At 52.4% G+C, this 60,948-nt stretch overlaps 14 non-coding genes across 14 annotated transcripts; 2 read left to right on the top strand and 12 right to left on the bottom strand.

Annotated features, from left to right (window-relative positions):
* Window positions 1-2,843: 2,843 nt before the first annotated feature.
* Window positions 2,844-2,916, bottom strand: trnat-ugu (transfer RNA threonine (anticodon UGU)). The gene has a single exon. It is a non-coding gene; the product is annotated as a tRNA-Thr (tRNA).
* Window positions 2,917-3,850: 934 nt separating this feature from the next.
* trnat-ugu (transfer RNA threonine (anticodon UGU)) lies at window positions 3,851-3,922 on the bottom strand. Its single transcript has one exon. It is a non-coding gene; the product is annotated as a tRNA-Thr (tRNA).
* Window positions 3,923-14,443: 10,521 nt separating this feature from the next.
* Window positions 14,444-14,516, bottom strand: trnat-agu (transfer RNA threonine (anticodon AGU)). Its single transcript has one exon. It is a non-coding gene; the product is annotated as a tRNA-Thr (tRNA).
* A 381-nt stretch (window positions 14,517-14,897) lies between these two features.
* On the bottom strand, window positions 14,898-14,973 carry trnat-ugu (transfer RNA threonine (anticodon UGU)). The gene has a single exon. It is a non-coding gene; the product is annotated as a tRNA-Thr (tRNA).
* Window positions 14,974-18,086: 3,113 nt separating this feature from the next.
* Window positions 18,087-18,160, bottom strand: trnat-agu (transfer RNA threonine (anticodon AGU)). The gene has a single exon. It is a non-coding gene; the product is annotated as a tRNA-Thr (tRNA).
* A 3,303-nt stretch (window positions 18,161-21,463) lies between these two features.
* Window positions 21,464-21,536, bottom strand: trnat-agu (transfer RNA threonine (anticodon AGU)). Its single transcript has one exon. It is a non-coding gene; the product is annotated as a tRNA-Thr (tRNA).
* Window positions 21,537-26,027: 4,491 nt separating this feature from the next.
* On the bottom strand, window positions 26,028-26,100 carry trnat-agu (transfer RNA threonine (anticodon AGU)). The gene has a single exon. It is a non-coding gene; the product is annotated as a tRNA-Thr (tRNA).
* An 8,921-nt stretch (window positions 26,101-35,021) lies between these two features.
* On the bottom strand, window positions 35,022-35,094 carry trnat-ugu (transfer RNA threonine (anticodon UGU)). The gene has a single exon. It is a non-coding gene; the product is annotated as a tRNA-Thr (tRNA).
* A 2,491-nt stretch (window positions 35,095-37,585) lies between these two features.
* On the bottom strand, window positions 37,586-37,658 carry trnat-ugu (transfer RNA threonine (anticodon UGU)). The gene has a single exon. It is a non-coding gene; the product is annotated as a tRNA-Thr (tRNA).
* A 5,772-nt stretch (window positions 37,659-43,430) lies between these two features.
* Window positions 43,431-43,503, bottom strand: trnat-agu (transfer RNA threonine (anticodon AGU)). The gene has a single exon. It is a non-coding gene; the product is annotated as a tRNA-Thr (tRNA).
* A 1,334-nt stretch (window positions 43,504-44,837) lies between these two features.
* On the bottom strand, window positions 44,838-44,910 carry trnat-ugu (transfer RNA threonine (anticodon UGU)). The gene has a single exon. It is a non-coding gene; the product is annotated as a tRNA-Thr (tRNA).
* A 3,172-nt stretch (window positions 44,911-48,082) lies between these two features.
* On the top strand, window positions 48,083-48,155 carry trnai-aau (transfer RNA isoleucine (anticodon AAU)). Its single transcript has one exon. It is a non-coding gene; the product is annotated as a tRNA-Ile (tRNA).
* Window positions 48,156-54,186: 6,031 nt separating this feature from the next.
* trnat-agu (transfer RNA threonine (anticodon AGU)) lies at window positions 54,187-54,260 on the top strand. Its single transcript has one exon. It is a non-coding gene; the product is annotated as a tRNA-Thr (tRNA).
* A 4,063-nt stretch (window positions 54,261-58,323) lies between these two features.
* Window positions 58,324-58,396, bottom strand: trnat-agu (transfer RNA threonine (anticodon AGU)). The gene has a single exon. It is a non-coding gene; the product is annotated as a tRNA-Thr (tRNA).
* Window positions 58,397-60,948: the final 2,552 nt, after the last annotated feature.

Here is a 60,948-nt window from a genome sequence, read left to right as displayed (position 1 = left end):
ATATATTCAAGAGGGAGTTAGATATGGCCCTTACGGCGAAAGGGATCAAGGGGTATGGAGAGAAAGCAGGAAAGGGGTACTGAGGTGAATGATCAGCCATGATCTTATTGAATGGTGGTGCAGGCTCGAAGGGCCGAATGGCCTACTCCTGCACCTATTTTCTCTGTTTCTATGTTTCTATCTGAGCAAGGCCATCACGACAGCCCAGGCCTTCATATCCACGAGCGATAACACGAAACAGATTCGAAGCTCACCGGCAAGTACTGTGCATAAAATAATGTATTCAGCAGGCAGAGCGGCACAGGACAGGGCCCACATGACCGCAGAGGCCAGACCTAGGCCTCGAGTGACTCAGAGTCCGCCGTGGGCCGTGAATGCGTATCCATTAGCACCATGTTGGCGCTGCTGGGGTCAGCCATCGAGCCCATCAATGTCGATTCAAGCCCTGTGTGTGCAAGGGCCGTGGAACAATGGGGCACCTCCAGCGAATGTGCAAACGGTCTGTGACTCACCACGTGGCAGAGTCAGGAGAGGACCATCGATCCAGCGAGGGTCACGCTGAACGAGCAGGAGAGGCAACTCAACCTGAGGCTGAAGGGGCAGTACATGGGGTACACACCTTCACCACCAAAAGCCCTCCGATAATGTGAAAAGTTGGACCTAACGGCACTCCAGTCTCCATGGAACTAGACACGGGGGCGGGTCAATCAATAATGAGCCAGAAGGCATTCGAGAGGCTGTGGGGGGGGGCGACAGAGCACAATGACCCAAGCTGATCCCGATTCAGGCAAAGCTGGGCACCTACACCAAGGAACTGAGACCAGTTATTGGTAGTGCGGGCATAAGGGTATCCCATGAGGGAGCGGTGCGCGATTTACCTCTGTGGATTGTTTCAGGTGATGGGCCAATGCTGCTTGGTAGAAGGTGGATGGGGAAGATTCGATGGAACTGGGAAGACCTCTGTGTACCTTCTCTGGCGAACAACCTCTCCCCTTGCTCAAAGGCTGAGCAAGCCCCGCACCTTCAGCTGAACCAGGCGTCGAAGTGCAGATCCATTTGCAGACCCCCGAGGCACAGGCCGCTCATCGCGACCACCAGGAGGCGAAGATCAACCGAGCAGCGGTTACAGACGGGAGGTACCCAGCACCCGAAGCCGACGACCTCTTGGCGGCGACGGAAGAGGCTCCAGGTCGACCAAGCGGAGCGGGGCTCCGGCCGAAACCATCCGAATGTGTCTTCCCGACGCCAGAGGCGGGAATCCCTGGGGAGGAAGATGGCGGCAGTCGAGAGAAGCGTCCAGACCACGGGTCGAGAGAAACGTCCAGACCACGGGATGTGGCCGCAACGGAACAGAGGCATGTGTTGGCCAGCGAGGAAGGCCACTGGGTTTGGGGCAAAGGTAAAGGGGGGGGGCCGCTGAGAAGGCCAGGAACCCACTATGTTCCAATAAGTTGTTTGCACTGTGGAACCCATGTGAGCGATCTTTCGCGGCCAATGGTGTACTATCATATGGGGTCGGGGGTACGTTAAAACAAGCCAAAGTAGCGGGTGAACACCAACCGGTCGTATATGTATCTGACAAAGTACTTGTAGCAAGTGATGTGTTATCACATTACCGCCTGCTCACGGCGAACCGCCAGACGGGAGTGTTGCAGCTTATCCGTCGCAAAGACGTAATGCTCATCCCATCAGATTGCCCCCCCGCCGTGTGGGACAAACCCTGCAACGTGTTACAAAGAAAGGCAGGGAGGCTACACACAGTCGGTGGTGCGGGAACCTCCGTACTACGTCCCAGGATCCACGGGGGACCACACGGCCTCCCGCTACCACTGAAAGTCTCAGGGCCGTATCGGCCCATCCTGGGCTCTCCAGACCTTAGGGTCAGCGACAATAGTCCGCAGCGGGCAGCCCAGATCACCAAGCCGAGCACCACACGTGTCGCGGTAGACTCCCTACAGACCCCGGCTGTCCCGGGTTGCTACGCAGTCACCGGACAGAGTCGCTCAGGACCGAGCCTTCCGTCTGCTATCAGCAGAGAATGCACCACGATCGTACGGCCCCCCTCCACACCACATCAGAATAAGTGACGTGGACAATATTCAGGGCCCCCAGATGGGGCCGAGAGCACTGTGTGAGACAAAGAGGGGAATGGAGTGTGTGTGTGTGTGTGTGATGAAAATGGAGTGTTTGGTTGTGAAACCATGTACTGAGCAAACGCAGAAAGCGTTTGGACCAGACCAGACTGCAAACTATCGATAAGCAGACCACCATTGTGAAAGGACCTGGCCACGTCTGTCCCATCACACCAGGCACTCGGCCGGGCAGCAACGTTCCGACCAACTCACCCAGGCCAGGAATTCAAATCAGGTGATCGACCCGGGGACACAGGGCGTCATATCGCCTCAACTTGCAAATAACTGGTACATAAGCCTTTGGAGGGGGCCGGGGGGGGCAGTGATGTTATGTATGCACCTAAACCTCACCAATATGTCAGACTTGCCACTAGGGGGCACACCTGTGGGAGGCCTAAGGGTCACTTGTGCACCCTGGGACAAGCAGGTACATAAGGTGATCCACCATGCTGCTTCCCCACTCTGGGGTCTCAATAAAGAGACCAAGGTCACAATAGTTTCAGCTTCCGATACGGTCCCGTGGATTTATTCTGAACATAACAGTGATGGGGAGGGCAGAGAGAGATTTGGAAGGGGAAGAGAGAGTGCAAGGGAGACAAGGGGAGGAGAGGGGAGCCTGTTGTTCCAGGGTCGGTCTCAGAGCTGGTTAATATTTATAATTAAAGCCATTGTTAATTGACGGTGAATTTAATAAATAAACTGATCTTGAGTCGGCCCCAGAGAGATTTGAACTCACGACCCCTGGTTTACAAGATCAGTGCTCTAACCCCTGAGCTATGGAGCCACCTGCTCTGGGAAAGACAGGGGAAGGAGCAGGAAAGAGAGGGGAAGGGAAAAGAGAGAGTGGAAGGAGTGAGAGAGAGGGGGAAGGGGAGACAGAGAAGGAAGGAGTGAGAGAGAGAGGGGGAAGGAGGGGGAAGAGGAAGAGAGGGAGGGAAAGGAGTGAGAGGGGGAAAGGGGAGAGAGAGTGTGGAAGGGAGGGAGAGAGTGTGGAAGGGAGGGAGAGAGTTGAAGGAGTGAGAGGGGGAGGGGAGGGGAGGAGGAGTGAGAGAGAGAGGGGAAGTGGAGAGAGAGTGGAAGGAGTGAGAGAGGGGGAAGGGGAGAGAGATGGGGAGAGGAGAGATGGGAACGAGAAAGAGAGGGAGAAGGGGAGAATCTGAAAAGAAAGGGAAAAGGGAGAGACAGAGGAGGTAGGGGAGGAGAGAGAGGAGAGGGGAGAGGGAAAGGGAGAGTGAAAAGGCAGAACGGGAGGGGGAGAGAGGGTGGAGAGAGTGGGTAGGGGTATGAGGGGGAGGGGAGAGAGAGGGAAGATAGAGGAGGAAGGAGAGAGAGGGAAGGAGTGCGCGGTGAATGAAAGTGAGAGAGAAGGGGAGAGAGGGGAAGTGGAGGGCGAGAAAAGGGAAGGGTTAGAGAGAGGCGGGAAGGAGAAGGTGATCGTGGAGGAGTTGGAAAGAGAAGTGAAGGGGAAAGGGAGAGAGAAAGATGGGCGAGGAGAAAGAGAAGGGACGGAGAGAGAGAGAGTGAAAGGATGGGGGAGAGAGGGGGAGGGGAGTCTGTGAGGGACGGGGAAAGCTCGATAGCGGGAAAAAGATGCAGAACGGGAAGGGAGAGCGATATTACTGGAGACAAAAGGAGATTGTTGATCCAGGGTCAGTCACAAAGCTGTTTAATAGCCTTGTTAATTGAGGGTGAATTTAAATATTGAGTTAACTTTGAGGAGGCCCCATTGAGATTTGAACCCACTACGCTGGTTTACAAGACCAGTGCTCTAACCCCTGAGCTATGGAGCCTCCTGTCTGAGGAGTTACAGGGGAAGGAACAGGAAAGAGAGGGGAAGGGAAAAGAGAGCGTGGAAGGAGTGAGAGAGAGGGGGAAGGGGAAAGAGAGGAAGGGGAGAGAGAGGGAGACGGAGTGAGAGAGAGAGGAATGGGAGAGAAGGAGAGGGGGAGGGGAGAGACGGGAAGGGGAGAGAGATGGGAAGACGAGAGAGGGAGGAGGCAAGGGAGAGAGAAAGGAAGGGGAGACAGAGAGGGCGAAGGGGAGAATCGGAAAAGAATGGTAAAGCGAGAGAGTGGAGGGAGGGGAGGGATGAGATTGGAAGGGGAGAGGGAGAGTGAAAGGGAGAGTGAAAAAGCAGAGGGGGAAGGGGAGAGAGGGGGGAGAGAAGGGGAGGGGAGAGAGAGGCAAGATAGAGGAAGGAGGAGAGAGAGGGGAAGGAGTGGGGGGAGAATGACAGTCGAGAGGAAAGGGGAGAGAGAGAGAGAGAGGGGAAGGGGAGTGAGCGAGGGGAATGGTAATGTGGGAGGGGAAGGGGAGAGAGAGAGGGGGAGAGGGAAAGAGCAGGGACGAAGAGATAGAGTTAAGGGGGGAGAGAGAGCGGAAGGACTGAGAGAAGGAAGGGGAGAGAGAAGAATAGATGGTTCTGTTGTGTATCTGTAAAGCATGCACTCCCATCTTCCACCACCAGGGAGCACATCCCCTGAAGTCCCAAGGGATCCCAGCATCCCTTGGGAGCACTGTATATAAGCCGGCCCGTAAGGCCTGTTCCTCACTCTGGAGTGTCTTAATAAAGACTGAGGTCACTGTTACTTTAACCTCCCTGTGTGCAGTCTCATCTGTGTTAGGAACACAACAGGTTCATTCGCTGGTTACCAACCAGTAACTTGTATTCGGAACCCAGGAGAGGGCTCTGAGCTAGTTAGAGTGGGTGAGAGCTCAGATGAACCGGAACCCAAGAAAGAATGCAAAAGGCAGGAGGCAACAGAGCAGAGTAGCACTGGGGTAAGGGTAAACCACAAGGTGATAGGAAGGGACAATATGTATGAAGATAAAGGGGCTGCAGGAGGGGTCAAAACTAAAAATCATGGTTTAAAAACTAATATTAAAACACTCTACCTAAACGCACGCAGCATTCGAAATAAAGTAAATGAGTTGACGGCACAAATTATTACAAATGGGTATGATTTGGTGGCCATTACAGAAACGTGGTTGCAGGGTGGCCAAGACTGGGAATTTAACATACAGGGGTATCTGACGATTCGGAAAGACAGACAAGAAGGGAAAGGAGGTGGGGTAGCTCTGTTAATAAAGGATGATATCAGGGCAGTTGTGAGAGATGATATTGGCTCTAATGAACAAAATGTTGAATCATTGTGGGTGGAGATTAGAGATAGTAAGGGGAAAAAGTCACTGGTGGGCGTAGTTTATAGGCCCCCAAATAATAACTTCACGGTGGGGCGGGCAATAATCAAGGGAATAATGGAGGCATGTGAAAAAGGAGGGTTTTTAACCTACATATCGATTGGTCAAATCAAATCGCACGGGGTAGCCTGGAGGAGGAATTCATAGAATGCATACGGGATTGTTTCTTAGAACAGTATGTTACAGAACCTACAAGGGAGCAAGCTATCTTCGATCTGGTCCTGTGTAATGAGACAGGAATAATAAACGATCTCCTAGTAAAAGATCCTCTCAGAATGAGTGATCACAGTATGGTTGAATTTGTAATACAGATTGAGGGTGAGGAAGTAGTGTCAGAAACGAGCGTACTATGCTTAAACAAAGGGGACTACAGTGGGATGAGGGCAGAGTTGGCTAAAATAGACTAGAAACACAGACTAAACGGTGGCACAATTGAGGAACAGTGGAGGACTTTTAAGGAGCTCTTTCATAGTGCGCAACAAAAATATATTCCAGTGAAAAAGAAGGGCGGAAAGAGAAGGGATAACCAGCCATGGATAACCAAGGAAATAAAGGAGAGCATCAAATTAAAAACCAATGCATATAAGGTGGCCAAGGTTAGTGGGAAACTAGAAGATTGGGAAAATTTTAAACAACATCAAAGAATGACTAAGAAAGCAATAAAGAAAGGAAAGATAGATTACAAAAGTAAACTTGAGCAAAACATAAAAGCAGATAGTAAAAGCGTTTACCGATATATAAAACGGAAAAGAGTGACTAAAGTAAATGTTGGTCCCTTAGAAGATGAGAAGGGGGATTTAATAATGGGAAATGTGGAAATGGCTAAGACCTTAAACAATTATTTTGCTTCGGTCTTCACAGTGGAAGACATAAAAACCATGCCAAAAATTGCTGGTCACAGGAATGTGGGAAGGGAGGACCTTGAGACAATCACTATCACTAGGGGGGTAGTGCTGGACAGGCTAATGGGACTCAAGGTAGACAAGTCCCCTGGTCCTGATGAAATGCATCCCAGGGAATTAAAAGAGATGGCGGAAGTTATAGTAGATACATTCGTTATAATCTACCAAAATTCTCTGGACTCTGGGGAGGTACCAGCGGATTGGAAAGCAGCTAATGTAACGCCTCTGTTTAAAAAAGGGGCAGACAAAAGGCAGGTAACTATAGGCCGGTTAGTTTAACATCTGTAGTGGGAAAATGCTTGAAGCTATCATTAAGGAAGAAATAGCGGGACATCTAGATAGGAATAGTGCAATCAAGCAGACGCAACACGGATTCATGAAGGGGAAATCATGTTTAACTAATTTACTGGAATTCTTTGAGGATATAACGAGCATGGTGGCTAGAGGTGTACCGATGGATGTGGTGTATTTAGATTTTCAAAAGGCATTCGATAAAGTGCCACACAAAAGGTTACTGCAGAAGATAAAGGTACGCAGAGTCAGAGGAAATGTATTAGCATGGATCGAGAATTGGCTGGCTAACAGAAAGTAGAGAGTCGGGTTAAATGGGTGCTTTTCGGGTTGGAAATCGTTGGTTAGTGGTGTGCCACAGGGATCGGTGCTGGGACCACAACTGTTTACAATATACATAGATGACCTGGAAGAGGGGACAGAGTGTAGCGTAACAAAGAGAGAGTGGAAGGAGTGAGAGAGAGGGGGAAGGGGAAATAGAGAGGGAGGTGAAGAATGGCGATGGAGTGAGTGAGAGAGGCTAATGGATGAGATCGGAAGGGGAGAGTAAGAGATGGAAGTGGAGAGAGGGGAAGGGGAGAGGGGGGAAGGGGAGAGAGGGAGGAGGCAAGGGAGAGAGAAAGGAAGGGGAGAGAGAGGAGAACGGGAGACTCTGAAAAGAAAGGGAAAAGAGAGCGAGAGAGAAAGGAGGGAGGGAGGGAAGTGGAGAGTGAAAAGGTGAGGGGAAGGGGAGAGAGGGTGGAGAGCCTGGGTTGGCGAAAGAGACAGAGTGAGCGGAGAGAGGGGGTGAGAGAGTGGATAGCGGAGAGAGAGTGTGAGGCGAGGGAGGGGGAAGGGGGGAGAGGGGAATGAATGACAGATGGGGAAAGCGAGATAGTGGTAAAGGGAGAGAGGGGCAAAAAGATGTAGAACATGTTCTGATATGGAAGGGAGAGAGACAGGAGCTTGTTGTTCCAGGGTCGGTCTCAGAGCTGTTTAATATTTATAATTACATCCCTTGTTAATTGACAGTGAATTTAAATACTGAACTAATTTTGAGTAGGCCCCAGTGAGATTTGAACCAACGACCGCTGGTTTATTAGCCCAGTGCTCGAACCCCTGAGACATGGAGCCACCTGCCCTGGGCTGTGGATCATTCCTCAGTTAGTGCTGTGTGTTTGAAGAATGAGGAGGGGTCAGTGAGACGCTCAGATTGTGTCTCATCCCCCAGACTCCTGCCTCCGTCTCTTCAATATTCACCTCTCAACATCGATATATCGGGTATTTCACGGAGTAAAACATCCCAAGGCAACTCAGTCACACTCTGTCCCAATCTCTCTGTCTCTCTGTCTCTGTCTCTTTCTTTCTGTCTCTCACCTTCTCACTCGGTCCCTCGAGGGGGGAGGGTGTAGCGGGGGAAGGGGAGAGAGAGGGAGAAGGGAAGAGAGGGGGAGGATTGGAGAGATGGGGAGGGGGAGAGTCTGATGAGAAAGGGGAGAGCGAGAGCGAAGGAATGAAAGGGAGGATGGAGGGGATGCAGACTGGGGAGGGGAGGGAGAAGGAGAGGGTGGGGAGAGAGAGAGGAGGGGAGAAAATGAAAAGGGAGAGGGGAAGGAGTGAGCGAGAGGGGAATGGGAGAGAGAGGGGTAAGGCGAGAGCGAGAGAGGGGAGGGGAAAGAGAGGGAAGGGGAGAGAGAGCAGGGGGAAGGTGAAAGTGATGTTAAGAGGAGTGATGGGGAAGGAGTGAGAGAGAGAGGGGAAGGAGTGAGAGAGTGAGGAAGGGGAGAGAGAAAGGGGAAGGGGAGAGAGGGAGAAGGGGAGAATCTGAAAGGAAAGGGAAAAGAGAGAGAGAGAGGAGGGAGGGGAGGAAAGGGAGCGGAGAAGGAGGAGGGAGAGGGAGAGTGGAAAGGCGAGTCGGAGGGGGAGAGAGTGGGACGGGAAGAGGGTGAGGCGAGGGAGGGGAAAGGGGGAGAGGGGAATGAGTGAGAGACGGGGAAAGCGAGATAGCGGGAAAGTGAGAGAGGAATAAAAAGATGTGGAACGGGTCGTGATTGTTGTGTACACATGTAAACGTCACCAATATGTAAGACTTGCCACTAGGGGGCACACCTGTGGGAGACCCAATGGTCACCTGTACACCCTGGGACAAGCAGGTATATAAGGTGACTCACCATACTGCTTCCCCACCCTGGAGTCTGAATAAAGAGCACAAGGTCACCACAGTTTGAGCTTGCAATACAGTCCTGTGGATTTATTCTGAACATCACTCACTGGCGACGAGTAACGGATCACCAACCTTCACACGGTAATGGCTGCCGTTGGTCTTGTTGAGGGATTTGTTGAGGGTGATGATTTGGGAAGCCTTCGTTGAGCGTCCCGACCGGTACTACGTCGCCAATGAACAGGACGAGGCTGAGAGAGGGCGATCAAGACCAGGGCGATTCTCCTCACCGTATGTGGGTCTCCGATATACGGCCTGCTCAAAAACCTGCTGGCACCGGTCAAACCAGAGGAGAAGACTTACACAGAGCTGTGTGTGCTGGTGTGGGAACGCCTCAAGCCGAAGGAGAGCACCTTAAAGGCCAGGTATCACTTTTACACCCACCGGCGCTCCCAGGGCCAGAAGATTCCTTGCGGGGCAGTACGGTTTTTGCGGGATCTTTGCGGGAAATGTTGCCGAACGGTTTCGTGCTCGGAATCGGTCACGAGGTCATCCTTCGCAAGCTGCTGTCTGCCGGATCCCGGGATAAACGGGCCCTTTTCGGAATGGGAGGCAGTGACTAGTGGGGTACCGCAGGGCTCAGTGCTGGGACCCCAGCTATTTACAATATACATCAATGATTTAGATGCAGGAATTGAGTGTAATATCTCCAAGTTTGCAGATGACACTAAACTGGGTGGCGGTGTGAGCTGTGAGGAGGATGCTAAGAGGCTGCAGGGTGACTTGGACAGGTTAGGTGAGTGGGCAAATACATGGCAGATGCAGAATAATGTGGATAAATGTGAGGTTATCCACTTTGGGGGCAAAAACAGGAAGGCAGAATATTATCTGAATGGTGACAGATTAGGAAAAGGGGAGGTGCAACGAGACCTGGGTGTCATGGTACATCAGTCATTGAAAGTTGGCATGCAGGTACAGCAGGCGGTGAAGAAGGCAAATGGTATGTTGGCCGACAGAGCGAGGGGATTTGAGTATAGGAGCAGGGAGGTCTTACTGCAGTTGTACAGGGCCTTGGTGAGGCCACACCTGGAATATTGTGTTCAGTTTTGGTCTCCTAATCTGAGGAAGGACATTCTTGCTATTGAGGGAGTGCAGCGAAGGTTCACCAGACTGATTCCTGGGATGGCTGGACTGATATATGAGGAGAGACTGGATCAACTGGGCCTTTATACACTGGAGTTTAGAAGGATGAGAGGGGATCTCATAGAAACGTATAAGATTCTGATGGGACGGGACAGGTTAGATGCGGGAAGAATGTTCCCGATGTTGGGGAAGTCCAGAACCAGGTGACACAGTCTTAGGATAAGGGGTAGGCCATTTAGGACTGAGATGAGGAGAAATTTCTTCACTCAGAGAGTTGTTAACCTGTGGAATTCCCTGCCGAAGAGAGTTGTTGAGGCCAATTCATTGGATATATTCAAGAGGGAGTTAGTTATGGCCCTTAAGGCTAAAGGGATCAAGGGGTATGGAGAGAAAGCAGGAAAGGGGTACTGAGGTGAATGATCAGCCATGATCTTATTGAATGGTGGTGCAGGCTCGAAGGGCTGAATGGCCTACTCCTGCACCTATTTTCTCTGTTTCTATGTTTCTATCTGAGCAAGGCCATCACGACAGCCCAGGCCTTCATATCCACGAGCGATAACACGAAACAGATTCGAAGCTCACCGGCAAGTACTGTGCATAAAATAATGTATTCAGCAGGCAGCACGGCACAGGACAGGGCCCACATGACCGCAGAGGCCAGACCTAGGCCTCGAGTGACTCAGAGTCCGCCGTGGGCCGTGAATGCGTATCCATTAGCACCATGTTGGCCCTGCTGGGGTCAGCCATCGAGCCCATCAATGTCGATTCAAGCCCTGTGTGTGCAAGGGCCGTGGAACAATTGGGCACCTCCAGCGAATGTGCAAACGGTCTGTGACTCACCACGTGGCAGAGTCAGGAGAGGACCATCGATCCAGCGAGGGTCACGCTGAACGAGCAGGAGAGGCAACTCAACCTGAGGCTGAAGGGGAAGTACATGGGGCACACACCTTCACCACCAAAAGCCCTCCGATAATGTGAAAAGTTGGACCTAACGGCACTCCAGTCTCCATGGAACTAGACACGGGGGCGGGTCAATCAATAATGAGCCAGAAGGCATTCGAGAGGCTGTGGGGGGGGCGACAGAGCACAATGACCCAAGCTGATCCCGATTCAGGCAAAGCTGGGCACGTACACCAAGGAACTGAGACCAGTTATTGGTAGTGCGGGCATAAGGGTATCCCATGAGGGAGCGGTGCGCGATTTACCTCTGTGGATTGTTTCAGGTGATGGGCCAATGCTGCTTGGTAGAAGGTGGATGGGGAAGATTCGATGGAACTGGGAAGACCTCTGTGTACCTTCTCTGGCGAACAACCTCTCCCCTTGCTCAAAGGCTGAGCAAGCCCCCCACCTTCAGCTGAACCAGGCGTCGAAGTGCAGATCCATTTGCAGACCCCCGAGGCACAGGCCGCTCGTCGCGACCACCAGGAGGCGAAGGTCAACTGAGCAGCGGTTACAGACGGGGGTACCCAGCACCCGAAGCCGACGACCTCTTGGCGGCGACGGAAGAGGCTCCAGGTCGACCAAGCGGAGCGGGGCTCCGGCCGAAACCATCCGAATGTGTCTTCCCGACGCCAGAGGCGGAAATCCCTGGGGAGGAAGATGGCGGCAGTCGAGAGAAGCGTCCAGACCACGGGTCGAGAGAAACGTCCAGACCACGGGATGTGGCCGCAACGGAACAGAGGCATGTGTTGGCCAGCGAGGAAGGCCACTGGGTTTGGGGCAAAGGTAAAGGGGGGGGCCGCTGAGAAGGCCAGGAACCCACTATGTTCCAATAAGTTGTTTGCACTGTGGAACCCATGTGAGCGTTCTTTCGCGGCCAATGATGTACTATCATATGGGGTCGGGGGTACGTTAAAACAAGCCAAAGTAGCGGGCAAACAACAACCGGTCGTATATGTATCTGACAAAGTACTTGTAGCAAGTGATGTGTTATCACATTACCGCCTGCTCACGGCGAACCGCCAGACGGGAGTGTTGCAGCTTATCCGTCGCAAAGACGTAATGCTCATCCCATCAGATTGCCCCCCCCCCTGTGGGGCAAACCCTGCAACGTGTTACAAAGAAAGGCAGGGAGGCTACACACAGTCGGTGGTGCGGGAACCTCCGTACTACGTCCCAGGATCCACGGGGGACCACACGGCCTCCCGCTACCACTGAAAGTCTCAGGGCCGTATCGGCCCATCCTGGGCTCTCCAGGCCTTAGGGTCAGCGACAATAGTCCGCAGCGGGCAGCCCAGATCACCAAGCCGAGCACCACACGTGTCGCGGTAGACTCCCTACAGACCCCGGCTGTCCCGGGTTGCTACGCAGTCACCGGACAGAGTCGCTCAGGACCGAGCCTTCCGTCTGCTATCAGCAGAGAATGCACCACGATCGTACGGCCCCCCTCCACACCACATCAGAATAAGTGACGTGGACAATATTCAGGGCCCCCAGATGGGGCCGAGAGCACTGTGTGAGACAAAGAGGGGAATGGAGTGTGTGTGTGTGTGTGTGTGATGAAAATGGAGTGTTTGGTTGTGAAACCATGTACTGAGCAAACGCAGAAAGCGTTTGGACCAGACCAGACTGCAAACTATCGATAAGCAGGCCACCATTGTGAAAGGACCTGGCCACGTCTGTCCCATCACACCAGGCACTCGGCCGGGCAGCAACGTTCCGACCAACTCACCCAGGCCAGGAATTCAAATCAGGTGATCGACCCGGGGACACAGGGCGTCATATCGCCTCAACTTGCACATAACTGGTACATAAGCCTTTGGAGGGGTGGGCGGGGGGGGAGTGATGTTATGTATGCACCAAAACCTCACCAATATGTAAGACTTGCCACTAGGGGGCACACCTGTGGGAGGCCTAAGGGTCACTTGTGCACCCTGGGACAAGCAGGTACATAAGGTGATCCACCATGCTGCTTCCCCACTCTGGGGTCTCAATAAAGAGACCAAGGTCACAATAGTTTCAGCTTACGATACGGTCCCGTGGATTTATTCTGAACATAACAGTGATGGAGAGGGCAGAGAAAAGTGCTGTACCTGCATGCCAACTTTCAATGACTGATGTACCATGACACCCAGGTCTCGTTGCACCTCCCCTTTTCCTAATCTGCCGCCATTCAGATAATATTCTGCCTTCATGTTTTTGCCCCCAAAGTGGATAACCTCACATTTATCCACATTATACTGCATCTGCCATGCATTTGCCCACTCACCTAACCTGTCCAAGTCACCCAACACACTTTTAGTGTCCTCCCCACAGCTCACACTGCCACCCAGTTGGAGATATTACACTCAATTCCCTCATCCAAATCATTAATGTATATTGTAAATAGCTGGGGTCCCAGCACTGAGCCCTGCGGCACCCCACTAGTCACTGCCTGCCATTCTGAAAACGACCCGTTTATCCCGATTCTTTGCTTCCTGTCTGCCAACCAGTTCTCTATCCACGTCAATACATTACCCCCAATACCATGTGCTTTAATTTTGCACACTAATCTCTTGTGTGGAACCTTGTCAAAAGCCTTTTGAAAGTCCAAATACACCACATCCACTGGTTCTCCCTTGTCCACTCTACGAGTTACATCCTCAAAAAATTCGAGAAGATTTGTCTGGCATGATTTCCCTTTCATAAACCCATGCTGACTTGGATCGATCCTGTCACTGCTTTCAAAATGTGCTGCTTTTTCATGTTTAATAATTGATTCCATCATTTTCCCCACTACCGATGTCAGGCTAACCGCTCTATAATTACCCGCTTTCTCTCTCCCTCCTTTTTTAAACAGCGGCATAACATTAGTTACCCTCCAGTCCATAGGAACTGATCCAGAGTCGATAGACTGTTGGAAAATGATCACCAATGCATCCACTATTTTGAGGGCCACTTCCTTAAGTACTCTGGGATGCAGACTATCAGGCCCCGGGGATTTATCAGCCTCCAATCCCATCAATTTCCCGAACACAAGTTCCCACCTAATACGGATATCCTTCAGTTCCCCCTTCTCACTGGACCCCCCCCCAATCCCCTAGTACTTCCGGAAACTTATTTGTGTCTTCCTTCGTGAAGACAGAACCAAAGTATTTGTTTAACTGGTCCGCCATTTCTTTGTTCCCCATTATAAATTCACCTGAATCTGACTGCAAGGGATCTATGTTTGTCGTCACTAATCTTTTTAGAAGCTTTTGCAGTCAGTTTTTATGTTGCCTGCAAGCTTCCTCTCATACTCTATTTCTCCCCCCTCCTGGTTAAACCCTTTGTCCTCCTCTGCATTACAAAATTCTCCCAGTCCTCAGGTTTGCTGCTTTTTCTGGCCAATTTATATGCCTCTTTCTTGGATTTAACACTATCCTTCATTTCCCTTGTGAGCCACATTCCCCATTTTATTTTTACTCCAGACAGGGATGTGTAATTGTTGGAGTTCATCCATGTGATCTTTAAATGTTTGCCATTGTCAATCCAACATCAACCCTTTAAGGATCATTGGCCAGTCTATTCACATCTCACACCATCAAAGTTATCTTTCCTGAACTTCAAGGCCCTCATCTCTGAATTAACTCTGTCACTTTCCATCTTAATAAAGTATTTGACCCATATTTACTATTAAAGCCCTGATTAATTTAAATACTGAGCTAATTTTGAGTAGGCTCCAGTGAGATTTGAACCCACAACCTCTGGTTCACTAGACCAGTGCTCGAACCCCTGAGCTATGGAGCTACCTGCTTTGAACAAGACAGGGGAAGGAGCAGGAAAGAGATGGGAAGGGAAAAGAGAGAGTGGAAGGAGGGAGAGAGAGGGGAAGGGGAGAGAGGGGGAAGGAGTGAGAGGGAGGGGAAGGGGAGAGAGAGGGGAAGGAGTGAGAGAGAGGGGAAGGAAAGAGGACAAGGCGAGGGAGGGGGAAGGGGGGAGAGGGGAATGTGTGAGCGATGGGGAAAAAAGATGAAGAATGGGTCTTGATGGGGAATAGAGAGAGATTTGGAAAGGGACAGAGAGTCAAGAAGATCCTGTTGTTCCAGGGTCAGTCTCAGAGCTGTTTAATATTTATAATTTAAACCTCTTGTTAATTGATGGTGAATTTAAATTGCTGAACTAATTTTGAGTAGGCCAGTGAGATTTGAACCCACGACCCCTGGTTTACAAGACCAGTGCTCTAACCCCTGAGCTATGGAGCCACCTGTAACACCAGCTCCTGTTTGCATCTTACTATTGTTAACAAGGAGGTGGAGCCCGAATAATCATTCTCGGTGATTCATCCCTGAACATTGACAGAATCTTACAGCACACAAGGAGGGCCATTCGGCCCATCGTGTCTGTGCCGGCTCTGTGAGAGAGATTAGTGCTTGGAAGTTGTAAAAGGAGGGAGAGAGGGGAATGAGTGGGAGAGGGAATGGGAGAGAGAGGGGGAAGGAGTCAGCCAGAGGGGAATGGGAGAGAGCAGAATGGGAGAGAGTGAGAGTGGGAGGGGAGAGAGATGGGAAGTCGAGAGAGGGAGGAGGCAGGGGAGAGAGAAAGGAAGGGGAGAGAGAGGGAGCAGGGGAGAATCTGAAGAGAAAGGCAAAAGAGGGAGAGAGGAGTGAATGGAGAGAGAGGAGTTAGGGGAGGGAGCGGAAGGAGAGAGAGGGGAAGGAGAGAGAGAGAGGGGAGGGGGAGAGAGAGATGGAGAAAGTGAGATCGCGGGAAAGTGAGAGAGGAGTAAAAAAAAATGCAGAATGGGTCGTGATCTGGAAAGCAGAGAGACAGGGAAAGGTGTGAGGGGAGCCTGATGTTCCAGGGTCAATCTCAGAGCTGTTTAATATTTATATTGGGTAGAATGTGGGAAGAATTGAGAGACAGGGGGAAGGGGAGTGAGAGGTGGGGAGCGGAAGGGGGAGAGAGAGAGACAGGAAAGGATAGAGAGTGGGTGTGGCAAGGGAGGGGGGAGACGGGCAAAGCGAGATAGCGGGAAAGGGGGTAAAAGATGCAGAATGGGGGTCGGCAGAGAGAGATTTGGATGGAGAGAAAGTGTAATGGAGACGACAGCCTGTTGTTCCAGGGTCGGTATCAGAGCAGTTTAATATTTATAATTAAAGCCCTTGTTAATTGACGGTGAATTTAAATATTGAGCTAATTTTGAGTAGGCCCCAGTGAGCCCACGACCCCTGGTTTACTAGACCAGTGCTCTAACCCCTGAGCTATGGAGCCACCTGCTCTGGGAAATACAGGGTAAGGAGCAGGAAAGAGAGGGAAATGGAAAAGAGAGAGTGGAAGGAGTGAGAGAGACGGGGAAGGGGAGAGAGAGGGAGGGGGAAGGGTGGCGATGGAGTGAGTGAGAGAGGATAATGGATGAGAGCGGAAGGGGAGAGTAAGAGATGGAAGGGGAGAGAGGGGAAGGGGAGAGTGGGGGAAGGGGAGAGAGATGGGAAGGCAAGAGAGGGAGGAGGCAAGGGAGAGAGAAAGGAAGTGGAGAGAGAGGGAGAACAGGAGACTCTTAAAAGAAAGGGAAAAGAGAGTGAGAGAGGAAGGGGAGAGAGTGGGGAAGGGGAGATAGTGGGGAAGGGGAGAGAGTGGGGAAGGGGAGAGAGAGGGGAAGGGGAGAGAGAGGCAATGGGAAAGTCAGAAAGGAAAGGAGAGAGCGAGAGAGGGAGGAGAGAGACTGAGGAGTGAGTGGGGAGAGAAGAGCGGAGATTGGGGAGTGGAGAAAGCGGGGGACAGGGAGAGGGAAGGAGAGAGTGAGAGGGGGAAGGGGAGAGAGAGAGAGAGAGAGAAGGAGAGAGAGAGGAGTTTGTCAGTAGTTGTTATTACAGCGATAGTCCACTAGGTGGGGCTCTATTAGAGGAAGAGAGAGGGAAGGGGAGAGTGAGGGGAAGGAGTGAGAGAGAAGGAAGGGGAGAGTGAGGTGAAGGAGTGTGAGAGAGGGAAGGGGAGAGTGAGAGGAACGAGTGGGAGAGGGAAGAGGCGAGTGAAGGGAAGGAGTGAGAGCAAGGGAAGGGGAGAGTGAGGGGAAGGAGTGAGAGAGAGGGAAGGGGAGAGTGAGGGGAAGGAGTGAGAGAGAGGGAAGGGGAGAGTGAGGGGATGGAGTGAGAGAGAGGGAAGGGGAGAATGTGGGGAATGAGGGAGAGAGTGGGGAAGGGGAGAGAGTGGGGAAGGGGAGAGAGTGGGGAAGAGGAGAGAGTGGGGAAGGGGAGAGAGAGGGGAAGGGGAGAGAGAGGGGAATGAGGGAGAGAGAGGGGAACGGGAGAGAGTGGGGAAGGGGAGAGAGAGAGGAACGGGAGAGAGTGGGGAATGAGGGAGAGAGTAGGGAAGGGGAGAGAGTGGGGAAGGGGAGAGAGTGGGGAAGGGGTGAGAGAGGGGAACGGGAGAGAGTGGGGAAGGGGAGAGAGAGAGGAACGGGAGAGAGTGAGGAAGGGGTGAGAGAGGGGAACGGGAGAGAGAGGGGAAGGGGAGAGAGTGGGGAAGGAGAGAGCGGGGAGGGGGAGAAAGTGGGGAATGAGTGATAAAGAGAAACGGGGAAAGCGAGAGAGCGGGAAAGAGTAAAAAGAGGCAGAATGTGGAAAGCAGGGAGTGAGGGAGAAGGGGAGTCTTCTGTGCAAGGTTCGGTCTCGGAGCTGTTTAATATTTATAATTAAACCCCTTGTCAATTAACAGTGTATTTAAATACTGAGCTAATTTTGACAAAGCCCCAGGAAGATTTGATCTCACGACCCCTGAGCTATGGAGCTACCTGATCTGGGAAAGATTGGGGAAGGAGCAGGAACGAGACGGGAAGGGAAAAGAGAGAGTTGAATGAGTGAGAGAGAGGGGAAGGGGAGACAGGGAGGAAGAGAGAGGGGAAGGGGAGAGACAGAGGGGGAGAGGAAAGAGGGGGGAAGCGGAGAGAGTGTGTGGAAGGGAGGGAGAGAGTGGATGGAGTGAGAGAGGCAAGGAGAGAGGGGGGAGGAGTGGTTAGCGGACAGAGGGGTTGGGGAGAGAAGTAAGATAGACGAGGAAGGAGAGAGAGGGGAAGGAGTGGGGAGTGAATGAAAGTAGAGAGGGAAGGGGAGAGCAAGAGAGGGGAAGGGGTGAGAGAGGGTGAGGGACGGGGGGAGAGGGGAATGAGTGAGAGACGGGGAAAGCGAGATAGTTGGAAAGGGAGAGAGGAGGAAAAAGATGTGGAACGCGTCGTGATGGGGAAGGGAGAGAGAGCAAGACAGACAAGAAGAGGAGAGGGGAAGCTTGTTGTTCCAGGGTCGGTCTCAGAGCTGTTTAATATTTATAATTAAAGCCCCTGTTAATTGACGGTGATTTTAAATATGGAGACTAATTTTGAGTCGGCCCCAAGTGAGATTTGAACCCACGACTCCTGGTTCACTAGACCAGTGCTCTAACCCCTGAGCTATGGGGCCAGGGGCAGACAGGGGAAGGAGCAGGAAAGAGAGCAGGAAAGAGAGGGGAAGGGAAAAGAGAGAGTGGAAGGAGTGAGAGAGAGGGGGAAGGCGAGAGAGAGGGAGGGGAAAGGGAGAGAGTGGGGAAGAGAGGGAGGTGGGGCAAGAGAGGGAGGGAATGGAGAGAGGGAGAGTGTGGAAGGGGGGAGAGAGGGGAAGGGAAGAGAGTGGGGAAGGAGTGGAAGAGAGAAAGGGAGAGGAGAGAATGAGAGGGGAAGGGGATGGGGAGACAGGGAGGAAGAGAGAGGGGCAGGGGAGAGAGAGGGAGGAAGGGGAGAGAGATGTTAAGGGGAGAGAGGGGGAAGGAGTGAGCGAGAGAGGGGGAGAACCTGAAAGGAAAGGGAAAAGAGAGAGACGGGAGTGTAAGAGTGTGGTGGTGGTCCCGGGGGTCAGGTTCACCTCTGACCTACTTGAGCGGTTCGAATCGCTCCCACTCCCTTGGGTTCGGGACTCTGGATTTATTTGGGGGGTGTGACAAAGTGCAAAGGTCACTGGTTTGGTGCAAAAGAACTTTGATTTTATTAAAGACAAGAAAATACAATGTCAAAACTTATAATCACTCGAATAAAGAACAATACATTACACAGTAAAATGACACCTCCCACCTCCCCATCCCTAATCCTAGCTAGGTTAGACTCCAGGGCAGGCAGGGACTATGCTTACCAATCCTTTCTGGTCAGTTAGCGGTAGTTCGCGGTTTCGGGGTTCCTTGAATTGTGTAGGTTCTGCTTGCCGTACCCCGAACGTTGGAGAATACTTCTAGCTGCACAATCTTCAGTTGGGTTGAGTCCACTGATGCGGTAAAGCACGTTTTGGATCTATGGGGTAAGTACCCAGTTTTCTTCGTTAGAAATAGGTTCAAAGTCTCTTTAGGTAATGTTTTCACCTGTTGGTAGTCAGGCCTTAGATTGCAGACTGGAAACTTTCGATTCTTCGGTTTCTTCCAGTTGGAGTTTATTTGGAGTTTGGTCGATCGCGGTGGTTTTTCATTGATACCACGTTGGCTGTGGTCAGTTGTTGCCGCGATGGTGATGTTCTTCCTTCAGGACTTCAGGACTTCGAGGCTGGAGAAGTTAGTTTACAACGGTCACATTGGTTTCTCTCCTTTCTTGATGACACAAGCGTGGTCTCGGTTGTATGGCAAAGTATGTCACACCCTCGAGAGGCGGAGAGGTTTAGGGAGGGAGTTCTAGAGCTTGGGGCCCAGGCAACAAAAGGCACGGCCACCGATGGTGGAGCGATTATCATCAGGGATGGTCAAGAGGGCAGAATTAGAGGAGTGCAGACATCTCAGGGGTTGTGGGGCCGGAAGAGGTTCCAGAGATAGGGAGGGGTGTAGGGGCTGGAGGAGGTTACAGAGATAGGGAGGGGTGTAGGGGCTGGAGGAGATTACAGAGATAGTGAGTAGTGAGGGGCCATGGAGGGATTTGTAAACAAGGATGAGAATTTTGAAATCGAGGCGTTGCTTAACCGGGAGCCAATGTCGGTCAGTGAGCACAGGGGGTGATGGGTGAGCGGGACTGGGTGCGAGTTAGGACACGGGGCAGCGAGCACAGCGGGTGATGGGTGAGCGGGACTGGGTGCGAGTTAGGACATGGGGCAGCGAGCACAGCGGGTGATGGGTGAGCGGGACTCGGTGCAAGTTAGGACACGGGGCAGTGAGCACAGGGGGTGATGGGTGAGCGGGACTGGGTGTGAGTTAGGACACGGGGCAGTGAGCACAGGGGGTGATGGGTGAGCGGGACTCGGTGCGAGTTAGGACACGGGGCAGTGAGCACAGGGGGTGATGGGTGAGTGGGACTCGGTGCGAGTTAGGACATGGGGCAGCGAGCACAGTGGGTGATGGGTGAGTGAGACTCGGTGCAAGTTAGGACACGGGGCAGCGAACACAGCGGGTGATGGGTGAGCGAGACTCGGTGCAAGTTAGGACACGGGGGCAGTGAGCACAGGGGGTGATGGGTGAGCAGGACTGGGTGCGAGTTTGGACACGGGGCAGTGAGCGGGACTCGGTGCGAGTTCGGGCACGGGGGCAGCCGAGTTTTGGATCACCTCTAGTTTACATTGGGTAGAATGTTGGAAGAAGTGAGAGAGAGGGGGAAGGTATGTATTGAGAAGGATAGAGAGTGAGGGGCATGAGTGAGAGACGGGGAAAGTGAGATAGCGGGAAAAGCTGTAGAATGAGTAAGGCAGAGAGAGATTTGGATTGAGAGAAAGTGAAAGAAGAGGGGCGCTTGTTGTTTCATGATTGGACTCAGAGCTGTGTAATATATATAAATGAAGTCCTTGTTCATTGAGAGTGAATTTAAATACTGAGCTAATCTTGAGTAGGCCCCAGTGAGATTTGAACCCACGAACCTTTCTCTACAATACCAATGCTCTAACCCCTAAGCTATGGAACCACGTGTTTCGGGATAGACAGGGGAAGGAGCAGGAAAGAGAGGGGAAGGGAAAAGAGAAAGTGGAAGGAGTGAGAGAAAGGGGGTAAGGGGAGACTCGGAAGGGCAGGGGAGAGGGAAGGAGGAAGGGGAAAGAGATGTTAAGTGCAGAGAGGGGAAGGGGAGAGAGTTAATAATTAAACAGAACCAGGCAGATTTCCAGAGGCTTCCGAGAGAGCTGCCTGCCTTGTTAGGAGCTGTGTGTGCTGTGCTCTGTGAATATATCACAGTGAGAGACGGGGAAAGCGAGATAGTGGGAAAGGGAGAGAGGTAGGAAGGAGTGAGAGAGAGTTGGAAGGGGAGACAGGGAGGAAGAGAGCACGGAAGGGGAGAGAGAGAGGGGAAGGGGAAAGAGAGGGAGGGGACAGAGAGAGGGGAAGGAGAGAGATAGAGAGAGAAGAAAGGAGTGAGAGAGGGGAATAGGAGAGAGCGGAAGGGGAGAGAAAGAGATGGAAGGCGAGAGAGGGAGGGGAAGGGGAGAGAGAGAAGGGAAGAGGAGAGAGGGAGGAGAGAGAGGAGAGAGAGAAAGGAAGGGGAGAGAGAGGGAGAATGGGAGAATCTGAAAAAAAAGGGAAAAGAGAGAGAGAGGAGGGAGGGGAGGGAAGAGAGGGCAGGGGAGAGTGGGGGATGGAAGAGGGTGAGAGATGGGAATGTGAGAGATGGGAAAAGTGAGATAGTGGAAAAAAGATGTAAAACATGGCAGGCAGAGAGAGAGAGAAGGTTGCGAAGAGAGCCTGTTGTTCCAGGGTCAGTCTCAGAGATGTTTAATATTTATAATTAAAGCCCTTGTTAATTGACACTGTATTTAAATATTGAACTAATTTTGAGTAGGTCCCAGTGAGATTTAAACCCACGACCCCTGGTTTACTAGACCAGTGCTCTAACCCCTGAGCTATGGAACCACCTGCCCTGGGCTGTGGGTCATTCCCCAGTTAGTGCTGTGTGTTTGAAGAATGAGGAGGGGTCAGTGAAACGCTCAGATTGTGTCTCATCCCCCAGACTCCTGCCTCTGTCTCTTCAATATTCGCCTCTCAACATCGATATATCGCGTCTTTCACGTAGTAAAACATCCCAAGGCAACTCAGTCACACTCTGTCCCAATCTCTCAGTCTCTCTGTCTCTCTGTCTCTGTCTCTTTCTTTCTGTCTCTCACCTTCTCACTCTGTCTCTCGAGGCGGGAGGGCAGAGCGGGGGAAGGGGAGAGAGAGGGAGAAGGGGAGAGAGAGGGGGGATGGGAGAGATGGGGAGGGGGAGAGTCTGATGGGAAAGGGGAGAGCGAGAGCGAGGGAATGAAAGGGAGGATGGAGGGGAGTGGAGACTGGGGAGGGGAGGGAGAAGGAGAGGGTGGGGAGAGAGAGGAGGGGAGAAAATGAAAAGGGAGAGGGGAAGGAGTGAGCGAGAGGGGAATGGGAGAGAGCGGATGGAAGGGGAGAGCGAGAGAGGGGGGAGGTGAAAGAGAAGGAAGGGGAGAGAGGGGGTGGGAAAGTGAAAGAGATGTTAAGAGGAGTGATGGGGAAGGAGTGAGAGAGAGAGGGGAAGGAGTGAGAGAGTGAGGAAGGGGAGAAAGAAAGGGGAAGGGGAGAGAGGGAGAAGGGGAGAATCTGAAAGGAAAGGGAAAGGAGAGAGAGAGAGGAGGGAGGGGAGGAAAGGGAGCGGAGAAGGAGGAGGGAGAGGGAGAGTGGAAAGGCAGAGTCGGAAGGGGAGAGAGTGGGACGGGAAGAGGGTGAGGCGAGGGAGGGGAAAGGGGGAGAGGGGAACGAGTGAGAGACGGGGAAAGCGAGATAGCGGGAAAGTGAGAGAGGAATAAAAAGATGTGGAACGGGTCGTGATTGTTGTGTACACATGTAAACGTCACCAATATGTAAGACTTGCCACTAGGGGGCACACCTGTGGGAGACCCAATGGTCACCTGTACACCCTGGGACAAGCAGGTATATAAGGTGACTCACCATACTGCTTCCCCACCCTGGAGTCTGAATAAAGAGCACAAGGTCACCACAGTTTGAGCTTGCAATACAGTCCTGTGGATTTATTCTGAACATCACTCACTGGCGACGAGTAACGGATCACCAACCTTCACACGGTAATGGCTGCCGTTGGTCTTGTTGAGGGATTTGTTGAGGGTGATGATTTGGGAAGCCTTCGTTGAGCGTCCCGACCGGTACTACGTCGCCAATGAACAGGACGAGGCTGAGAGAGGGCGATCAAGACCAGGGCGATTCTCCTCACCGTATGTGGGTCTCCGATATACGGCCTGCTCAAAAACCTGCTGGCACCGGTCAAACCAGAGGAGAAGACTTACACAGAGCTGTGTGTGCTGGTGTGGGAACGCCTCAAGCCGAAGGAGAGCACCTTAAAGGCCAGGTATCACTTTTACACCCACCGGCGCTCCCAGGGCCAGAAGATTCCTTGCGGGGCAGTACGGTTTTTGCGGGATCTTTGCGGGAAATGTTGCCGAACGGTTTCGTGCTCGGAATCGGTCACGAGGTCATCCTTCGCAAGCTGCTGTCTGCCGGAGCCCGGGATAAACGGGTCCTTTTCGGAATGGGAGGCAGTGTCTAGTGGGGTACCGCAGGGCTCAGTGCTGGGACCCCAGCTATTTACAATATACATCAATGGTTTAGATGCAGGAATTGAGTGTAATATCTCCAAGTTTGCAGATGACACTAAGCTGGGTGGCGGTGTGAGCTGTGAGGAGGATGCTAAGAGGCTGCAGGGTGACTTGGACAGGTTAGGTGAGTGGGCAAATGCATGGCAGATGCAGTATAATGTGGATAAATGTGAGGTTATCCACTTTGGGGGCAAAAACAGGAAAGCAGAATATTATCTGAATGGTGACAGATTAGGAAAAGGGGAGGTGCAACGAGACCTGGGTGTCATGGTTCATCAGTCATTGAAAGTTGTCATGCAGGTACAGCAGGCGGTGAAGAAGGCAAATGGTATGTTGGCCTTCATAGCGAGGGGATTTGAGTATAGGAGCAGGGAGGTCTTACTGCAATTGTACAGGGCCTTGGTGAGGCCTCACCTGGAATATTGTGTTCAGTTTTGGTCTCCTAATCTGAGGAAGGACATTCTTGCTATTGAGGGAGTGCAGCGAAGGTTCACCAGACTGATTCCCGGGATGGCAGGACTGACATATGAGGAGAGACTGGATTGACTGGGCCTGTATTCACTGGAGTTTAGAAGGATGAGAGGGGATCTCATAGAAACGTATAAGATTCTGACGGGACAGGACAGGTTAGATGCTGGCCAAATGTTCCCGATGTTGGGGAAGTCCAGAACCAGGGGACACAGTCTAAGGATAAGGGGTAGGCCATTTAGGACCGAGATGAGGAGAAACTTCTTCACCCAGAGAGTTGTTAACCTGTGGAATTCCCTGCCGCAGAGAGTTGTTGAGGTCAGTTCATTGGATATATTGAAGAGGGAGTTAGATATGGCCCTTATGGCTAAAGGGATCAAGGGGTATGGAGAGAAAGCAGGAAAGGGGTACTGAGGTGAATGATCAGCCATGATCTTATTGAATGGTGGTGCAGGCTCGAAGGGCCGAATGGCCGACTCCTGCACCTATTTTCTATGTTTCTATGTTTCCCAGATTTTTTTCTCCCTAAAATGTCAGGATATTACAGGAAGGATGTGATTGCACTGGAGAGGGTGCAGAGGAGATTTACCAGGATGTTGGCGGGACTGGAGAATTTTAGCCACGAGGAAAGATTGGATCGGCTGGGGTTGTTTTCTTTGGAACAGAGGAGGCTGAGGGGAGACCTCCATTCCTTCACCCAGAGGGTGGTGGGGGTCTGGAACTCACGGCCTGAAAGGGTGGTAGAGGCAGAAACCCTCACCACATTTAAAAGGTACTTGGATGTGCACTTGAAGTGTCGTAAGCTACAGGGCTACGCACCGAGAGCTGGAAAGTGGGATCAGGCTGGGATCATATCATCATCATAGGCAGTCCCTCGGAATCGAGGAAGACTTGCTTCCACTCTTAACATGAGTCCTTAGGTGACTGAACAGTCCAATACGGGAACCACAGTCCCTGTCACAGGTGGGACAGATAGACGTTGAGGGAAGGGGAGGGTGGGACTGGTTTGCCGCACGCTCCTTCCGCTGCCTGCGCTTGGTTTCTGCACGCTCTCGGCGACGAGACTCGAGGTGCTCAGCGCCCTCCCGGATGCACTTCCTCCACTCTGGGCGGACTGGTCTTTGGCCAGGGACTCCCAGGTGTCGGTGGGGATGTTGCACTTTATCAGGGAGGCTTTGAGGGGTGTCCCTTGTAACGTTCTCTCTGTCCACCTTTGGCTCGCTTGCCATGAAGGAGTTCCGAGTAGAGCGCTTGCTTTGGGAGTCTCCTGTCTGGGACATGCGGACTATGTGGCCCTGCCCAGCAGATAGCTCTTGGTCGGCTGGTGCAGACACGATGGGCCGAAATGGTATCCTTCTCTGCTGTCAGTTTCTATGAGTCGATGATATATCGGTGTCTCTGAGACTGGATGTGGAAAAGGTGGGATACAGACTGGGGGTGGGAAGTGAAAGTGCTGTGGGCAGATTGTAAAGTGCGGAGTGAGTGGTTCCTGTTGATGGTGTTGGCCTGTCGCCAATTGACGGTCAATTCAGAAACAGAAGCCAAAATTGAGTAGGCCCCAGGGAAATTTGAACCCACGACACCTGGTTTACAAGACCAGTGCTCTAACCCCTGAGCTATGTAGCCACCTGTAACACCAGCTTCTGTTTACATCTTACTATTGTTAACAAGGAGGTGGGGCCCGAATAATCATTCTCGGTGATTCATCCCTGAACATTGACAGAATCTTACAGCACACAAGGAGGGCCATTCGGCCCATCGTGACTGTGTCGGCTCTGTGAGAGAGATTAGTGCTTGGAAGTTGTAAAAGGAGGGAGAGAGGGGAATGAGTGGGAGAGGGAATGGGAGAGAGAGGGGGAAGGAGTCAGCCAGAGGGGAATGGGAGAGAGTGGAATGGGAGAGAGCGAGAGGGGGAGGAGAGAGAGATGGGAAGTCGAGAGAGGGAGGAGGCAGGGGAGAGAGAAAGGAAGGGGAGAGAGAGGGAGCAGGGGAGAATCTGAAAAGAAAGGCAAAAGAGCGAGAGAGAGGAGTGAGGGGAGGGAGCGGAAGGAGAGAGAGGGGAAGGGGAGAGAGAGAGGGGAAGGGGAGAGAGAGAGGGGAAGGGGAGAGAGAGATGGAGAAAATGAGATCGCGGTAAAGTGAGAGAGGAGTTAAAAAAAAAAATGTAGAACGGGTCGTGATCTGGAAAGCAGAGAGACAGGGAAAGGTGTGAGGGGAGTCTGTAGTTCCAGGGTCAATCTCAGAGCTGTTTAATATTTATAATTAAAGCTCTGGTTGAGTGACAGTGAATTTCAATACTGAGCTAATCTTGAGAAGGCCCCAGTGAGATTTGAGCCCACGACCCCTGGTTTACTAGACCAGTGCTCTAACCCCTGAGCTATGGAGCCACCTGCTCTGGGTTGTGGGTCATTCCCCAGTTAGTGCTGTGTGTTTGAAGAATGAGGAGGGGTCAGTGAAACCCTCAGATTGTGTCTCATTCCCCAGACTCCTGCCTCCGTCTCTTCAATATTCACTTCTCAACATCGATATATCGGGTCTTTCACGTAGTAAAACATCCCAAGGCAACTCAGTCACACTCTGTCCCAATCGCTCTGTCTCTCTGTCTCTCTGTCTCTCTCTTTCTGTCATGTATGTGTGCTTGGGGTTATTAGCCACCAGGTGGGGCCACTGTCGGAGGTCATTGGGCTGTACACACACGTATGCGGCCTCGGTATAAAAGGCCAGCCATCTTGTAATCTAATCACTTTGGGCCCTAATAAAGTAGAGCCAGGTGTGTACCTGTTCGGAGTTGACAGTAATCTGTCTATTGAGTTATTGCACACACAACACTTTCTCACTCTCTCTGTCTCTCTCACATACTCTCACTTTCTCTCTGTGTGTCTCTCGAGGGAGAAAGGGAGAGAGGGGAAGGGGAGAGAGGAGGGGAAGGAGTGGGGAGAGAATGAAAGTCGAGAGGGAAGGGGAGAGAGGAGAGAGAGGGGAAAGAGGGAGAGTGAGAGGGGAAGGGGAGAGTGAGGAAAGGGAAAGAGAGAGAGGGGAAGGGGAAAGAGAGGGAGGGGAAGGAGAGAGAGGGGTGGTGAGAACAGGGAGGGGAAGGAGGGAGAGACGGGAAGGAGAGAGGATAAGAAAGAAGAATGAGTGAAAAAAAGATGCAGAATGGGTCATGATGGGGAAGGGAAAGAGAGATTTTTAATGTGGGAGAGAGAGTAAACCAGGATGAGAAGAGGAGAGGGGAGCTGTAATTCCAGGGTCGGTCTCAGAGCTGTTTAATATTTATAATTACCGGAACCAATGTCCCAGGGGGAGTGTTTGCTAGTGCTGTTGGGGAGGAGTTAAACTAATATGGCAGGGGGATGGGAACCAATGCAGGGAGACAGAGGGAATCAAAAAGGAGGCAAAAGCAAAAGACAGAAAGGAGATGAGGAAAAGTGGAGGGCAGAGAAACCCAAGACAAAGAACAAAAAGGGCCACTGTACAGCAAAATTCTAAAAGGACCAAGGGTGTTAAAAAAACAAGCCTGAAGGCTTTGTGTCTTAATGCAAGGAGTATCCGCAATAAGGTGGATGAATTAACTGTGCAAATAGATGTTAACAAATATGATGTGATTGGGATTACGGAGATGTGGCTCCAGGATGATCAGGGCTGGGAACTCAACATCCAGGGGTATTCAACATTCAGGAAGGATAGAATAAAAGGAAAAGGAGGTGGGGTAGCATTGCTGGTTAAGGAGCAAATTAAGGCAATAGTTCAGAAGGACATTAGCTTGGATGATGTGGAATCTATATGGGTAGAGCTGCAGAACATCAAAGGGCAAAAAACATTAGTGGGAGTTGTGTACAGACTTCAAACAGTAGTAGTGATGTTGGGGAGGGCATCAAACATGAAATTAGGGGTGCGTGCAATAAAGGTGCAGCAGTTATAATGGGTGACTTTAATATGCCCATAGATTGGGTTAACCAAACTGGAAGCAATACGGTGGAGGAGGATTTCCTGGAGTGCATAAGGGATGGTTTTTTAGACCAATATGTCGAGGAACCAACTAGGGGGGAGGCCATCTTAGACTGGGTGTTGTGTAATGAGAGAGGATTAATTAGAAATCTCGTTGTGCGAGGCCCGTTGGGGAAGAGTGACCATAATATGGTGGAATTCTGCATTAGGATGGAGAATGAAACAGTTAATTCAGAGACCATGGTCCAGAACTTAAAGAAGGGTAACTTTGAAGGTATGAGGCGTGAATTGGCTAGGATAGATTGGCGAATGATACTGAAGGGGTTGACTGTGGATGGGCACTGGCAGACATTTAGAGACCGCATGGATGAACTACAACAATTGTACATTCCTGTCTGGCGTAAAAATAAAAAAGGGAAGGTGGCTCAACCGTGGCTATCAAGGGAAATCAGGGATAGTATTAAAGCCAAGGAAGTGGCATACAAATTGGCCAGAAATAGCAGCGAACCCGGGGACTGGGAGAAATTTAGAACTCAGCAGAGGAGGACAAAGGGTTTGATTAGGGCAGGGAACATTAAGACGGATTGCAAAAGTTTCTATAGATATGTAAAGAGAAAAAGGTTAGTAAAGACAAACGTGGTCCCCTGCAGTCAGAATCAGGGGAAGTCATAACGGGGAACAAAGAAATGGCGGACCAATTGAACAAGTACTTTGGTTCGGTATTCACTGAGGAGGACACAAACAACCTTCCGGATATAAAAGGGGTCGGAGGGTCTAGTAAGGAGGAGGAACTGAGGGAAATCCTTATTAGTCGGGAAATTGTGTTGGGGAAACTGATGGGATTGAAGGCCGATAAATCCCCAGGGCCTGATGGACTGCATCCCAGAGTGCATTTGGAAAGAGGTGATACGATAGGTCCAAGTCAGCATGGATTTGTGAAAGGGAAATCATGCTTGACAAATCTTCTGGAATTTTGAGAGGATGTTTCCAGTAGAGTGGACAAGGGAGAACCAGTTGATGTGGTATATTTGGACTTTCAGAAGGCGTTCGACAAGGTCCCACACAAGAGATTAATGTGCAAAGTTAAAGCACATGGGATTGGGGGTAGTGTGCTGACGTGGATTGAGAACTGGTTGTCAGACAGGAAGCAAAGAGTAGGAGTAAATGGGTACTTTTCAGAATGGCAGGCAGTGACTAGTGGGGTACCGCAAGGTTCTGTGCTGGGGTCCCACTGTTTACATTGTACATTAATGATTTAGATGAGGGGATTAAATGTAGTATCTCCAAATTTGCGGATGACACTAAGTTGGGTGGCAGTGTGAGCTGCGAGGAGGATGCTGTGAGGCTGCAGAGTGACTTGGATAGGTTAGGTGAGTGGGCAAATGCATGGCAGATGAAGTATAATGTGGATAAATGTGAGGTTATCCACTTTGGTGGCAAAAACAGAGAAACAAACTATTATTTGAATGGTGACAGATTAGGAAAAGGGGAGGTGCAAAGAGACCTGGGTGTCACGGTACATTAGTCATTGAAGGTTGGCATGCAGGTACAGCAGGCGGTTAAGAAAGCAAATGGCATGTTGGCCTTCATAGCGAGGGGATTTGAGTACAGGGGCAGGGAGGTGTTGCTACAGTTGTACAGGGCCTTGGTGAGGCCACACCTGGAGTATTGTGTACAGTTTTGGTCTCCTAACCTGAGGAAGGACATTCTTGCTATTGAGGGAGTGCAGCGAAGGTTCACCAGACTGATTCCCGGGATGGCGGGACCGACCTATCAAGAAAGACTGGATCAACTGGGCTTGTATTCACTGGAGTTCAGAAGAATGAGAGGCGACCTCATCGAAACGTTTAAAATTCTGACGGGTTAGACAGGTTAGATGCAGAAAGAATGTTCCTGATGTTGGGGAAGTCCAGAACCAGGGGACACAGTCTAAGGATAAGGGGTAAGCCATTTAGGACCGAGATGAGGAGAAACTTCTTCACCCAGAGAGTGGTGAACCTGTGGAATTCTCTACCACAGAAAGTTGTTGAGGCAAGTTCACTGAATATATTCAAAAAGGAAATAGATGAAGTCCTTATGACTCGAGGCATCAAGGGGTATGGTGAGAAAGCAGGAATGGGGTACTGAAGTTGCATGTTCAGCCATGAACTCATTGAATGGTGGTGCAGGTTAGAAGGGCCAAATGGCCTACTATTTTCTATATTTCTCTAATTACAGCCCTTGTTAATTGACAGTGAATTTAAATACTGAGTTAATTTTGATTACGTTCTAGTGAGATTTGAACTCACGACCCCTGGTTTACAAGACCAGCTTTCTAACCCCCTGAGCTATGGAGCCACCTGCTCTTGGAAAAACACGGGAAGGAGCAGGAAAGAGAGGGGAAGGGAAAAGAGAGAGTGGAAGGAGTGAGAGAGAGGGAGAAGGGGAGAGAGAGGGAGGGGAAGGGGAGAGAGAGAGTGGGGAAGGAGTGAGAGAGAGGGGTAAGGGGAGAGAGAGGGAGGGGAGAGAGTGGGGAAGGGGAGAGAGGGGAAGGGGGGAAAGTGGGGAAGGGGAGAGAGGGGAAGGGGAGAAAGTAGGGAAGGGGAGAGAGAGGGGAAGGGGAGAGAGAGGGGAAGGGGAGAGAGTGGGGAAGAGGAGAGAGAGGGGAAGGGGAGAGAGAGGGGAAGGGGAGAGAGAGGGGAAGGGGAGAGAGAGGCAAAGGGGAGAGAGAGGGGAACGGGGGAGAGTGAGGAAGGGGCGAGAGAGGGGGGAAAGGGGAGTGACAGGGGGGAAGGGGAGTGACAGGGGGGAAGGGGAGTGAGAGGGGGAAGGGGAGAGAGGAAGTGGAAGTGGAGAGAGGGGGAAGAAATGAGAGAGAGGGGGAAGGAGTGAGAGAGAGGGGAAGGGGAGAGAGGGGAAAGAGAGGTAGAGAGGCGGAGAGGTTTAGGGAGGGAGTTCCAGAGCTTGGGGCCCAGGCAACAGAAGGCACAGCCACCGATGGTGGAGCGATTATAATCAGGGATGGTCAGAGGTCAGAATTAGAGGAGTGCAGACATCTCGGGGGGTTGTGGGGCTGGAGGAGGTTACAGAGATAGGGAGGGGCGAGGGGCTGGAGGGGGTTACAGAGATAGGGAGGGGTGTAGGGGCTGGAGGAGGTTACAGAGATAGGGAGGGGCGAGGGGCTGGAGGAGGTTTCAGAGATAGGGAGGGGTGTAGGGGCTTGAGGAGGTTACAGAGATAGGGAGGGGTGTAGGGGCTGGAGGAGGTTACAGAGATAGGGAGGGGTGTAGGGGCTGGAGGAGGTTACAGAGATAGGGAGGGGTGTAGGGGCTGGAGGAGGTTACAGAGATAGGGAGGGGTGTAGGGGCTGGAGGAGGTTACAGAGATAGGGAGGGGTGTAGAGGCAGGAGGAGGTTACAGAGATAGGGAGGGGTGTAGGGGCTGGAAGTGGTTACAGAGATAAGGAGGGGTGTAGGGGCTGGAGGAAGTTACAGAGATACGGAGGGGTGTAGGGGCTGGAGGAAGTTACAGAGATAGGGAGGGGCGAGGGCCCAGGAGGGATTTGTAAACAAGGATGAGAATCGAGGCGTTGCTTAACCGGGAGCCAATGTAGGTCGGCGAGCACAGGGGGTGATGGGTGAGTGGGACTCGGTGCGAGTTAGGACACGGGGGCAGTGAGCACAGGGGGTGATGGGTGAGTGGGACTTGGTGTGAGTTAGGACACGGGGCAGTGAGCACAGGGGGTGATGGGTGAGTGGGACTGGGTGCGAGTTAGGACACGGGGGCAGTGAGCACAGGGGGTGATGGGTGAGCGGGACTGGGTGTGAGTTAGGACACGGGGCAGTGAGCACAGAGGGTGATGGGTGAGCGGGACTCGGTGTGAGTTAGGACACGGGGCAGTGAGCACAGGGGGTGATGGGTGAGCGGGACTCGGTGTGAGTTAGGACACGGGGCAGTGAGCACAGGGGGTGATGGGTGAGTGGGACTGGGTGTGAGTTAGGACACGGGGCAGTGAGCACAGTGGGTGATGGGTGAGCTGGACTGGGTGTGAGTTAGGACACGGGGCAGTGAGCACAGTGGGTGATGGGTGAGCTGGACTGGGTGTGAGTTAGGACACGGGGCAGTGAGCACAGTGGGTGATGGGTGAGCTGGACTCGGTGTGAGTTAGGACACGGGGCAGTGAGCACAGTGGGTGATGGGTGAGTGGGACTGGGTGTGAGTTAGGACACGGGGGCAGTGAGCACAGGGGGTGATGGGTGAGCGGGACTGGGTGTGAGTTAGGACACGGGGCAGTGAGCACAGAGGGTGATGGGTGAGCGGGACTCGGTGTGAGTTAGGACACGGGGGCAGTGAGCACAGGGGGTGATGGGTGAGTGGGACTGGGTGTGAGTTAGGACACGGGGGCAGTGAGCACAGGGGGTGATGGGTGAGCGGGACTGGGTGCGAGTTAGGACACGGGTCAGTGAGCACAGGGGGTGATGGGTGAGTGGGACTGGGTGCGAGTTAGGACACGGGGCAGTGAGCACAGGGGGTGATGAGTGAGCGGGACTGGGTGCGAGTTAGGACACGGGGGCAGTGAGCACAGGGGGTGATGGGTGAGCGGGACTGGGTGTGAGTTAGGACACGGGGGCAGTGAGCACAGGGGGTGATGGGTGAGTGGGACTGGGTGTGAGTTAGGACACGGGGCAGTGAGCACAGGGGGTGATGGGTGAGTGGGACTGGGTGTGAGTTAGGACACGGGGCAGCGAGCACAGGGGGTGATGGGTGAGTGGGAGTGGGTGCGAGTTAGGACACGGGGGCAACGAGCACAGGGGGTGATGGGTGAGTGGGACTGGGTGTGAGTTAGGAAACGGGGCAGTGAGCACAGGGGGTGATGGGTGAGCGGGACTGGGTGTGAGTTAGGACACGGGGGCAGCGAGCACAGGGGGTGATGGGTGAGTGGGACTGGGTGTGAGTTAGGACACGGGGGCAGCGAGCACAGTGGGTGATGGGTGAGTGGGACTGGGTGTGAGTTAGGACACGGGGCAGTGAGCACAGGGGGTGATGGGTGAGCGGGACTGGGTGTGAGTTAGGACACGGGGGCAGTGAGCACAGGGGGTGATGGGTGAGCGGGACTGGGTGTGAGTTAGGACATGGGGGCAGTGAGCACAGGGGGTGATGGGTGAGTGGGACTGGGTGTGAGTTAGGACACGGGGCAGTGAGCACAGGGGGTGATGGGTGAGTGGGACTCGGTGTGAGTTAGGACACGGGATCAGCGGGCACAGGGGGTGATGGGTGAGTGGGACTGGTTGCGAGTTAGGACACTGGGCAGCGAGCACAGTGGGTGATGGGTGAGCGGGACTGGGTGTGAGTTAGGACAAGGGGGCAGTGAGCACAGGGGGTGATGGGTGAGTGGGACTGGGTGCGAGTTAGGACACGAGGATGTGAGCACAGGGGGTGATGGGTGAGCGGGACTCGGTGCGAGTTAGGACACGGGGCAGCGAGCACAGTGGGTGATGGGTGAGTGGGACTGGGTGTGAGTTAGGACACAGGGCAGTGAGCACAGGGGGTGATGGGTGAGTGGGACTCGGTGTGAGTTAGGACACAGGGGCAGTGAGCACAGAGGGTGATGGGTGAGCGGGACTGGGTGCGAGTTAGGACACGGGGGCAGTGAGCACAGCGGGTGATGGGTGAGCGGGATTGGGTGCGAGTTAGGACACGGGGGCAGTGAGCACAGTGGGTGATGGGTGAGTGGGACTCGGTGTGAGTTAGGACACAGGGGCAGTGAGCACAGAGGGTGATGGGTGAGCGGGACTGGATGCGAGTTAGGACACGGGGGCAGTGAGCACAGTGGGTGATGGGTGAGTGGGACTGGGTGCGAGTTAGGACACGGGGCAGTGAGCACAGAGGGTGATGGGTGAGCGGGACTTGGTGTGAGTTAGGACACGGGGGCAGTGAGCACAGGGGGTGATGGGTGAGTGGGACTGGGTGCGAGTTAGGACACGGGGCAGTGAGCACAGGGGGTGATGGGTGAGCGGGACTCGGTGTGAGTTAGGACACAGGGCAGCGAGCACAGGGGGTGATGGGTGAGTGGAACTCGGGGCGAGTTAGGACAGGGGGCAGCGAGCACAGGGGGTGATGGGTGAGCGGGACTCGGTGCGAGTTAGGACAGGGGGCAGCGAGCACAGGGGGTGATGGGTGAGTGGGACTCGGTGCGAGTTAGGACAGGGGGCAGCGAACACAGGGGGTGATGGGTGAGTGGGACTCGGTGCGAGTTAGGACACAGGGGCAGTGAGCACAGGGGGTGATGGGTGAGTGGGACTGGGTGCGAGTTAGGACAGGGGGCAGCGAACACAGGGGGTGATGGGTGAGCGGGACTCGGTGCGAGTTAGGACACGGGGCAGTGAGCACAGGGGGTGATGGGTGAGTGGAACTCGGTGCGAGTTAGGACAGGGGGCAGCGAACACAGGGGGTGATGGGTGAGTGGGACTCGGTGCGAGTTAGGACAGGGGGCAGCGAACACAGGGGGTGATGGGTGAGTGGGACTCAGTGCGAGTTAGGATATGGGGGCAGCCGAGTTTTAGATCACCTCTAGTTTACGTCGGGTATAATGTAGGAAGAGGTGAGAAACAGGGGAAAGGGGATGGAGGGGCGGGGAGGGGATGGAGAGATTGAGGGGAAGGAGTGAGAGAGGGAAGGGGAGAGAGAGAGAGACGGGAAAGGATAGAGAGTGAGGGGAGAGAGGGTGTGGCGAGGGGGGAATGAGTGAGAGACAGGGAGAGCGAAATAGCGGGAAAGGGAGAGTGGGGTAAAAAGATGTCGAATGGGGAAGGCAGAGAGAAATTTGGATGGATAGAAAGTGTAACAGAGACAAAAGCCTGTTGTTGGAGGGTCGGTCCTGGAGCTGTTTAATATTTATCATTAAAACCCTTATTAATATTTATGATTGAAACTTTTCCGAATAGACAGTGAATTTTGAGGAGGCCCCTGGGAGTTTTGAACTCATGACCCCTGGTTTATTGGACCAATTCTCTGACCCCTGAGCTCTGGAGCCACCTGCTTTGGGAAAGACACGGGAAGGAGCAGGAAAGAGAGGGGAAGGGAAAAGAGTAAGTGGAATGAGTGAGAGAGAGGGGGAAGGGGAGAGGGAGAGAGTGGGGAAGGGGAGAGGGAGAGAGTGGGGAAGGGGACAGGGAGAGGGAGAGAGTGGGGAAGGGGAGAGGGAGAGGGAGAGAGTGGGGAAGGGGAGAGGGAGAGGGAGAGAGTGGGGAAGGGGAGAGAGAGTGCAAGAAGAGGAGAGGGGAGCCTGCAGTTCCAGGGTCAGTCTCAGAGCTGTTTAATATTTATAATTAAAACCCTTGTTAATTGACGGTGAATTTAAATACTGAGACTAATTTTGAGTTGGCCCCAGTAAGATTTGAACTCACATTCCCTGATTTACAAGACCAGTGCTCTAACCCCTGAGCTATGGAGCCACCTGCTTGGGGAAACACAGGGGAAGGAACAGGAAAGAGAGGGGAAGGGAAAAGAGAGAGTGGAAGGAGTGAGAGAGAGGCGGAAGGCGAGAGAGAGGGGAAGGGGAGAGAGTGGGGAAGAGAGGGAGGTGGGGCAAAAGAGGGAGGGAATGGAGAGAGGGAGAGTGTGGAAGGGGGGAGAGAGAGGGGAAGGAGTGGGAGAGAGAGAGGGAGAGGAGCGAGTCGGAGGGAAAGGGGATGGGGAGACAGGGAGGAAGAGAGAGGGGCAGGGGAGAGAGAGGGAAGAAGGGGAGAGAGATGTTACGGGGAGAGAGGGGGAAGGAGTGAGAGAGAGAGGGGGAGGGCAGAGAGGGGGAGAACCTGAAAGAAAAGGGAAAAGAGAGAGACGGGAGTGTAAGGGTGTGGTGATGGTCCCGGGGGTCAGGTTCACCTCTGACCTACTTGAGCGGTTCGAATCGCCCCCACTCCCTTGGGTTCTAAACTCTGGATTTATTTGGGGGGGTGTGACAAAGTGCAAAGGTCACTGGTTTGGTGCAAAAGAACTTTGATTTTATTAAAGACAAGAAAATACAATGTCAAAACTTATAATCGCTCGAATAAAGAACAATACATTACACATTCAAAGGGGGTGTACAGTAAAATGACACCTCCCACCTCCCCATACCTAATCCTAGCTAGGTTAGACTCCAGGGCAGGCAGGGACTATGCTTACCAATCCTTTCTGGTCAGTTAGCGGTAGTTCACGGTTTCGGGGTTCCTTGAATTGTGTAGGTTCTGCTTGCCGTACCCCGAACGTCGGAGAAGACTTCTAGCTGCACAATCTTCAGTTGGGTTGAGTCCACTGATGCGGTAAAGCACGTTTTGGATCTATGGGGTAAGTACCCGGTTTTCTTCGTTAGAAATAGGTTCAAAGTCTCTTTGGGTAATGTTTTCACCTGTTGGTAGTCAGGACTTAGATTGTAGACTGGAAACTTTAGATTCTTCGGTATCTTCCAGTTGGAGTTTATTTGGAGTTTGGTCGATCGCGGTGGTTTTTCATTGATACCACGTTGGCTGTGGTCAGTTGTTGCCGCGGTGGTGATGTTCTTCCTTCAGGACTTCAGGACTTCGAGGCTGGAGAAGTTAGTTTACAACGGTCGCGTTGGTTTCTCTCCCTTCTTGATGACACAAGCGTGGTCTCGGTTGTTTGGCAAAGTATGTCACACCCTCTGTTAAAACAGGGGCCAGTTATACGGTTTGAGTGGTTCTAATCTTCACACCAAATCAGTCCAGGATTCTTTGATTGAATTTGGCGGGCTTGACTCTTCTTTGTAATATTTTGGCGGGCTCGTTAAAAGTTAATATGTTTTGGGTGGGTTGATGTTCGATAAACTGTTTCCTGATGGAAATATTAGTTTGGTAATCACAATGTCCTTTTGTGCTTAGTTTTTCGCATACAGGCTGGATTGGGCCTCTTGGTGATGTATATGCTGAAATGGTTTTCCAGATTCAGGTTGATGGTTGGCTATCTCTGGGTTATTTGTTGTAATGTTAATGTCTCTTGTGGAGAAGGATTCTCGAATACCCATTTCTCCAGACAAGTTATGTTAGTCCCAACACCCAGACAGCCTCAATAATCAAGTTGTCTCCTGTCAGTTCTTTAGGCCCGCACACAGCCTTGAATATGTCTTTAAAAATTCCAAAATTCTATTCCAAGTTCGTAGTTTCTTCCATAAGCACTTTAGGGTTCCAAACTTTCCAATCGATAGTCCCAAATTAAATATCCTTTTGAATGAGCCCAAACACTGTGAGGGGGTTCATCTGAATGTTGCATCCTTTCAAGGGGGAAGAGAGTGGGAGGAATGAGAGACAGGTGTCTAAATACTAAAATTAGGCTGTAGTGAGATTTGAACTCACGACCCCTGGTTGATAAGACCAGTGCTCTAACCCATGAGCTATGGAGCCACCTGCTCTGAGAAAGACACGGGAAGGAGCAGGAAAGAGAGGGGAAGGGAAAAGAGAGAGTGGAAGGAGGGAGAGAGAGGGGAAGGAGTGAGAGAGATGGAAGGGGAGACTGGTCTTTGGCCAGGGACTCCCAGGTGTCGGTGGGGATGTTGCACTTTATCAGGGAGGCTTTGAGGGTGTCCCTTGTAACGTTTCCTCTGCCCACCTTTGGCTCGCTTGCCGTGAAGGAGTTCCGAGTAGAGCGCTTGCTTTGGGAGTCTCGTGTCTGGGACATGCGGACTATGTGGCCCTGCCCAGCAGATAGCTCTTGGTCGGCTGGTGCGGACACGATGGGCCGAAATGGTCTCCTTCCCTGCTGCAAGTTTCTATGAGTCGATGATATATCGGTATCTCTGAGACTGGATGTGGAAAGGGTGGGATACAGACTGGGGGTGGGAAGTGAAAGTGCTGTCGGCAGATTATAAAGTGCGGAGTGAGCGGTTCCTGTTGATGGTGTCGGCCTGTCGTCGATTGACGGTCAATTCAGTAACAGAAGCCAAAATTGAGTAGGCCCCAGTGAGATTTGAACCCACGACCCCTGGTTTACAAGACCAGTGCTCTAACCCCTGAGCTATGGAGCCACCTGTAACACCAGCTCCTGTTTACATCTTACTATTGTTAACAAGGAGGTGGGGCCTGAATAATCATTCTCGGTGATTCATCCCTGAACATTGACAGAATCTTACAGCACACAAGGAGGGCCATTCGGCCCATCGTGTCTGTGTCGGCTCTGTGAGAGAGATTAGTGCTTGGAAGTTGTAAAAGGAGGGAGAGAGGGGAATGAGTGGGAGAGGGAATGGGAGAGAGAGGGGGAAGGAGTCAGCCAGAGGGGAATGGGAGAGAGCGGAATGGGAGAGAGCGAGAGGGGGAGGGGAGCGAGATGGGAAGTCGAGAGAGGGAGGAGGCAGGGGAGAGAGAAAGGAAGGGGAGAGGGAGAGAGCAGGGGAGAATCTGAAAAGAAAGGCAAAAGAGTGAGAGAGAGGAGGGAGGAGAGGGAAAGGGGTGAGAGATGGGAAGTCGAGAGAGGGAGGAGGCAGGAGAGAGAGAAAGGAAGTGGAGAGAGAGGGAGCAGGGGAGAATCTGAAAAGAAAGGCAAAAGAGGGAGAGAGAGGAGTGAGGGGAGGGAGCGGAAGGAGAGAGAGTAGAAGGGGAGAGAGAGCGGGAAAGGGGAGAGAGAGATGGAGAAAGTGAGATTGCGGGAAAGTGAGAGAGGAGTTAAAAAAAAAATGTCCAACGGGTCGTGATCTGGAAAGCAGAGAGACAGGGAAAGGTGTGAGGGGAGCCTGTAGTTCCAGGATCAATCTCAGAGCTGTTTAATATTTATAATCAATGCCTTTGTGAATTGACGGTGAATTTAAATACTGAACTAATTTTGAGTAGGTTGCAGTGAGATTTGAACCCACGATACCTGGTTTACAAAATACTGTTTGAAGAATGAGGAGGGGTCAGTGAAACACTCAGATTGTGTCTCATCCCCCAGACTCCTGTCTCCGTCTCTTCAATATTCGCTTCTCAACATCGATATATCGGGTCTTTCACGGAGTAAAACATCCCAAGGCAACTCAGTCACACTCTGGCTCTGTCTCTCTTTCTCTCTGTCTCTGTCTCTTTCTTTCTGTCTCTCACCTTCTCACTTTGTCCCTCGAGCGGGGAGGCTAGAGCGGGGGAAGGGGAGAGAGAGGGAGAAGGGGAGAGAGGGGGGGGATGGGAGAGATGGGGAGGGGGAGAGTCTGATGGGAAAGGGGAGAGCGAGAGCTCGGGAATGAAAGGGAGGATGGAGGGGATGGAGACTGGGGAGGGGAGGGAGAAGGAGAGGGTGGGGAGAGAGAGAGGAGGGGAGAAAATGAAAAGGGAGAGGGGAAGGAGTGAGCGAGAGGGGAATGGGAGAGAGAGGGGGAAGGCGAGAGCGAGAGAGGGGAGGGGAAAGAGAGGGAAGGGGAGAGAGCGGGGGAAAGGTGAAAGAGATGTTAAGAAGAGTGATGGGGAAGGAGTGAGAGAGAGAGGGGAAGGGGTGAGAGAGTGAGGCAGGGGAGGGAGAAAGGGGAAGGGTAGAGAGGGAGAAGGGGAGTATCTGAAAGGAAAGGGAAAAGAGAGAGAGAGAGGAGGGAGGGGAGGAAAGGGAGCGGAGAAGGAGGATGGAGAGGGAGAGTGGAAAGGCAGAGTCGGAGGGGGAGAGAGTGGGACGGGAAGAGGGTGAGGCGAGGGAGGGGAAAGGGGGAGAGGGGAATGAGTGAGAGACGGGGAAAGCGAGATAGCGGGAAAGTGAGAGAGGAATAAAAAGATGTGGAACGGGTCGTGATTGTTGTGTACACATGTAAACGTCACCAATATGTAAGACTTGCCACTAGGGGGCACACCTGTGGGAGACCCAATGGTCACCTGTACACCCTGGGACAAGCAGGTATATAAGGTGACTCACCATACTGCTTCCCCACCCTGGAGTCTGAATAAAGAGCACAAGGTCACCACAGTTTGAGCTTGCAATACAGTCCTGTGGATTTATTCTGAACATCACTCACTGGCGACGAGTAACGGATCACCAACCTTCACACGGTAATGGCTGCCGTTGGTCTTGTTGAGGGATTTGTTGAGGGTGATGATTTGGGAAGCCTTCGTTGAGCGTCCCGACCGGTACTACGTCGCCAATGAACAGGACGAGGCTGAGAGAGGGCGATCAAGACCAGGGCGATTCTCCTCACCGTATGTGGGTCTCCGATATACGGCCTGCTCAAAAACCTGCTGGCACCGGTCAAACCAGAGGAGAAGACTTACACAGAGCTGTGTGTGCTGGTGTGGGAACGCCTCAAGCCGAAGGAGAGCACCTTAAAGGCCAGGTATCACTTTTACACCCACCGGCGCTCCCAGGGCCAGAAGATTCCTTGCGGGGCAGTACGGTTTTTGCGGGATCTTTGCGGGAAATGTTGCCGAACGGTTTCGTGCTCGGAATCAGTCACGAGGTCATCCTTCGCAAGCTGCTGTCTGCCGGATCCCGGGATAAACGGGCCCTTTTCGGAATGGGAGGCAGTGACTAGTGGAGTACCGCAGGGCTCAGTGCTGGGACCCCAGCTATTTACAATATACATCAATGGTTTAGATGAAGGAATTGAGTGTAATATCTCCAAGTTTTCAGATGACACTAAGCTGGGTGGCGGTGTGAGCTGTGAGGAGGATGCTAAGAGGCTGCAGGGTGACTTGGACAGGTTAGGTGAGTGGGCAAATGCATGGCAGATGCAGTATAATGTGGATAAATGTGAGGTTATCCACTTTGGGGGCAAAAACAGGAAGGCAGAATATTATCTGAATGGTGACAGATTAGGAAAAGGGGAGGTGCAACGAGACCTGGGTGTCATGGTTCATCAGTCATTGAAAGTTGGCATGCAGGTACAGCAGGCGGTGAAGAAGGCAAATGGTATGTTGGCCGACATAGCGAGGGGATTTGAGTATCGGAGCAGGGAGGTCTTACTGCAGTTGTACAGGGCCTTGGTGAGGCCTCACCTGGAATATTGTGTTCAGTTTTGGTCTCCTAATCTGAGGAAGGACATTCTTGCTATTGAGGGAGTGCAGCGAAGGTTCACCAGACTGATTCCCGGGATGGCTGGACTGATATATGAGGAGAGACTGGATCAACTGGGCCTTTATACACTGGAGTTTAGAAGGATGAGAGGGGATCTCACAGAAACATATAAGATTCTGGCGGGACGGGACAGGTTAGATGCGGGAAGAATGTTCCCGATGTTGGGGAAGTCCAGAACCAGGGGACACAATCTAAGGATAAGGGGTAGGCCATTTAGGACTGAGATGAGGAGAAATTTCTTCACTCAGAGAGTTGTTAACCTGTGGAATTCCCTGCCGCAGAGAGTTGTTGAGGCCAATTCATTGGATATATTCAAGAGGGAGTTAGTTATGGCCCTTAAGGCTAAAGGGATCAAGGGGTATGGAGAGAAAGCAGGAAAGGGGCACTGAGGTGAATGATCAGCCATGATCTTATTGAATGGTGGTGCAGGCTCGAAGGGCCGAATGGCCTACTCCTGCACCTATTTTCTCTGTTTCTATGTTTCTATCTGAGCAAGGCCATCACGACAGCCCAGGCCTTCATATCCACGAGCGATAACACGAAACAGATTCGAAGCTCACCGGCAAGTACTGTGCATAAAATAATGTATTCAGCAGGCAGAGCGGCACAGGACAGGGCCCACATGACCGCAGAGGCCAGACCTAGGCCTCGAGTGACTCAGAGTCCGCCGTGGGCCGTGAATGCGTATCCATTAGCACCATGTTGGCGCTGCTGGGGTCAGCCATCGAGCCCATCAATGTCGATTCAAGCCCTGTGTGTGCAAGGGCCGTGGAACAATGGGGCACCTCCAGCGAATGTGCAAACGGTCTGTGACTCACCACGTGGCAGAGTCAGGAGAGGACCATCGATCCAGCGAGGGTCACGCTGAACGAGCAGGAGAGGCAACTCAACCTGAGGCTGAAGGGGAAGTACATGGGGTACACACCTTCACCACCAAAAGCCCTCCGATAATGTGAAAAGTTGGACCTAACGGCACTCCAGTCTCCATGGAACTAGACACGGGGGCGGGTCAATCAATAATGAGCCAGAAGGCATTCGAGAGGCTGTGGGGGGGGGCGACAGAGCACAATGACCCAAGCTGATCCCGATTCAGGCAAAGCTGGGCACCTACACCAAGGAACTGAGACCAGTTATTGGTAGTGCGGGCATAAGGGTATCCCATGAGGGAGCGGTGCGCGATTTACCTCTGTGGATTGTTTCAGGTGATGGGCCAATGCTGCTTGGTAGAAGGTGGATGGGGAAGATTCGATGGAACTGGGAAGACCTCTGTGTACCTTCTCCGGCGAACAACCTCTCCCCTTGCTCAAAGGCTGAGCAAGCCCCCCACCTTCAGCTGAACCAGGCGTCGAAGTGCAGATCCATTTGCAGACCCCCGAGGCACAGGCCGCTCATCGCGACCACCAGGAGGCGAAGATCAACCGAGCAGCGGTTACAGACGGAGGGTACCCAGCACCCGAAGCCGACGACCTCTTGGCGGCGACGGAAGAGGCTCCAGGTCGACCAAGCGGAGCGGGGCTCCGGCCGAAACCATCCGAATGTGTCTTCCCGACGCCAGAGGCGGAAATCCCTGGGGAGGAAGATGGCGGCAGTCGAGAGAAGCGTCCAGACCACGGGTCGAGAGAAACGTCCAGACCACGGGATGTGGCCGCTACGGAACAGAGGCATGTGTTGGCCAGCGAGGAAGGCCACTGGGTTTGGGGCAAAGGTAAAGGGGGGGGGCCGCTGAGAAGGCCAGGAACCCACTATGTTCCAATAAGTTGTTTGCACTGTGGAACCCATGTGAGCGTTCTTTCGCGGCCAATGATGTTCCATCATATGGGGTCGGGGGTACGTTAAAACAAGCCAAAGTAGCGGGTGAACACCAACCGGTCGTATATGTATCTGACAAAGTACTTGTAGCAAGTGATGTGTTATCACATTACCGCCTGCTCACGGCGAACCGCCAGACGGGAGTGTTGCAGCTTATCCGTCGCAAAGACGTAATGCTCATCCCATCAGATTGCCCCCCCCCCTGTGGGACAAACCCTGCAACGTGTTACAAAGAAAGGCAGGGAGGCTACACACAGTCGGTGGTGCGGGAACCTCCGTACTACGTCCCAGGATCCACGGGGGACCACACGGCCTCCCGCTACCACTGAAAGTCTCAGGGCCGTATCGGCCCATCCTGGGCTCTCCAGGCCTTAGGGTCAGCGACAATAGTCCGCAGCGGGCAGCCCAGATCACCAAGCCGAGCACCACACGTGTCGCGGTAGACTCCCTACAGACCCCGGCTGTCCCGGGTTGCTACGCAGTCACCGGACAGAGTCGCTCAGGACCGAGCCTTCCGTCTGCTATCAGCAGAGAATGCACCACGATCGTACGGCCCCCCTCCACACCACATCAGAATAAGTGACGTGGACAATATTCAGGGCCCCCAGATGGGGCCGAGAGCACTGTGTGAGACAAAGAGGGGAATGGAGTGTGTGTGTGTGTGTGATGAAAATGGAGTGTTTGGTTGTGAAACCATGTACTGAGCAAACGCAGAAAGCGTTTGGACCAGACCAGACTGCAAACTATCGATAAGCAGGCCACCATTGTGAAAGGACCTGGCCACGTCTGTCCCATCACACCAGGCACTCGGCCGGGCAGCAACGTTCCGACCAACTCACCCAGGCCAGGAATTCAAATCAGGTGATCGACCCGGGGACACAGGGCGTCATATCGCCTCAACTTGCAAATAACTGGTACATAAGCCTTTGGAGGGTGGACGGTGAATTTAATAAATAAGCTGATCTTGAATAGGCCCCAGTGAGATTTGAACTCACGACCCCTGGTTTACTAGACCAGTGCTCTAACCCCTGAGCTATGGAGCCACCTGCTCTGGGAAAGACAGGGGAAGGAGCAGGAAAGAGAGGGGAAGGGAAAAGAGAGAGTGGAAGGAGTGAGAGAGAGGGGGAAGGGGAGACAGAGAGGGAAGGAGTGAGAGAGAGAGGGAAGGAGTGAGAGAGAGGGGGAAGAGGAGACAGAGAGGGGAAGGAGTGAGAGAGAGGGGGAAGGGGAAAGAGAGGGAGGGAAAGGAGTGAGAGGGGAAAGGGGAGAGAGAGTGTGGAAGAAGTGAGAGAGGAAGGGAAGGGGAAAGAGAGGGAGCAGAAAGGGAGAGAGAGGGGAAGGTGAGAGAGAGAGAGAGAGAGAGTGTGGAAGGGAGGGAGAGAGGCAAGAGAGAGTGAGGAAGGGAGGGAGAGAGTGGAAGGAGTGAGAGGGGGAGGGGAAGAGTGGGGAGGAGTGAGAGAGGGAAGGGGACAGAGAGGGAAGGGAGACAGGGAGGAAGAGAGAGGGAAGGGGAGAGAGAGGGGGGCAAGGGAGCAGTGTGGTAGGGGAAAGAGGGGGGAAAGGGAAAAAGAGGGGTCAGGAGTGAGAGAAATAGTGGAAGGAATGAGATGGAGGGGAAGGGAGAGGGAGGGGGAAGGAGTGAGAGAGAGAGGGGAAGTGGAGAGAGAGTGGAAGGAATGAGAGAGAGGGGAAGGACTGAGAGAGAGGGGGAAGGGGAGACATGGAGGAAGAGAGAGAAGGGAAGGGGAGAGAAAGAGGGGGAGAGGAGAGAGAGGGGGAGAGGAGAGATGGGAACGGGAAAGTGAGGAAGAAGGGGAGAATCTGAAAAGAAAGGGAAAAGCGAGAGACAGAGGAGGCAGGGGAGGAGAGAGAGGGGAGGGGAGAGTGAAAAGGCAGAGGGGGAAGGGGGAGAGAGGGTGGAGAGAGTGGGTAGGGGTATGAGGGGGAGGGGAGAGAGAGGGAAGATAGAGGAGGAAGGAGAGAGAGGGAAGGAGTGCGTGGTGAATGAAAGTGAGAGAGAAGGGGAGAGAGGGGAAGTGGAGAGTGAGAAAAGGGAAGGGTTAGAGAGAGGCGGGAAGGGGAAGGTGATCATGGAGGAGTGGGAAAGAGACGTGAAAGGGAAAGAGAGTGGGGAAGGGGTGAGAGAAAGAGGGGCGAGGGGAAAGAGAGGGGACGGAGAGAGAGAGTGAAAGGATGGGGGAGAGAGGGGAGTCTGTGAGGGATGGGGAAAGCTCGATAGCGGGAAAAAGATGCAGAACGGGAAGTGAGAGCGATATTACTGGAGACAAAAGGAGATTGTTGCTCCAGGGTCAGTCTCAAAGCTGTTTAATAGCCTTGTTAATTGAGGCTGAATTTAAATATTGAGTTAACTTCAAGGAGGCTCCAGTGAGATTTGAACTCACAACCCCTGGTTTACAAGACCAGTGCGCTAACCCCTGAGCTATGGAGCCTCCTGTTTGAGGAGTTACAGGGGAAGGAACAGGAAAGAGAGGGGAAGGGAAAAGAGAGAGTGGAAAGAGTGAGAGAGAGAGGAATGGGAGAGAAGGAGAGGGGGAGGGGAGAGATGGGAAGATGAGAGAGGGAGGAGGCAGGAGAGAGAGAAAGGAAGGGGAGAGAGAGAGGGCGAAGGGGAGAATCTGAAAAGAATGGTGAAGAGAGAGAGTGGAGGGAGGGAGGGGAGGGAAGAGAGTGGAAGGGGAGAGGGAGAGTGAAAGGAAGAGTGAAAAAGCAGAGGGGGAAAGGGAGAGAGGGGGGGGGGAGTGAGAGGCAAGATAGATGAGGAAGGAGAGAGAGGGGAAGGAGTGGGGGGAGAATGACAGTCGAGAGGAAAGGGGAGAGAGAGAGAGGGGAAGGGGAGTGAGCGAGGGGAATGGTAACGTGGGAGGGGAAGAGGAGAGAGAGAAGGGGAGGGGGAAAGAACGGGGACAAAGAGAGAGAGTTAAGGGGGGGAGAGAGAGCGGAAGGACTGAGAGAGGGAAGGGGAGAGAGAAGAATAGATGGTTCTGTTGTGTATCTGTAAAGCATGTACTCCCATCTTCCACCACCAGGGAGCGCATCCCCTGAAGTCCCAAGGGATCCCAGCATCCTTGTATATAAGCCGGCCCCTCAGGCCTGTTCCTCACTCTGGAGTGTCTTAATAAAGACTGAGGTCACTGGAAGAGGAGAGGGGAGCCTGTTGTTCCAGGGTCGGTCTCAGAGCTGGTTAATGTTTATAATTAAAGCCCTTGTTAATTGACGGTGAATTTAATAAATAAGCTGATCTTGAGGAGGCCCCAGTGAGATTTGAACCCACGACCCCGGTTTACGAGGCATGGGTCAGTGAGCACAGTGGGACTCGGTGCGAGTTCGGACACGGGGTCAGTGAGCACAGGGGGTGATAGGTGAGCGGGACGCGATGCGAGTTTGGACCACGGGGCAGTGAGCACAGGGGGTGATAGGTGAGCGGGACTGGGTGTGAGTTAGGACACGGGGTGATGGGTGAGCGGGACTCGGTGCGAGTTAGGACACGGGGTCAGTGAGCACAGTGGGTGATGGGTGAGCGGGACTCGGTGCGAGTTAGGACCACGGGGCAGTGAGCACAGGGGGTGATAGGTGAGCGGGACGCGATGCGAGTTTGGACCACGGGGCAGTGAGCACAGGGGGTGATGGGTGAGCGGGACTGGGTGCGAGTTAGGACACGGGGTGATAGGTGAGCGGGACTGGGTGCAAGTTAGGACACGGGGTGATGGGTGAGCGGGACTCGGTGCGAGTTAGGACCACGGGGCGTGATAGGTGAGCGGGACTGGGTGCGAGTTAGGACACGGGGTGATGGGTGAGCGGGACTCGGTGCGAGTTAGGACACGGGGTGATGGGTGAGCGGGACTCGGTGCGAGTTAGGACACGGGGGCAGCCGCGTTTTAGACCGCATCGGTTAGAATGTCGGAAGAAGTGAGAGAGAGATGGGGAAGGGGAGGAGCGAAACAGGAAAGTATGGAGAGTGAGAGGATAAAGATGCAGAATGAGATTTGAGGTGGAGAGAAAGTGTAACAGATATGAGCCTGTTGATCAGGGTCAGTCCCGGAGCTGTTTAATATTGACAATTAAAGTTGTTGTTAATTGACGTTAAATTTAAACACTGAGCAGACCCCTGGTTTACTGGACCAGTGCTCTAACCCCTGAGCTATGGAGCCACCTGTCCTGTGAAAGACAGGGGAAGGAGCAGGAAAGAGAGGGGAAGGGGAGAGAGAGAGTGGAAGGAGTGAGAGACGGGGGAAAGGGAAGAGAGGGAGGAGAAGGGAAAAGAGAGGGAAGGAGTGAGACGGCGAGGAAGAGAGAGAGGTGGGGAAAGAGAGGGAGGGGATGGAGAGAGAGAGAGTGTGGAAGGAGAGAGAAAGGGTAAGGAGTGGGAGAGAGTGGGAGGGGAAGAGGATGGGAGGGCAGGGGAGAGAGTGGGGAAAGGGAGAGAGTGGGGAAAGGGAGAGAGTGGGGAAAGGGAGAGAGTGGGGAAGTGGAGAGAGTGGGGAAGTGGAGAGAGAGAGGAAGGGGAGAGAGTGGGGAAGGGGAGAGAGTCGGGAAGGGGAGAGAGTGGGGAAGGGGAGAGAGAGAGAGGGGAAGGGGAGAGAGTGGGGAAGGGGAGAGAGAGAGGAAGGGGAGAGAGTGGGGAAGGGGGGAGAGAGAGGAAGGGGAGAGAGAGGGGAAGGGGAGAGAGTGGGGAAAGGGAGAGAGTGGGGAAAGGGAGAGAGTGGGGAAGTGGAGAGAGAGAGGAAGGGGAGAGAGTGGGGAAGGGGAGAGAGTGGGGAAGGGGAGAGAGAGAGAGGGGAAGGGGAGAGAGTGGGGAATGAGTGATAAAGAGAAATGGGGAAAGCGAGAGAGTGGGAACGAGTAAAAAGAGGCAGAATGTGTAGTGATGGGGAAAGCAGGGAGAGAGGGAAAAGGACGCAAACGGAGAATCTTTTATTCCAGGGTCGGTCTGGGAACTGTTTAATATTCATAATTAAAGCCCTCGTTAATTGACGGTGAATTTAAATACTGAGCTAATTTTGAGTATGCCCAGTGAGATTTGAACCCACGACCCCTGGTTTACTAGACCCGTGCTCTAACCCCTGAGCTATGGAACCACCTGCCCTGGGCTGTGGGTCATTCCCCAGTTAGTGCTGTGTGTTTGAAGAATGAGGAGGGGTCAGTGAAACACTCAGATTGTGTCTCATCCCCCAGACTCCCTCTCTCCTTTCCCTTCTGATTTTCCCCTTCCCCCTCTCTAACGCCTTCCGGCTCGAGAGACAGTGAGCAACAGGGAGAAAGTGATAGAGAGACACAGAGAGAGAATGAGTGAGATTGTGAGAGAGACAGAGAGAGAGAGTGAGAGATAGAGAGATAGAGAGACAGAGAGAGAGAGACTGAGAATGATACACAGAGAGACAGAAAGACAGAGAGACAGAGAGAGATTGAGCCAGAGTGTGACTGAGTTGCCTTGGGATGTTTTACTACGTGAAAGACCCGATATATCGATGTTGAGAAGTGAATATTGAAGAGACGGAGGCAGGAGTCTGGGGGATGAGACACAATCTGAGCGTTTCACTGACCCCTCCTCATTCTTCAAACACACAGCACTAACTGGGGAATGACCCACAACCCAGAGCAGGTGGTTCCATAGCTCAGGGGTTAGAGCACTGGTCTAATAAACCAGGGGTTGTAGGTTCAAATCTCACTGGGGCCTAATCAAAACTAGTTCAGTACTTAAATACAGTGTCAATTAACAAGGGATGTAATTATAAATATTAAACAGTTCCCAGACTGACCCTGGAACTACAAGCACTGTCTTGTCCACATTAAAAGATTACCACATTTAGATTGCACTTGAAGTGCTGTAACCTGCAGATACACAGAGTGAAAGCTAGAAAGTGGGATAAGGCTTGGTCAGTGGGTGTGGATACAGTGGGCCAAAATGGGTTTCTGCCTTATTTCAATCTCTCGAACTGACTCTCTGTCTGTCTCTAACATCATCATCATCGGCAGACCCTGGGAATGGAGGAGAACTTGCTGCCACTTGAAAACTGAGTCCCCATTTATCCATCCTGTTTGTTGCATTCTCAAAGAATTCCAATAAATTAGTCAAACATGACTTCCCCTTCATCATGCTGACTCTGCCTGACTGAATCATGCTTTTCCCAATGGCCTGCTCCAAAAGGAGTGAGAGAGAGGGGGAAGGAGTGAGAGAGAGGGGGAGAATCTGTCGGAAAGAAAATGCTTCCATTACCATAACTAAATCTGCGGGCTGTGTCATCTCCACCCCGGTGGTGGGCAATGGCAGCCTACTGAGAGCATCGGCACAGTTTTCTGTGCCTGGCCTATGGCGGATGGTGTAGTTGTATGTGGACAACGTGAGCGCCCATCTCTGGATGCGGGCCGATGCAGTCGTATTTATCCCCTAATTTTCAGAAAGGAGGGATATAAGTGGGTTGTGGTCGATTTCCAATTCGAATTTGAGCCCGAACAGATATTCATGCATTTTCTTTACCCCGTAAACACACACTAATGCTTCTCTCTCGATCATACTGTATGTCCTCTCGGCCTTAGACAGACTTCTGGTTGCATAAGCAACCGGTTGCAATTTCCCAAATTCATTCGCTTGTTACAATACACACCCGACCCCGTACGACGACGCATCACATGCTCGTACCAAACGTTTACATGGATCGTACAACACAAGCAATTTGTTTGAACATGACAGCTTCCTAGCTTTCTCAACGGCATTTTCTTGGCTTTTACCCCAGACCCTTTCATCTCCCTTACGCAGTGGAGGGTGCAGGGGTTCTAACAATGTGCCAAGACCCGGTAAGAAGTTACCAACATAGTTCAGGAGTCCTAGAAACGACCGCAGCTCCGTCACGTTCCGTGGTCTCGGTGTGTTCTCGATTGCCCCCGTCTTCGAATCGGTGGGCCTGATGCCGTCCGCCGCGATTCTTCTCCCCGGGAACTCCACTTCAGGCACCGGGAAAACGCACTGCGAGCATTTCAGCCCGAGCCCCACACGATTAAGCCGACTAAGGACCTCCTCCACGTTCTGCAAATGCTCGACGGTGTCCCGACCTGTAACCAAGATGTCGTCCTGGAAGACCACGGTGCACGGGACCCACTTCAGCAAGCTTTCCGTGTTCCTCTGGAATATCGCCGTGGCTGATCGAATCCCAAACGGGCATCTGTTGTAAACGAAAAGACCTTTGTGCGTGTTGAGGCAGGTGAGGCCTTTCGAAGATTCCACCAGCTCCTGCGTCATGTAGGCCGAGGTCAAGTCCGGCTTCGTGAATGTTTTCCCCCCCAACCAGCGTGACAAATAGGTCATCAGTCTTTGGTAGCGGGTATTGATCCTGCAGGGAGAAACGATTGATAGTTACTTTGTAATCACCACAGATTCTGACGGTGCCGTCTCCCTTGAGGATTGGAACGATCGGACTGGCCCACTCATTGAATTCGATCGGCGAAATGATGTCCTCTCGTTGCAGCCTGTCCAGCTCAATGTCCACCCTCTCTCTCACCATGTAAGGTACCGCTCTCACCTTGTGATGGATGGGTCACGCCCCCGGAATTAAATGGATCTGCACTTTTGCTCCTTGGAACTTCCCGACGCCTGGTTCGAACAGCGAGGGGAACTTGCTTAGGACCTGGGCACATGAGGTGTCGTCGACGGATGTATCTTTCCCAGCCAGCTCCTGCCGAACAGCGTGGGGCCATCGCCCGGTACCACCCACAGTGGTAAATCGTGCACCGCTCCATCGTAGGAGATCTTTCCGGTAGCACTGCCGATTACGGGAATCAGTTCCTTTGTGTACGTTCTAAGTTTGGTTCGAATGGGAGTCAGGACTGGCCTTGAAGCCTTGTTGCACCACAACTTATCGAAAGTCTTTTTGCTCATTATGGACTGGCTCGCGCCCGTGTCCAGCTCCCTGGACACCGGGAGCCCATTTAATTCAACCTTCAGCATTATCGGGGGACACTTTGTGGTAAATGTGTGCACCCCATATACCTCTGCCTCCTCAGTCTGAGGCTCTGGTTCATCATGTTCCGCCGTGGATCTGTCCTCCTCTGCAACAAGGTGGTTTGCAGGATTAGCAGGATTTGCAGCTCGCCTGCACATACGTTGGAGGTGTCCCATTGTTCCACAGCCCTTGCAAACGTACCCTTTGAAGCGGCATGAATGGAATCGATGATCACCCCCGCAGCGCCAACAAGGTGTTAATGGCCTTGTATTCACCACCCTTGATGGCAGACTCTGAGTCATCTGCGGATGTGCAGCTACAGGCGTGTAAGTCCTGCTATGTACATTTCGATTCGAAAACAACGTTACTTTGTTCACAGTACTTGTAGCAGCACTAGTGTGCTGCGAAATTTGTTTGATATTGTCACTGGTGGCGATAAACGCCTGGGCTATCGCTATGGCTTTACTCAAGGTTGGGGTCTCTACCGTCAAAAGTTCGCGAAGTATTACTTCATGGCCAATGCCAAGTACAATGAAGTCCCTGAGCATATGGTCCAAGTGTCCTTCAATTTCGCAATGTCCTGCAAAGGCGCCTTAGCTCGGTGACATAACTTGCCACTTCCTGGCCTTCAGACCTCTTGTACGTGTAGAACCGGTACCTCGCCATCAGAACGCTTTCCTTCGGGTTCCGATGCTCGCGGACCAGTGTGCACAACTCATTGTACGACTTGTCTGTGGGTTTCTCTGGAGCAAGCAGGTTTTTCATGAGGCCATACGTTGATGGCCCACAAACGGTGAGGAGGATCGCCCTTGGTTTGGCAGTGTTCGTTTCTTCTTCCAGCTCCTTGGCCACAAAGTATTGCTCAAGTCGTTCCACGAAGGTTTCCCAATTATCTCCCTCCGAAAATTTCTCCAGGATGCTCACAGTTCTCTGCATTGTTGCATTGGGGTTCGTCATCTGTACCTCGTCGCCTGTTGTTATGTCTTGAAAAAAGTGTCAGACTAGATGCTGCAAGCTCAAAGTAAGTGTGACCGTAGTCCTTTAGTGCAGATCTCAGAGTGCCTCTCCAGCCTGTGTGGCCTCCTTATATACAGGTGCTCCCAAGGGATTGTGGGCTCCCTTTGGACTCCGGGGGATAAGCCCTCTGGTGGTTAGACATGGTAATTACAGGTTTACATACATAACAGAAGGAGTGAGAGAGAGGAGGAAGGGGAGAGAGTGGGGAAGGAGAGAGAGTGGGGAAGGAGTGAGAGAGAGGGGGAAGGGGAAAGAGTGGGGAAGGAGTGAGAGAGGGAGGAAGAGAGAGGGAAAGGGGAGAGAGAGGGGAGGGGAAAGAGAGAGAGGAGAAGGGGAGAGAGTGGGGAAGGGGAGAGAGAGGGAGGAAGAGAGAGGGAAAGGGGAGAGAGAGGGGAGGGGAAAGAGAGGGAGGAGAAGGGGAGAGAGTGGGGAAGGGGAGAGAGAGGGAGGAAGAGAGAGGGAAAGGGGAAATAGAGGGAGGGAAAGGGGAGATAGAGGGAGGGGACGGGGGGAGAGAGAGAGTGGAAGGGGGAGCGAGTGGGGAAGGTGTGAGTGAGGGAAGGGGAGAGAGGGGGAAGGAGAGAGGGTGAGGTGAGGGAAGGGGAAGGAGGGAGAGGGGAATGAGTGAGAGACGGGGAAAACGAGATAGCGGGAAAGGGAGAGAGGGGTGAAAAGATGTAGAACGGGTCGTGATGGGGAAGGGAGAGAGGGATTTGGAAGGGGAGAGAGTGTGTCAGAGAGACGAGAAGAGGAGAGAGGAAAGGGAGAGAGAAAAGTGAAGGAGTGAGAGAGAGGGGGGAAGGAGCGAGAGAGAGGGTAACGAGTGTGTAAGAGCGGGAAGGGGAGAGAGAGAGGGAGGCGAAAGGGGAGAAGGCAGAGGGTGAGAGAGGGGAATGAGTGAGAGATGGGGAAAACAAGATAAAAATGTAGAACAGGTTGTGTAGATGGGGAGGGCAGAGAAAGATTTGGAGCCTCTGCCTCCTCGGACTGAGGCTCTGGTTCATCGTGTTCCGCCGTGGATCTGTCGTCCTCTGCAACATGATGGTTTGCAGGATTAGCAGGGTTTGCAGCTCACCTGCACATACGTTGGAGGTGTCCCATTGTTACACAGCCCTTGCAAATGTATCCTTTGAAGCGGCATGAATGGAATCGATGATCACCAAGACCACCACAACCTCTGTCGTCGAGCTACAGTACGCGGACGACACCTGAATCTGCGCACATTCAGAGGCTGAACTCCAGGATATAGTCAACGTATTTACTGAGGCGTACGAGAGCTCGGGCCTTACACTAAACATCCGTGAGACAAAGGTCCTCCACCAACCTGTCCTCACCGCACAGCACTGCCCCCCAGTCATCAAGATCCACGCGTGGCCCTGGACAACGTGGACCATTTCCCAAACCTCGGGAGCCTCCTATCAACAAGAGCAGACATTGACCACCAGATCCAACACCGCCTCCAGTGCGCCAGTGCAGCCTTCGGCCGCCTGAGGAAAAGAGTGTTTGAAGACCAGGCCTCAAACCTACCACCCAGCTCATGGTCTACAGGGCTGTAGTAATAGCCGCCCTCCTGTATGGCTCCGAGACATGGACCATGTACAGCGGACAGCTCAAGTCGCTGGAGAAATACCACCAACGATGTCTCCGCAAGATCCTACAAATGCTGGTAAATATTTTCTGCACCCTCTCTAACAGGCTCGAGGGGCCGAATGGCAGAGACAGAGAGAGACAGAAAGAGAGAGAGAGAGACGTAAAGGGCAGAGAGAGAGACAGAGCGACTGGCAATGAGAGGGGGAAAAATAGAAAGTGAGAATGAAGGGAAAGGCAGAAGCGGAGAGATAGAGAGAAGAATAAAGGAGTGAGAAAGATTGGTGAAGGGGGCAAATAGGAGTCTGTTGTTTCTGGGTTGATTACAGAGCTGTTTAATATTTATTATTAAGACTCTTGTTAATTGACAGTGAGTTTAAATACTGAGCTAATTTTGAGTAGGCCCCACTGAGATTTAAACTCACAACCCCTGGTTTACCAAACCAGGGCTTTATCCCCTGAGCTTTGGAGCTACCTGTTTTGGCATGTGGGTCATTCCCCAGTTAGTGCTGTGTATCAATCTCTGTTTTGTTCTATCTATCTATCTGTCTGTCTGTCTGTCTGTCTATCTGTCTGTCTATCTATCTATCTGTCTGTCTGTCTGTCTGTCTGTCTATCTATCTGTCTGTCTGTCTGTCTGTCTGTCTGTCTGTCTATCTATCTATCTATCTATCTATCTATCTATCTATCTATCTGTCTGTCTGTCTGTCTGTCTGTCTGTCTGTCTATCGATCTATCGATCTGTCTCTCAGGGGTCAAACACATCGCTGAGGGATGCATTATGGGTAAAAACCCCAACTGGTTCATTTTCCCCTTCATCACATCCTGGGAATAAAGCAGGAAGTGTGAAATATCGGGTTATATACGGGTGGCTCTGAGACTGGGTGATTCATCCCTGAACAATCATAACAACACAAGAAATAGGAGCAGGAGTGAGAGAGAGAGCCAGAGACAGAGAGACAGAGAGATTGAGGCAGAGTGTGACTGAGTTGCCTTGGGATGTTTTACGACGTGAAAGACCCGATATATCGATGTTGAGAGGTGAATATTGAAGAGACGGAGGCAGGAGTCTGGGGGATGAGACACAATCTGAGCGTTTCACTGACCCCTCCTCATTCTTCAAACACACAGCACTAACTGGGGAATGACCCACAGCCCAGGGCCGGTGGTTCCATAGCTCAGGGGTTAGAGCACTGGTCTAGTAAACCAGGGGTCGTGGGTTCAAATCTCACTGGGGCGCACTCAAAATTGGATCATAATTTAAATTCATCGTCAATTAACAGGAGCTTTAATTATTAATATTAAACAGCTCCCAGACTGACCCTGGAACTTTTTTGTCCACGTTAAAAGATGACCACATTTAAAAAGAACTTGAAGTGCTGGAACACACAGACCTCGAGCTGGAAAGTGGGATGAGGCTGGGTTGCTCTTGGCCGGTTGGCGTGGATACGATGGACCGAATGGGATTATGCCACTCCCTTACTCTTTTTCCTTCTCACTCAATCTCTCAACCTGACTTTCTCTTTCTCTCTCACTCTTTGTCTCTAACATCATCAGCATCGGTGTGATATATTCACAGGGCACAGCACACACAGCTTCCTAACATGGCGCGCAGCTCTCTCGGAAGTCTCCGGAAACCCGCCGAATTCTGTTTATTATTAACTCTGCACTTGCAGTACACAATACGTCCACATCCTCAATGTGGAGCTACAAACATTACAAGCTGACAGACATTGCAAGAGGCAGTCCCTCGGAATCGAGGAAGACTTGCTTCCACTCTTAAAATGAGTTCCCCTTTATCCACCCTGTTGGTTACATCCTCAAAGAATTCCAGCAAATTAGTCAAACATGACTTCCCCTTCATAAATCCATGCTGACTCTGCCTGACCGAATTATGCTTTTCCCAATGGCCTGCTCCTGAAGGAGTGAGAGGAGAGTGGGGGGAGGGGAGAGAGGGGGAAGGGGAGAGAGGGGGAAGGGGAGAGAGAGAGGGGGAAGGGGGGAGAGGGGGAAGGGGAGAGAGAGGGGGGGAAGGGGGGAGAAGTGCAGATCCATTTGCAGACCCCCGAGGCACAGGCCGCTCATCGCGACCACCAGGAGGCGAAGACCAACCGAGCAGCGGTTACAGACGGGGGTACCCAGCACCCGAAGCCGACGACCTCTTGGCGGCGACGGAAGAGGCTCCAGGTCGACCAAGCGGAGCGGGGCTCCGGCCGAAACCATCCGAATGTGTCTTCCCGACGCCAGAGGCGGAAATCCCTGGGGAGGAAGATGGCGGCAGTCGAGAGAAGCGTCCAGACCACGGGTCGAGAGAAACGTCCAGACCACGGGATGTGGCCGCAACGGAACAGAGGCATGTGTTGGCCAGCGAGGAAGGCCACTGGGTTTGGGGCAAAGGTAAAGGGGGGGGGCCGCTGAGAAGGCCAGGAACCCACTATGTTCCAATAAGTTGTTTGCACTGTGGAACCCATGTGAGCGTTCTTTCGCGGCCAATGGTGTACTATCATATGGGGTCGGGGGTACGTTAAAACAAGCCAAAGTAGCGGGCAAACAACAACCGGTCGTATATGTATCTGACAAAGTACTTGTAGCAAGTGATGTGTTATCACATTACCGCCTGCTCACGGCGAACCGCCAGACGGGAGTGTTGCAGCTTATCCGTCGCAAAGACGTAATGCTCATCCCATCAGATTGCCCCCCCCCCTGTGGGGCAAACCCTGCAACGTGTTACAAAGAAAGGCAGGGAGGCTACACACAGTCGGTGGTGCGGGAACCTCCGTACTACGTCCCAGGATCCACGGGGGACCACACGGCCTCCCGCTACCACTGAAAGTCTCAGGGCCGTATCGGCCCATCCTGGGCTCTCCAGGCCTTAGGGTCAGCGACAATAGTCCTCAGCGGGCAGCCCAGATCACCAAGCCGAGCACCACACGTGTCGCGGTAGACTCCCTACAGACCCCGGCTGTCCCGGGTTGCTACGCAGTCACCGGACAGAGTCGCTCAGGACCGAGCCTTCCGTCTGCTATCAGCAGAGAATGCACCATGATCGTACGGCCCCCCTCCACGCCACATCAGAATAAGTGACGTGGACAATATTCAGGGCCCCCAGATGGGGCCGAGAGCACTGTGTGAGACAAAGAGGGGAATGGAGTGTGTGAGTGTGTGTGATGAAAATGGAGTGTTTGGTTGTGAAACCATGTACTGAGCAAACGCAGAAAGCGTTTGGACCAGACCAGACTGCAAACTATCGATAAGCAGGCCACCATTGTGAAAGGACCTGGCCACGTCTGTCCCATCACACCAGGCACTCGGCCGGGCAGCAACGTTCCGACCAACTCACCCAGGCCAGGAATTCAAATCAGGTGATCGACCCGGGGACACAGGGCGTCATATCGCCTCAACTTGCAAATAACTGGTACATAAGCCTTTGGAGGGGGCGGGGTGGGGAGTGATGTTATGTATGCACCGAAACCTCACCAATATGTCAGACTTGCCACTAGGGGGCACACCTGTGGGAGGCCTAAGGGTCACTTGTGAACCCTGGGACAAGCAGGTACATAAGGTGATCCACCATGCTGCTTCCCCACTCTGGGGTCTCAATAAAGAGACCAAGGTCACAATAGTTTCAGCTTACGATACGGTCCCGTGGATTTATTCTGATCATAACAGTGATGGGGAGGGCAGAGAAAAATGCTGTCCCTGCATGCCAACTTTCAATGACTGATGTACCATGACACCCAGGTCTCGTTGCACCTCCTCTTTTCCTAATCTGCCGCCATTCAGATAATATTCGCCTTCATGTTTTTGCCCCCAAAGTGGATAACCTCACATTTATCCACATTATACTGCATCTGCCATGCATTTGCCCACTCACCTAACCTGTCCAAGTCACCCTGCACACTTTTAGTGTCCTCCCCACAGCTCACACTGCCACCCAGTTGGAGATATTACACTCAATTCCCTCATCCAAATCATTAATGTATATTGTAAATAGCTGGGGTCCCAGCACTGAGCCCTGCGGCACCCCACTAGTCACTGCCTGCCATTCTGAAAACGACCCGTTTATCCCGATTCTTTGCTTCCTGTCTGCCAACCAGTTCTCTATCCATGTCAATACATTACCCCCAATACCATGTGCTTTAATTTTGCACACTAATCTCTTGTGTGGAACCTTGTCAAAAGCCTTTTGAAAGTCCAAATACACCACATCCACTGGTTCTCCCTTGTCCACTCTACGAGTTACATCCTCAAAAAATTCCAGAAGATTTGTCTGGCATGATTTCCCTTTCATAAATCCATGCTGACTTGGACCGATCCTGTCACTGCTTTCCAAATGTGCTGCTATTTCATGTTTAATAATTGATTCCATCATTTTCCCCACTACCGATGTCAGGCTAACCGGTCTATAATTACCCGCTTTTTCTCTCCCTCCTTTTTTAAACAGCGGCATAACATTAGTTACCCCTCCAGTCCATAGGAACTGATCCAGAGTCGATAGACTGTTGGAAAATGATCACCAATGCATCCACTATTTTGAGGGCCACTTCCTTAAGTACTCTGGGATGCAGGCTATCAGGCCCTGGGGATTTATCAGCCTTCAATCCCATCAATTTCCCGAACACAAGTTCCCACCTAATACGGATATCCTTCAGTTCCCCCTTCTCACAAGACTCGCCCCCCAGTCCCCTAGTACTTCCGGAAACTTATTTGTGTCTTCCTTCGTGAAGACAGAACCAAAGTATTTGTTTAACTGGTCCGCCATTTCTTTGTTCCCCATTATAAATTCACCTGAATCTGACTGCAAGGGATCTATGTTTGTCGTCACTAATCTTTTTAGAAGCTTTTGCAGTCAGTTTTTATGTTGCCTGCAAGCTTCCTCTCATACTCTATTTTCCCCCCTCCTGGTTAAACCCTTTGTCCTCCTCTGCTGTATTACAAAATTCTCCCAGTCCTCAGGTTTGCTGCTTTTTCTGGCCAATTTATATACCTCTTCCTTGGATTTAACACTATCCTTCATTTCCCTTGTAAGGCACATTCCCCATTTTATTTTTACTCCAGACAGGGATGTGTAATTGTTGGAGTTCATCCATGTGATCTTTAAATGTTTGCCATTGTCAATCCAACATCAACCCTTTAAGGATCACTGGCCAGTCTGTTCACATCTCACATCATCAAAGTTATCTTTCCTGAACTTCAAGGCCCGCATCTCTGAATTAACTCTGTCACTCTCCATCTAAATAAAGTATTTGACCCATATTTACAATTAAAGCCCTTGCTAATTTAAATACTGAGCTAATTTTGAGTTGGCCCCAGTGAGATTTGAACCCACGACCCCTGGTTTACTAGACCAGTGCTCTAACCCCTGAGCTATGGAGCCACCTGCTCTGGGGTGTGGGTCATTCCCCAGTTAGTGCTGTGTGTTTGAAGAATGAGGAGGGGTCAGTGAAACGCTCAGATTGTGTCTCATCCCCCAGACTCCTGCCTCCGTCTCTTCAATATTCGCATCTCAACATCGATATATCGGGTCTTTCACGCAGTAAAACATCCCGAAACAACTCAGTCACACTCTGCCTCAATCTCTCTGTCTCTCTCTCTTTCTCTCTGTCTCTCAGTCTCTCGATCTCTCTCTCTCTCTCTCTCACTGTCTCTCTCTTTCTGTGCAGAGCGGAGGAAGAGGAGAGAGGGAGAAGGGGAGAATTGTAGAGATGGGGAGGGGGAGAGTCTGATGGGAAAGGGGAGAGCGAGATTGAGAGTGAGGGAAGGAGAGCAAGTCAGGAGGGAGGGGAGTGGAGACAGGTGAGGGGAGGGAGAAGGAGAGGGAAGATAGAGCGAGGAGGGGAGAAAATGAAAAGGGAGAGAGGAAGGAGTGAGCGAGAGGGGAAGGGGAGAGAGAGCAGAATGGGGAGCGAGGGGGGAAGGAGAGGGAGAGAGGGGGGAAGCTGAGAGAGAGGGGGAAGAGGAGAAAGATCAGCAAGGAGAGAGCAGAAGGGGCGAGATAGGTGAAAGGATAGAGAGTGAGGGGAGAGAGGGGAAGGAGTGAGAGACAGGGAAAGAGAGATAGCGGGAGAGAGGGGAAAAAGATGCAGAACGGAATGTGATGGGGAAGGAAGAGAGAGTTTTGGAAGGGGAGAGAGAAGCCTGTCCTTCAAGGGTCAGTCTCAGAGCTGTTTAATATTTATAATTGAAGCCCTTGTTAATTGACAGTGAGCTTAAATATTGAGCTCATATTGAGTAGGCTGTCGTGAGATTTGAACTCACGACCCCTGGCTTATTTAGACCAGTGCTCAAACCCCTGAGCTATGGAGCGACCTGCTTGGAACTAGACAGGGGAAGGAGCAGGAAAGAGATGGGAAGGGAAAAGAGAGAGTGGAAGGAGGGAGAGAGAGGGGAAGGGGAGAGAGGGGGAAGGAGTGAGAGGGAGTGGAAGGGGAGAGAGAGGGGGAAGGAGTGAGAGGGAGGGGAAGGGGCGAGAGAGGGGAAGGAGTGAGAGAGAGGGGAAGAAGTGAGAGAGAGGGGAAGGAAAGAGGACAAGGCGAGGGAGGGGGAAGGGGGGAGAGGGGAATGAGTGGGAGAGGGAATGCGAGAGAGAGGGGGAAGGAGTCAGCCAGAGGGGAATGGGAGAGAGCGGATTGGGAGAGAGCGAGTGGGGGAGGGGAGAGAGATTGGAAGTCGAGAGAGGGAGGAGGCAGGGGAGAGAGAAAGGAAGGGAAGAGAGAGGGAGCAGGGGAGAATCTGAAAAGAAAGGCAAAAGAGGGAGAGAGAGGAGAGAGGGGAGGGAGCGGAAGGGGAGAGAGAGGGAAAGGGGAGAGAGATGGAAAGGGGAGAGAGATGGAGAAAGTGAGATTGCAGGAAAAAAAAATGCAGAACAGGTCATGACCTGGAAAGCAGAGAGAGATTGGGAAAGTGAGAGAGAGTGTTTGAGGGTCAGTCTCAGAGTTGTTAATATTTATAATTGAAGCCCTTGTTAATTGACAGTGAATTTAAATACTGAGCTAATTTTGAGTAGGCCCCAGTGAGATCTGAACCCACGACCCCTGGTTTACTAGACCAGTGCTCTAACGCCTGAGCTATGGAACCACCTGCCCTGGGCTGTGGGTCATTCCCCAGTTAGTGCTGTGTATTTGAAGAATGAGGAAGGGTCAGTGAAACGCTCAGATTGTGTCTCATCCCCCAGACTCCTGCCTCCGTCTCTTCAATATTCACTTCTCAACATCGATATATCGGGTCTTTCACAGAGTAAAACATCGCAAGGCAACTCAGTCACACTCTGTCCCAATCTCTCTGTCTCTCTGTCTCTCTGTCTCTCTCTTTCTGTCATGTATGTGTGCTTGGGGTTACGAGCCACCAGGTGGGGCCACTGTCGGAGGTCATTGGGCTGTACACACGCGTGTGTGGCCCAGGTATAAAAGGCCAGCCATCTTGTAATGTAATCACTTTGGGCCCTAATAAAGTAGAGCCAGGTGTGTACCTGTTCGGAGTTGACAGTAATCTGTCTGTTGAGTTATTGCACACACAACACTTTCTCACTCTCTCTGTCTCTCTCACACACGCTCACTTTCTCTCTGTGTGTCTCTCGAGGGGGAAAGGGAGAGAGGGGAAGGGGAGAGAAGGGGAAGGAGTGGGGAGAGAATGAAAGTAGAGAGGGAAGGGGAGAGAGGGGAAGGGGAGAGAGGAGGGGAAGGAGTGGGGAGAGAATGAAAGTCGAGAGGGAAGGGGAGAGAGGAGAGAGAGGGGAAAGAGGGAGAGTGAGAGGGGAAGGGGAGAGCGAGGAAAGGGAAAAAGAGAGAGGGGAAGGGGAAAGAGAGGGAGGGGAAGGAGAGAGAGGGGTGGTGAGAACAGGGAGGGGAAGGAGGGAGAGATGGGAAGGAGAGAGGATAAGAAAGAAGAATGAGTGAAAAACAGATGCAGAATGGGTCATGATGGGGAAGG

This window comes from Pristiophorus japonicus, unplaced genomic scaffold (assembly GCF_044704955.1).
Source record: "Pristiophorus japonicus isolate sPriJap1 unplaced genomic scaffold, sPriJap1.hap1 HAP1_SCAFFOLD_523, whole genome shotgun sequence".
Lineage (NCBI taxonomy): Eukaryota > Metazoa > Chordata > Chondrichthyes > Pristiophoridae > Pristiophorus > Pristiophorus japonicus.
The sequence above is the reverse complement of the archived record's forward strand: the minus strand, read 5'-3'. Positions and strand labels throughout refer to the sequence as shown.